Source organism: Clarias gariepinus, chromosome 10 (assembly GCF_024256425.1).
Source record: "Clarias gariepinus isolate MV-2021 ecotype Netherlands chromosome 10, CGAR_prim_01v2, whole genome shotgun sequence".
NCBI classification, from domain to species: domain Eukaryota; kingdom Metazoa; phylum Chordata; class Actinopteri; order Siluriformes; family Clariidae; genus Clarias; species Clarias gariepinus.
In genome coordinates this window covers 24,165,469-24,224,435 of record NC_071109.1, presented here as the reverse complement: position 1 = coordinate 24,224,435, position 58,967 = coordinate 24,165,469, and the positions used below count along the sequence as shown (strand labels likewise).

At 37.5% G+C, this 58,967-nt stretch overlaps 3 protein-coding genes across 3 annotated transcripts; 1 reads left to right on the top strand and 2 right to left on the bottom strand.

Annotated features, from left to right (window-relative positions):
* Positions 1 to 2,538: 2,538 nt before the first annotated feature.
* atox1 (antioxidant 1 copper chaperone) lies at positions 2,539 to 5,892 on the bottom strand. Its single transcript, XM_053505221.1, has 3 exons — positions 5,618 to 5,892; positions 4,138 to 4,210; positions 2,539 to 3,900 (listed from the first exon to the last, which is right to left on the bottom strand). Exons 1-3 carry the CDS (start codon positions 5,621 to 5,623, stop codon positions 3,776 to 3,778), a joined length of 204 nt encoding a protein of 67 aa, XP_053361196.1. The 5' UTR covers positions 5,624 to 5,892; the 3' UTR covers positions 2,539 to 3,775.
* Positions 5,893 to 6,679: 787 nt separating this feature from the next.
* On the top strand, positions 6,680 to 41,903 carry slc36a1 (solute carrier family 36 member 1). The gene is made up of 12 exons (XM_053506305.1): positions 6,680 to 6,856; positions 9,351 to 9,440; positions 9,680 to 9,800; positions 9,894 to 9,984; positions 10,436 to 10,524; positions 11,657 to 11,746; positions 14,346 to 14,430; positions 14,850 to 15,068; positions 17,267 to 17,365; positions 17,477 to 17,643; positions 19,797 to 19,966; positions 39,667 to 41,903. The coding sequence occupies exons 2-12, from the start codon at positions 9,413 to 9,415 to the stop codon at positions 39,933 to 39,935; spliced, it is 1,428 nt and encodes a 475-aa protein (XP_053362280.1). The 5' UTR covers positions 6,680 to 6,856; positions 9,351 to 9,412; the 3' UTR covers positions 39,936 to 41,903.
* Positions 41,904 to 44,031: 2,128 nt separating this feature from the next.
* Positions 44,032 to 50,939, bottom strand: mtnr1al (melatonin receptor type 1A like). Its single transcript, XM_053505200.1, has 2 exons — positions 50,738 to 50,939; positions 44,032 to 44,801 (listed from the first exon to the last, which is right to left on the bottom strand). The coding sequence occupies exons 1-2, from the start codon at positions 50,922 to 50,924 to the stop codon at positions 44,032 to 44,034; spliced, it is 957 nt and encodes a 318-aa protein (XP_053361175.1). The 5' UTR covers positions 50,925 to 50,939.
* Between the last annotated feature and the right edge of the window lie 8,028 nt (positions 50,940 to 58,967).

The window sequence follows — 58,967 nt, the reverse complement described above, 5'->3', positions numbered from 1 at the left end:
TGTACATCGTGTGTCTGTGTGCGCCGCAGTGGCTGGTGGAGCCGGGAGGAGAGTGTGAAGGCCTCTTCGCTATCTGTAATACTTATAAAGGCTTCTCCAGCTGCACTACATTTCCAGCCTGGATGGGTGAGTGTGTCTTGCATTACATTTTTTTATTTGGTTGATAAAAATTATTTATGTTTTTCCAGATCATTATGCGACCTTATAAATAATATGAAAAACAAATAAATGTTTAACATTTCTGCCCCTGATTAGGCTCATACAGTCTGACCTGGATCTTCCTGACAAATTCCTCCTTACTTTCCCTGATCACGCTCATCGCCATTAGACCAGCTCTTAGCAATGGAAAGCGAGCCATTGTCGCTCTACTTTTAAACATTTTTTCAGGTAAAGAGCATGGCATCATCTTTTCCTCTTGTAATTTCAGTGATTTATACAATAAATAAAATGGCATTCATGCTTCATTGCTGAATTCCTCTCACACCTAGCAAAAACCAATGGCAACAATAAAGCAAAATAACGATCATAGATGGTGCCCATGCAGTCATGCACATTTGACAAATTTCCTCATTATATATCCTCCTTATGATTTACTCGATGTATGTGTGAGATAGAATATACAGTGAATCGTTGACTCACAAATATGAAGAACATGGCAGAAAAACACTAAAATATTATTTCAATGTTATAGAATTCTTAAATATTTTTAGTCAGATGGTGTACGTTAAAATTCACAATGTTTAATTAACACTTGAAGTGTCAAATGATTATCTTACAGTCTCTATAAAGGTCCATTTGGACTCATATGAGGTCTGAAAATGTTAAATCAACTGTGTACATGTACTGTATGCTTCTGTTCATCATATATAAGGAGAGAGCGAGAGAGAGATATGATGATGATGATGATGATGATGGCTCAGTCTGTCGTATTACTTAATCAATATCACACTAGCAACAGCGCGGTTATTGTGAGGTTCACTGCAAGCAGGAGCGTGCTTGCTGGATGCCTTATTTAATCACAAAATCAAGATAATCAGTATACACCGATCAGCCATAACATTATGAACACCCACCCACCCCTCCCCTTTGCCACCAAAACACCTATGCACTGGGTGTCCTGACTCCTTTCTCTCAGAACCAACATTAACCTCAGCTATTTGAGCTACAGTAGATCTTCTATTGGATCAGACTACATAGGCCAGCCCGACGTGCATCAACAAACCTTGAAGGAGTTTTTCTCTCTTGGGCCTACTTTGGTAGCCACTGCAGATGGGAACACTTCACACGAGCTGTAGTTCTGGAGTTGCTCTAAATCATTTGCCTAGCCATCACAATTTGTTACTTGTCATAGTAGCAACAGTTATAATGTCTCATTACAATGGCACTTGTACATCGTTGGGATATATTAGGCAGCAATTTAACATTTTGTCCCTAAAATTGATGTGAAATTGACGACTGGATCAGAGCAACTCCAAAACTGCAGCTTTTGTAAAATGTTCCCAGCCTGCAGTTGTCAGGACCAACCAAAAGTGGTCCAACATAGAAAAATTGGTAAACCGATGACAGACGTAGCCAATGTGCTCACTTTATAGAACACTAGCTAGCTCAGATTGAGTTGTACCTTCCCGTGATGGATTTGTAATCCCATAAACAACGTGTGGTTATTTAACAAGAAAGGTAAAGCTATGGTGAATATATTTTTAAGGGGATTTTTATTAAAGACTTATGGGAAAAAGTCCTGGGTGTCAGTTCTTTGTAACACTCAGTAAGTTTTGCAATACAGGAAAATCTTCAGGACAGAGGAACTAGTGCTTTATGGTTTCTTGGCAACATGACAAGCAATGTATGTAGAGGTAAAAAAAAAAAAAGAAGCTTGTGAGGGAGCAATTGTTTGTAGCTAATTTAATGTGAGTGATAACGGGAGCTTGTTTTGAAGACATTGCACAACAGTAAATGTAACTATAAATGATTATAACATGTTATAATGTGTCATTCATTAATCAATAAATAATTAAATAAAATCACTGGCAAATTACTTTTTGAAAGTTGTAAAATGTCAGCCCATGCAGATTTAGGTACAGAAAAAAAAATCTTAAATGTTATATTATAATAAGAGACAATCTAATATCGCCACATATATAACGTGATGGTTGCTGGTTCTATATGATCATCCAGCAGAGAAATGATTTATAGTACTCTTTCATGTTGTATCCTAATTAAAGTATTTCTGTTTTTTCAGTTGCTTTTTGTGCAGGTGCTCTCATCGCCTTCATAGTCTCCATTGAGGACCAGATGCCTGAAATGGACAAATATCTCGGCTGGGCTTTTTACATCTGCTGTGCTTCTCTTGTGTATGCCTCTCTAGTGTCTGTGGCGTTGGGCTTTGTGGAGGGCTCTACCAGTGTCGAGCCAGTAAATCCAGATGGAGGGCAGGGCTCCCCAGTACCATCCATATTGCCTTAGACATACAGTACACCTAAATATTCAGTGTATATACATCAGAACTAATAAACTAATAATAAACAAAGGAGAATCAAATTTAACATTGTTGTTTATTTTATTATGGCAGAGAATACAAGGTTATTTCATACTTCCCAGGTGTGTTTTCTGTAATGAAAGTGTAATATTGCCCTCCACTGGACAGTTGAAGGTAGTTATATTTATCCCTTAATACAGATAATCCTTTGAGATTTAACAAATATATTTAATTAAGATTGGTTATATTCACTGATGGTTTTCTTTTTATGAGTTTGAAGATGTAGAATATAAACCGTATCAGATTGCACTATTGAGGCATCTAATAACTGAACCGTTGGGGTAGTTTGAAGTATAGTGATTAAAACCATAAATTAGTTGAAGAATAAACTAAGAAAGAGTTTGCTGCATTAAAAACTGGTATTTCAGCTTCAAATGGGACTATGCCGAACTGGTGTGGAATTTCCATTCATCGTCTACAACATGCATCCTGTTTAGAGTTGGGGGAGTCAAGATTCAAAGGTGCCTTATTGGCATGACAAATATTTACATTTGTATTGCCAAAGCTCAGAAATAGGTACTGTCCCAGGAAACACTAATCAGGGCACATTGCATGTCTTTGGACTGTATGAGGAAGCCAGACTACCTGAAGGAAAGCCATCAAGCACAGAGAGAACATACAGTACAAACCCTGCACACACAGGCTTATGACTGGTGGTGTGCAACCTCTCCAAATAATATTTACTATCCCCCTAAAATAAACCCCAAAATGAAAAAAGTCAAAAGTTAAGCATTTTGCTAAAATAATACCTGTATTTAGCTGTTTAATAATTTACATACATAAACGGATAGCAGTGTGAACTGGTATACTGGACCAATACAATACAATGATTACATTACAAACAATTTTGCATATAAACTTAATATTTTCCTTCCTTAATAAAGAGTTTATGATTGACTTTACATATAACCAGATGTTCTGAGCTTGCTTGTGTTCCCAAAGTAACCATTGCACTGGCATGTATCAAGTGTAACTTTAAATAATAGATTTCTTAATCTAAAGCATGTCTTGCAATCTATGGCGAGGTGAACTGCACCATAATGTTGAAGATTAGGACATCTATTATTTCAAGTTACACTTTTATTACATACTATTGTTAGTACAGCATAGAAAAATGTACAGTGTTAACATGTAAATGAAGTCCAACAAAATCCTAAACAAATGGAGTCAGGGGTTAGAAATGGAGGGTGACAGGAGTACATGTTGTTCCATAGGGACAGTTAATGTTTAACATCTGGTCTATTTAGGACCAATGTACGTGACAGTTTTGCCGGTTTTCTTCAGGGTTTCCAGCAGGACGTCTGTGTCTTTGTCTGATTCTATAAAGACCTTCTTATTAGGAAGATCAATATCAAACTTCACATCTGGTGAAAAAAAAAACATGTTTAGGACTAATGCATATATTCAGAATAAACATGTGTCAAAGTTCTGTTAAAATAAAAAGTTATGATTACAGATAAAAAGGGGCTCCACAATGTCATTTACATGGAATGAAAGCTACTGTACTTGCTAATGGTTAATATGGAGAACTTACTAAATACAATTGTATTGATTATATGGATAAAGTAATTGCAGATATTGCATTTACAAAGATCCAGTACCTATTTTCTTAAGGACCCGAGTCACGGCACCAGAGCATCCCTCACATGTCATATCAACAAAAAACTCGTGGGTCTGTGTGGGGGAAAAAAAAAATATATATTTTTTTTATTAGAACAGATGAAATACTGAGGCACCATCAAGTCGAGTTCAACAAGCTGAATTCTTAAGAGATCAAACAGAATAGAAACAATATAATACCAACATTGTCTACCTTATCAAAGACAACACACACAAGAACACAAAACAACAAAATAATTTAAGAATACCAGCAATAAAATATTTTTTTTTTTTATATCTACAGTACCACGTAAAAGTCTGGACACAGTTTCTATTTCAATGGTCTTTCTTGATTTTTATTTCTTTCTACATTGTAAAACAATGCGGAAGACGTCCAAAATATGCAATAATCTGCTTTGAACAGTTGATGTTGAGATGTGTCTGCTACTGATTCTCTGTAACCGCTCTAATCTGAGGTGCTGTTAATTAGTGACTCTAAATAAACTTGTCCTCTGCAGCAGAGGTAAGTTTTGGTCTTGTTTTCCTGGGAAGGTCTTCATGAGAGACAGTTTCATCATGCTGCTTGATGGTTTTTGCAAATACACTTAACAATTCTGTTCTTGCAAGAACTATTCCAAAGCAGTTGACCTTTGTGTCTTAACAGTCAGATAACGACTGACTGCTGTTGTTGTTGTGTTGTTGTTACTTTAATAACTAAGTCCCTATGTGTTATCTCATAGTCTCTAGTATTGTTTTACAAGGTAGAAGATTAATCACAAAAACAGGACAATTAGAAGGTGTGTACAAAATGTTGCCTGCTACTACAGAAATCTAGACGAATAGAATAAATGTATATGCTTTAAGAGGATAAGGCTTTAGAAAAATCATATCGACAAAATACTGTATTTTGAAACAGAAGGTATGTCCAAACTATTGTCTGATACTATATATATATATATATATATATATATATATATATATATATCATATATACACACACACAGTATGTATATACACATGTATACATACATACACACACTGCTGTTGTTGTTGTTACTTAATTAAATAATGCCATATTATGTTATTTCATAGTTTAAAAATCTCCAGTATTATTCTACAATATAGAAAATGAATCACTAAACAAAAACACTGAATTAGAACTTTGATAAGTGCCCGTAAGGATAATTATATTAATTATATCAGAAGTAGCTGATATTAAAAAGAATATATAAAAAAAAACATGTTCTAGAAATTTGTCTTAGGCCTTACATTACATTTTAAAATCTAAACATTTTTTTTTAAAGAAATGATGAATTCTTTTTGAATTCCTTTGAAACAAGTCTCTTTTGAAGTTACCTGCTCGCGGTAGCTAACGGCTAAATGATCTAAATACAGTATAAAAATAAACCTTTGATCTTCAAGTCGATATTAAACCTCTCGACTTTGTTAAGCTCGCGATTCATATTAAACATGTATACTTACACTCATGATTAGATAGATATGTGTTGGCTGATCAAGAGAAACGACGCCGGTCAACTGAAACCCAACAACTGCAAACTCAGGCACTCGGAGCCGACTGTGGACATGTGACTTAGGGACGGTCGATAAAGTCCTGGGACGTTCCTAAAGCGTTTAAGAACACATAATTCGAAGAATAATCTTGATATTGCTCGAATCCTAATTTTAGATATGTTAGGTAATCTGACAAATTTTTGGATATTTTCTATAGGTTAGAGGAAACGGTGAGGGGGATACGGTGAGGGTGGGAACCCACATTTTACTAAGAGACAAAATGCAAGTGCTGGATTAGTGCTGCTATGAGCACGTGACTAATCACGTTCTCTCTGTTCAAGGCAACGCTGAGCCTAGCGGTTTCTAATGAATTACTGTAGTTATAAAAAAAAAAAAAAAGTTTTTGCTTTTTTGTTGTTGTCATGAAACCAGTAAAGAAATTGTGAAATCTCGCCCATGTCAAAAAAAACAACCCTGTCTATTTATTAAAGAAAATAATAATTAAAAAATACGTTCCCTGTCAAAAAACGAACAAGCACAACCAAATCCTCATAGTTTTTCAATTTATCCATTTAAGCTCATATTAATCATTTAAAACAATAAGATGGAAAAAAAACTCTGGTCAAATAAAAATAAGTTAATTTTATGAAATAATAAATATACCGCTAAACCTTCTGTGCACGTAGTAGATTATTATATGCACTTCATCTCTTTAACCACCTGATGTCACCAGTGTACACCGTCTTAAAAACTCCAACTAATCATTTTCATTATTATTTTTTTTATTATTATTTTTGCTTCAGAAAGCTTCACTGTTTTTCTAATTAATATGGCTCGCCAACATCAGATGGGGATTTTCTTTCTTTCTTTCTTACTTCTTCTTCTCCTTTTTTTAAGTGTCATCGCAATCAGACTGAGGTCAGTGCACGCTGACACAGCGGATAGACTTTACACAGACACTCCCTGGAAGTTGTACCAGCTGACTGAGCAGGTCATGTGACTGGACAGATGTAAGCTAGTGCTACCCGGAAACACCGCATAGTGAACAGACAAGGGATTGTTGTTGAGTGTCATGAGAAATAAGAGACCTGCGGTTTAAGAGCATTACATCCGGTTAACACTTTATTAGAAATGTGATTTTTTTTTGCAGTAATACTTTAAAGTAGTACTACATCGTAATATTTGACTGCAGCTGCTGTCGACCTTGTGGTAAGTCTGATCTCATCAATGCAGTGGATCCAGCCTGGTGGGTTACTGACTGTGTATTCAGGAGGGAATATGTTGATGCCAATGAATGGAAAGGATGAAAGTTTAAATGATCAATCTGATTGTATGTGACTCATTCTTAAGAACTCTAACACATAGGCTGCATAGTTTGAAGCTCATCTGAACATAAACTATATTCAGGTAAATAATTTTATTATTATGTTTTAACTGTGTATTAATAGGAAAGAAAACACTGGATGCAAAAAAAGAAGAAGAAAAAAATCTAAATGTTGCACAACATTATAAGTTAGGCAAGATCAAATGAAAAGCTTTGTCATGTTCAGTTTCAGTTTAATCATTTAAACATAGCTTTCACACTCAGTCGATCATATCATTAAAACTAACTAAGCCTGTTTTAATTGCCTCCAATAGACTTTTATGCTTATTAAGGAAGCACCAATTCATTAATGTATCAATAGCAGGGCTGTATCTGTACGGAAGTGCTGTATGTAACTTGATCACCACCCGACCAAACCTACTACTATTTAGTCAGTTATGTTATACAGAGGCTTATTAGTTTATACAGGAGTTACAACTGAGTAATCTCTCTGCCCTCCGGACTGTCGGACTCATCCTGATGCCCCGCTTCTGGTCCGTGTGGTCTGCTTGGGATGAACGTGGTAACTGAATACAGTTCCACTTGACCATGGACATGGTCTTAGGTTCAGCTTATGCAGGCAGCTGTTCTCTAAGGACAGTCACTCTCAGTTCACTGAGGTTCCCACAGACCTGAGCCTCCAATAACGAGAGCAGTCTCCATACTAATTTAATTATACTAATTTAACCTCCAGCCTCCTAACACAAATCAATCACTGGGACAATCTGATCATTTTGATGTATACATATTTTCTCACACTTTTTATACTCATTTCCCTAACTTCCTTTTAAATCTGTAAAGCTGCTTTGTGACAATGTCCATTTGTTAAAAGTGCTACATAAATAGAACTTAATTGAATTTAATTGATAGAATTTGACTGGACAAAAGACATTCTACGAGTGGTAATATAGAGCATAACAGCACTGGGATGTTTAATTATATGTGCTACTCTGTGTCAGGGTGTTCTAATAGTTGTTAATTATTCTAATTGTCATTTATCAACCTGGTGAAAGTAGGTCAATAAGGTGCAGAGTACTGAGAGAAGAGCAGCTGCCTGCCAAAACTCATTAAAAACAAGTCATGGAAGCACTTACAGCAAAAAAATCTAATAACATTACGTCATCTTAAACAACACTTTTGTCTTCTCAGTAATTGCTTCCTTCTAAATCCCTCTCTAAACTCAGATCAAGGGTGCTACTTGTAATAGAAGGTATGTGGAACAGGTGATTCGAACTTACACTCTACATTGTGCACTATCTTTCCAAAACTGTATTTGGAATTGAACCCAAATTGAACAACGCAAAGGTATTACTTTCTCTCAGAATACACATCAATGAGTTTAATTAGCACAGCTGTGATGTGGTCATCAGCGTAGGGTTGTGGGCACTCTCTCTATCTCTCATGTGATATTGCTTAAATAGAGCAGGGGAGACCGATAACCAACCCGCAGCCTGGGAATGACCTAATAAATGCTCTAATTTGGCCCAGCACATGAATATGGAACAGGTTTTCTAAATTAAAAACATCCTGTGGGCTGAAGGTCATGGTAATAGCACTAGAGGATAAAAGGAGCATTAAAAGTATGAATAAATTCAGCTGCTCAAAAATGTTATTAATGTGTAATTCTTTATTAGCATGGTAAATATATGACATGCTATCCATGTCTCCTGTGAGACCTATGCTATTGGTTTATATAGATTTATGATTTATAATAATGAAATAAAACCATAAAGTCCTTTTTTTTTGGAAGAGTATAGACTATTCCTATTAAAAGTGAATAAAAGTGATTTTTTTTAGACCAGGCCTAAGTTTGCATTAAATGTGGCCATTCCTTAAAATTAATTGACACCCCTGTTACTGATACTTTCAAACATGAGATTTGTACAGCCATGAGAATAATCCTTATGATTGAAATATTAAACCCACAATCATATTTCTATACTATAAATATGATAGTATATGAATATTTTTGATTATTTGTGTTTAGGCCCTAAATCAAATTTGATACAATAACTATGATGCACTATGCATGCACTTATTTTAAATCATATTAACACTTAAAAGTAAAGGTGCTGATTTGAGAGAGTGTGTCTTGTGGAAATTGTGTTCAAAGAACCCTAAGAACCTTGTTTTTGTTTTAGCTAAGAGTAAGAATAGGCAAAATAATTCCTATGTGTTCCTGTGTTTCTTATACACAATGATCTCAGTGTTGTCTTTTGCCCTTTGAGGACATGTTCTAAGCACTGGAGCTCAGCAGGGGTAATGTGCACTGTGTCTACTGAGCAAATGGGTTAATAAAAATAATAGTATTTGATTTGTCTTTCATCTTTGTGAGCATAGTTGCAGGGTTTCCAGAGTGAGGCTTCAGAGCCGGGAGACAAACGCAGCTGAGTGACACAGCCATGGCTTCAGATATCAACTATCAGGACGGTAACTGAATTTCATGTTCAGTTGCGAACTATTTATTTTAAATGCATGATAATTGCATGATTTTGATTCATTTTGATTGGTTTTCAAAATGTCTTTTTTCTTAGGTTTTTGTGACATATTTTATAATATAAATATTTTTATAATATTAATAATTTAGATTAATATAATGCTGAAAAATGAATGGGATGTGCACATCATGTGATTAATTACTAGTTATGTCTTTTTGTATCCGGTCATAGGGCCAGCGTTTTCTGCAAACAACGCGAGCCCAGTGGACGATGAGGATGACTCCATCCACCCGAACAGTCCTTCTCACAGGCAGAGCGAGTACGAGCGAATTGGAGGAAGAGCTGGATCCTCGTAAGACTCTTTCCAGTTATTATACTTGTTAGAACAGTTAGATGCCGTTTTATGTAGACCAAACATCTGAAGTCCAATTTGTCATTTTTGCAGTTTCTTACAGACGTTAATTCACTTACTGAAAGGAAACATCGGTACAGGACTGCTCGGCTTGCCTCTAGCTGTAAAGAACGCAGGGCTCCTGGTAGGATAAAGTGAAACCGTTTCATCTTTGTTATATTTATAGGCACATTTTAAAGGGTTTGTCTCTGCTCTGTAGATTGAATGTACAGTACTACCTTGGAAACGTTGTAAACCCAGTATATATATATATATATATATATATAGAGAGAGAGAGTTATATATATATATATATATATATATATATATATATATATATATACATATATATATATTTATATATATATATAGGTGCCATAATCTTCTTAATTATGACAAATCACGGCTTGAACTATCTTGCTTTTCATGTAATGAGTCTATCTCATATATTAGTTTTACCTTTTAAGTTGCATTACTGAAATAAATGAACTTTTGTACGATACTTTTGTGCAAAAGTCGAGTTTTACCTATATATGCATATATAAGTAATTTTTTTGGACAATATTTCATTTAAATCTTTGCATTCTCCTTGTCAGATTGGCCCTCTGAGTCTGCTAGTGATGGGCATTGTGGCTGTACATTGCATGCACATCCTTGTGAAATGTTCACACCATCTAAGTGCAAAGTAAGTAGAGCCAAAACGTCTCTTTAATTTTTATTTGATAGTCAAATTAATTAAATCAACACTGAAAAGCAACAGCGCTGATTCGGAGAGTGTGTCTTATAGAAATTGGGTTCAAAGAACCCTAAGAACCTTATTGTTGTTAGCAATAAATAAAAGTATGGTGTTAAATGTCAGAATATGACATGTATTTGGCTGACTTGTTATCTGAAACCAGAGGGAAGAGAAAAAATGTATAGGTCAAGATAAACCGTGGCTTAGTCTGTGGTCACATGAGTCACGTGCAGAGATCAGCAACTTTCTGTTCACTCATGTGAGCTGTAGTGCAAATATGCTCATCTGTGTACTAAATGACATGAAACCGGCACAAGCAAACCTAAAGCTTTGATCATTTAGGTTAAGTATTTTACTTATCTAAAGATAAGAAACCTCATTTTTATACTTCTATTAGATAATTATTAGGAAGGTACTAATATAACACTAAGTTTCATTATCAGGGCTGATAGTGACCTGAAACCCTGGAACAGAAGTGAGCCAGTTGTGATTTATTTCAATTTACTGGCCTGAATCTAAGTGCATGTGAATGCAGAAGCTCCGAGGTGAAGCTACACATCCAGAAAGTAGTTACTGGTAAACACAGTAAAGCAGAACAGCTAGCTCAAGGCAAAATATATCCGTCAGGCTAAAATGCACGGGAAGAGATTGGACATATTGAGAGGAAAGCGTGTGACTAAATTATCATCAGGTTCAGTTATACTGTAAGTCATACAGTAGCTACTACAGTAGCTATGACAGTAAGTTATTACTTATAATTTGCTCTTCTATTCAACAAAGTTAAATAATAGTTAATTACAAATGTAGAAAATATCATAATTGACAAATTTGTGTACTCCAAAGAGCCTCTTAGTATGGCAAAATATATTAAAACGTTTATTAGGATATTGATTTACATATTTACAAAAAGTTTAATTTAGATGTTTCTATTTATTATTATTATTATTATTTTTTTTTTTTTTTTTTTTTTTTGCTGAAGACTTTCTAAAGGTTAAGATATATTTAACTGAATGATCTAAATATCTGTGCTTAACAAAGTCCTTAAATAAAAAAAAGTTTGATTCACGATTTTCTTTTCTAGGTTAGGGAAGCCATTTCTGTCCTATGGAGAGGCAGTGGAATACGGGATGGAGAATGTGTCTTGGTTAAGAAGGCATTCAGTATGGGGAAGGTGATTATGCATTCATTTTCTATTTTTAACATATGTGTAATTTAAAATATATTATGCTGTTTTGTGTCCTTTAATTTTCGATTTGGTTCTCTTGTGTTGCTATGAATTAGTTGGTAAAATGTTAAGAATCTTAAAGGAATAATTAGGTGAAAAGTCAAAAGAGCACAATTTCCAGCTTATCCCAGGTGTCCTGGATCAGCTAAGACAGATTTGGTAGGATTAGGGTTTAGCCTGCCTGATTTGGCCAACGTGGAATTTTTGAAATGTTGATTCACCAAACTATCTTGTTTAAACGATGATCATAAGTATGATATGATAAAAATAAAAATAAAGTAAGCTTGGTTTTCAGCAGTGTTTTTGGAATTCACACAGTAATGCGGGATTTACAACCTCACCTTTTATGCTTGCGGTTGTAATAAATTTGTATCAGAGTGCCAAAATACCAAAAAAATTATTCTTGCTGAATGGATCTGAGTGCAAAATACACAGACCGTTTGTTTAATGCTGTAAAACCAGATCACACACCCTCATGGTGTTTATTTAGAAAAAAATCAACAAATCGTAGTTTATTAGTGGATTCATCTCTATTACGCACAGTGTCTTGCACTTAGAAGTGTGTATTGTTAGTGTCAGCCAACAAAATAGACAGAGCAGTGGGTGGGCAGATATGAATATGAATCTTGCAGTACAAAGAGAAATTACAGTACTGTATACACAGTAAGCTATTGAGCTATCCCTCATTTCCCCTTGTTAAATTAAAGAAATGGGAGTAAATGTTTTAGCGAAATGCTGCAAAGTCCATAATGGCTATTTAAAAACTGGTTGTTTATGTAACAATCTCAGCAGCAACCTCATTTCTCCTCTCATCTGTTTCAACCAATCAGCATTCAGTATCACCAGTATACTAATCTTTGGCCTGATCATTGCTTGTTCTCCCCGTGCTTGGTGGGTTTCCTCCCACAGTCCAAAGACATGCAGATTAGGCTAGTTTGCTTTCCCAATTTGCCCCCCTACGACCCTGAGGGTATCTGTACCCTCGATGAGTGAGTGAGTGAGTGATATTTTTAATGAAAGCAATCATTACTCATTAAATTTAGAGTGAGAATGATTTACATTTTTTACTATGACTTTAAGGCTACTTTTAATACTTAAGTGCATTTACACGCAAGTACTGTTACTCAAGAGGAAATGTACAGTAAATGGAGGACTTCTACTCTAACTCAAGTACAGGATTTGTGTACTTTGTCCACCACTGCAGACATATAACACTTGGAAAACCACATGACCATGGATTCTAAACCACATCAATACCATGTGATACTGACAGCTAGATAGATAGAGTATTATTTAATCCCAGTATTTTTAAAGGAAATTGTCATAGTAAAGAGGGTTACATATTATACAACATACAAGGAACAAAGTGAAGAATAATATTAAGGCTAGGTTAAAATTAAAACTCTACACTAAGAAAAGGGCGCAAAGTTATTTATATATATATATATATATATACTGTATATATATATATATAGATAGATAGATAGATAGATAGATATCAGGTGGAAATTTGAAAAACAGCACATCAAAGTATAAATATACACATTAAATGATATAAAAAAAAGTCGTTAAATAATATAATTCTGTGTGTACATGATGACTGTATATACAGGTGTGGACTGTATATCCATAAGGTGCACCAACAAGCTGAGAGAATGAAGTGATCATATCAATGCAATGCAGTACCACTTAAAAGTTTGGGATCACTTTTGGGATTACTGTTTTCCAAGGAAACACACACAAAAAATTAGTTTAAATAGCAAAAGAATAAGACATAAGTTAGAAATAATCATTTTGATGGAAATGATAAATGTGTTCTTTGAGCTATTATAAAAAAACAAAACATTTTGCAGCAATTCCAGCTAGCAGACATTGACTTGCTGTCAATTGTTCAAGTTAATCTGATAAGATTTTACCCCATATGTCCTACAGCATCTGCCACAAGATGGAGTGCCTGTGCTGCCACTTCATTACAGTCAGATTTTATATTCTTTTTATATTTATTTATTATATGAATAAAATTATTCGTGAATTGCATTAAAAATTAGTTTTTCTTTGGGAAAACAAAGAAATTTTGTGACCCCAAACTTTTGCACAGTAGTGTATATGACCAGAATTTTAGTGTTGTGAGAGAAGGCGACCCCTCTCCTGGCACAAAGCGGAGCTATTGTAGCAAAAAAATACTATGTATATATATATTAGTGTGTGGGTTTTTTTTTGTCACAGTGTAGCTGGTGTATTCTCTTGCTCCACTGTTTAGCCAGCAGGTTTTGGAGGGGGATGTGATGTGTTCTCTATGATAATTAACAGTTTGTATAGCATTCTTCTCTCCACTACCAACTCCAAACACTTTACTGTGGAAGTCCCCAATATTACAATGACCTTCTTGACGAGTTCATCGATTTTCCTAATAGTCTTTCTAATACTAAAGACTTCGCTAATGTCACCATCATGTCTCATATGATCTATAAAGGATTAAAAATGTGGATGGTGCCTGAATGATCTAAATCACACGAATGCATTTGTATTGTTTCTACGTTGCTAGACGTGTTGTGAATTTGTTCCTGATCATCACTCAGCTGGGCTTCTGCTGTGTGTACTTTGTATTCCTGAGCGACAATGTCAAACAGGTGAGGGACTTCTCAAATTTACTTAGCAGAGCAGTAATTCCCAAAAACATCTACAGTCTCATATTGGTAGTGCATGCTTTTCATGGGTTAAGCCTTTAATGCAAATATTTACTGTGTGTATAACTGTACAGAAACAAATTATGTAAACTATATATATATATATATATATATATATATATAAACTATATATAAAAGTCATCTGATAAGAATTCTGTCCACTCTTATGGCTGTTAAGACTTATTTTTTCTTTTACCACAAGAGGGCTCTAATGTACCGTACATACACAACACTGTTATAAATGTTTATCAGTAGTAATCACTTAACAATTGGTGTATTGTCAAAAATATGTCAATTTATAGACTCCCTTAGTGTGTTTCTTTGAAATGCAGAATTTGACATTAAGTCATACTTTTCTTCAGGTGATTGAGGCAGCCAATGGGACCACATTTGACTGCAACACCAATGAAACTGCAGTGGCTGTTCCCAGCTTTGACTCCCGTATCTACATGGTCATCTTCCTCCCCTTCATCATCATACTGGTGTTCACACGCAATCTCAAGTTCCTGGCTCCTTTCTCCTTCATTGCCAATGTGGTCATGTGTGTCAGCTTGGTGATCATCTATTACTACTGCCTAACGGTAAATACACACACACACACACACACACACACACACACAAGTATGTTCTTTTAAGCTTATAATAGTAATGTTCAAATGCATCAGCATACTTTTCTAAGCTTGACCTGCTTTTTTGATGTTGATCTGGGATTGCTTCAGCTGGTTAATGCTTTACGTAGCAATAAAATGAAGTCAGCTAATGACCTGAAAGTACTGAATGACCTGATTATCCTATCAATGTTTTTTTTTTTCGTTCCTGATGACACGAAGACTCAAACTGTGAAAGAGTGGATTTCATGAGGAATTATTTTCAAACATGATTTGCCCAACTGAAAGTGTTTGGTATGTGTGCTATCAATACAAACCTTGGCCATTATTAAAGGTCTTCTAGGTTTCAGAGGTCCCCCAAACTGTGTCCAGTTTATACGGGTATAGGTATCAGCGCATCTCGATTTTATTTTATTTTATTTTAATACATTTTCTTGAACATTGGTTTCATTTAAGATGATTTGCATATGCCCCATACTGGAGTGTTGTTTAAGTAATACAAGGAAAGCTAAATTATACGTCTCGTCATATTTTTTTGACTGATTTGAAAAATGATCGATTTGTGATCTAAAGCAACAATACGATACTGTGTGTTTTATGATCCACTGCACATCTGTCTGCTATTGCTTTTATATGACAGGTCTTTATAATATATTATCAAGTAAGTGACTTTTCAGATCCATCATGGCCGATTGTTCCATTATTTATGCTCGCTTATTGGAGAAGATCATAATGATGCTATACTCACTTTATTAACATGTCGCGTTTTATTTCAAGTTCTCAACTCTTCTTTTTTTTATTAGACTCATTTAATAACCATTTAAACTAGAAGGTGGAAATTTCAGTTGACATTCCACAGATAAATTATACAGACAAACACATAATACAGTGTGTTTCGGTGCGGTTATGTTAAATCTAAGCAGCCATGGGGGCCTTTTGATTAGTCGAATTAGGGTCCTGGAACTAACCGTTGAATAAATATGTATATTATGTACGTACATACCATAATTTGGCTATGTAGGTATTTAACATTCTAATGCAACCTTAGCATTTCAAAGGTTTCACAATAACTATAATATAATATATTTAGTACAGTATTAAGTGTACACAGGTCACTTTTTTCTGGACAGCTTTCTTCTTTTCTTTTCTCGATTGATTGATATGATGGATTAAAAATTCTACTATAAGCAACAGTTCCTTTTGTTAATGTATTTTACTTTAATTATGGCCTAATGTATTTCACTTTCATTATGGCCTCCTGAGATATGTTGACACGCAGGAAAATATTGAAGCCGTTGTCTTTGAAGTAATCTTTATGGTTTTTCGGCGATGCGTGATTCCTAGTGAATGATCAGGATCAATTCTGCAGTGCAGACATTTTTCCCCTTGTTGAGATTCAAATACAGTACTCACCTTCTACATCCCCCCTAAGCCCCCCCCCCCACCCCAACATGCCACAACACACCAATGACCTTTTCTTCTTATTTGTTATTCAGGTGCTCACATGTGAAGGTTTGACTCTAGCATGTGACAAAGAAAAGACCATAATTGCATGGACTTAGCATGTGGGTGAAAAAGCGCTCTGTTGATCTTTACTGCGTGTTGATCTTCATGGAAAATTAGACCTGTGTCCCTATGCATGGTTTTGGCAGATAAGCCCTAAATGGGGATTACAGTTTAGTAGATAATGTAGAAAAATGAATCCACTATCCCATAAGAGCCCAGACCCATTTCTCTTTTAAGGGAAATTATGGGGGGATATAACCCAGACCGAATAGACCACATGGAACACATTTTAAAAGAGGTTGCACTTTCCCTGACATTAGAAGTGTCTCATCAGAAGTGTTAAATAGGATGAAACTTACCTTATGTATTAGAAAAGAAGCTTTCAAAATAAGTAGTTTTGTCCCATGTGCTACCCAGGAAATGATGCCATAGGTACACAAATTCAAAGACTGTCACTTGAATGCACCAGGATGTCCATAAGTAGTCACTTACAGACTTCATGAGTTAAGGTCAAGGATAAAACTGTGACACATCCCATTGGGCTACTAGTCAGCTGTTCAGAATCTAGCACAATTTAGAATACTTTTTGTTTTCATCCGGGACTGCTGTAATTGTTTTTTTTTCATGCTTACCTGACTAACTCTGATTAAATTTTTTCTTCTTAGCACATTCCACACCCTGTCAGCCTTCCGTTGGTTGGAAAAGCTGTGGACTATCCTTTGTTTTTTGGAACTGCTATATTTGCCTTTGAAGGAATCGGTGTGGTGAGTGTTCATGTCCATGTTAGGACTTTAAATCCAGTATCGTTATAGAGTTACTTCACTAACCAAGTAGTAGGTTGTTTTAACAGTTTAGTCTCATGTCTGAACCCACAGGTTCTGCCGCTAGAGAACAAGATGCAGAAACCGCAGAACTTCAACAATGTGCTGTACTTGGGAATGGGTATCGTCACCATGCTGTACATATCCCTCGGCACTATCGGGTACATCTGCTTCGGCGGACGCATAGGGGGCAGCATCACGCTTAACTTACCAGACTGCTGGTAAGAGTCATTCACACTTTTTTTTTTTTTTTTTTGCATTTTCCCCAATAAACTGACTTTTCCTTCTTCTTTTTCTCTGGACCTTCAGTGACTTATCACGGTCACATGCTCCATTTCTCGCATGCTAAAATAAAAGCGATTGCGTTGGCAGAATGCCACCTTTTGTCTCCTGGAATGTTTTTTGTATTTAAATCTTCTCAAGGCTCTACTGTATATGTTCCTTGATATTATGCTTTATGGTCTAGGCATGCAAAAGACCATCGGCTGAGTGGGTTTTCAGGTGGTGAAGGCAAACAGATTTAAACTGTTTGATCAGTTTCTGTAATTTGTATGAGTGCGCCAGCTGCTAGCTCTCTATAATCGAGTTCGACAGCATAGGCAGGAGGTTGCTGTCAGCCTCTCTCCAGTCAACTGCGCCAGCGTGTGGTCTAAACAGATCAGTGAGAATGAAGCTGACCAGAATAGCTTTTGCAAAACCTCAGCACGTTGCTCGAAACACAGTAACACTTTTGCAGTCCTGTCCATGTGCTGTTCTCTACAGGGGATGATAAAGATGAAAGCTGTGTGCCAGTTATACAGGCAGAGGCAGAGATGGTAGTGAAATCTTGGATGAACTTATGATAATATTAACGAGCAGGCTTAATTCTGTGTTTCTTTTGTGTTCATATTCCACACTCACTCATCATCTACATCGCTTTATCCTGTATTCGGGGTCGCGGGTGGCCTGGATCCTATCCCAGGAGACTTGGGGCACGAGCCGGGGTACACCCTGGACAGGGTGCTAATCCATCGAAAGGCACACACTCGTTCACACACTATGGGCAATTTGGGAATGCCAATTAGCCTAACCTACATGTCTTTGGACTGTGGGAGGAAACCCACCAAGCATGGGGAGAACATGCAAACTCCACGCAGAGACGGAAATCAAGCCTGGCCGGGAATTGAATTAGGACCCTTGTCATGCAAGGCGACAGTGCTAACCACTACACCACCGTGCCCCCTGTATTCATATTCCTGCTCATCAAAAAGATTTAATTATTAAAGGTCAGATTTTTCATAAATCAATAAGAGCTAATTTACATAAATGTAATGGGTTATAACATAATACATACACTGATCTGCCATAAGTTTATGATCTAATAATGTGTAGATTCCGTTTTCTTTGTCGCCAAAAGCTCTGACATGTGGAGTCATGGAGCTCTAAATGCTGTGCTATGGTATCTTATGTGATAAGCCATCAGAAGCAGATCCTTTAAGTCCATAAGGTTCAGCATTTGTTCAGCACATCCCACAGATAATTATGCATTATCCTGGTAAAGGAGGCCAAACCAATCAGTGTTTAGGTACATAGAACAATGTTTAGGTAGGTGGAACGTCTCAAAGTTACAGTACATCCACATGAAAGGCAGGATCGGAGCTTTCTGAGCAGAACATTGACCAAAGCTTTTGGCGGTAAACACGGGTCAGCATGAGCACCCTGACCAATCTGTGGCTATACAGCCCCATGTGCAGCAAACTGTAATCCACCGAGTTAATGGCCCCCTAATGGTGTGTGGGCAGTTTGAAAAGATCCTGGTGTCACGCAGCTCAGAGGAAGCACCAGATAGCCTTCATATTCCTGCTTGGTAGATGTTGACTCATTTTTAGTCCGATTTTTAAGGTTTTACTGTCCTTTAACCTGGAACACTTAAAAGTCGGAATCTTGTTCCCTTGTGCAGTTTTAGATAAAATGTAAAAGTTATTAAATAGTCAATGTTATATTTTTTGGACTATTAAAAATATTGGCATATGCTGCCAAAACAGAAAATGAAAATATTGGCCAAAAATATAAAAAATGTATGCATCTGTGCTTTAAATGTGATCTTACATAATATGCACTGGATTGTATAATTGGCTTTAAAAGTCCTTTTTTCCTGTTTCTTTATGATCTAAAACTTTTTTTAAATAATTTTTTTATGGACTGCACTGGCTAATTGAAGCTTCACACTATTGATTCATTAAAGGTTTAGTCAAGTTGTCTGAGCAACTCCTTGAATGTGCAATAGAAGCCATGTCCCGTAAGTTGGCAGGTTTTTGGTTAGTAGCTTATTTGCTCTGGGATTTACTCAACCTGATTTTCCGAATGTGTTGTTTTTATGTGTGTTCTTCTGTAGGATGTATCAGGCTGTGAAGCTGCTGTACTCATTTGGGATTTTTATCACGTATGCTCTGCAATTCTACGTGCCAGCTGAAATCCTCATTCCCCCGGCAGTGGCGAGGGTCAGGCCCAAGTGGGCACTGCTTGTGGACCTCAGCATTCGCGTGGGCCTCGTCCTACTTACATGTAAGCCAAAATAATAATAATAAAAAATACACCACTACAAATTAAGAAGCTTATCACATTCATACCTCATAAAACTCTACATGTATGATGCCTGTTTGTGGCGACCTGTGAAGTCCTGCCCCACGTGGTTGTGGATGAATTCTGGAAAACTGACCCCAAAAAACAAAAAAATACAAAATTGAAATCTTAATTACTTTTCAATTCAGACATATGCATGATCTCATTTCTGAATGATGACGATTCACTTGCATGTATTTTTCCTGTTTTCACAAAATGCTGCATTCACATGTCCACTTATTTACTTGACATATGCAATCCCAGATTGCTACAGTATACTAGTCATGCCAATTGGTCACACGTGCACAGTGTAATGCAAAACAGCATTAGGTCACCAAGCAGGCCAGAGATTACCGAAAGAAACTCAATCTTTTTCAAAGTTTTTGAAAGTTAAACACATGTCAAAGCATGGGTCAACTGTAGTCTTTAAAGATCTCCTTATGGTTTAGGAGATATCTAGCATAATAGTGGTTGTATAATACACAACAACTAAAATTGAATGTCTTCAAATGTCAGTTGTGCGATGTTTAGCTGATAATTCATGGTGTGACTGTAAGAGAGTTCTCAGCAGGGTGCTGTCCGTTTCAGTTTGCACTGTGTGTGAGTATCGTCTGATGTAAATGAAACGACATCCTCCGGAGAACACAAGAAATTGTGCTGCCGAGCAATTAGCATATCACATGCACTTTGTTACTGTTCTTACAACCATTCTGTACTCCACATAAAACAATTTTTAGGAGCTTCAAAAGATGACAATAACTGTGATCATGTTTTATTATTTTTTTTTTTTCTTTTGGGGGGGGGGGGGGGGGTATGAACTTTTCACATGGGGTTTGGAATTGGCTATATATGGTCCATATTAAATGCCCATACCCCAGCCACTGGAAGCAATGGGAGGGTTGCATCAGGAAGGGCATCCGGCATAAAATGTGTGCCGAACAGATGGTCCGCTGTGGCGACCCCTTGATCGGAGCAGCCGAAAGACTAAAAACATTGTTATTGGAAGGCGGTATGATGCTTTCAGCCTCCAGAACTGTTTTTGTGCCTCAGTTTTCTTTGCTGTTCCGTTTCCATTCCCTTGAATAACCTTGAAGTGGGGGGGAATTACAGCGTGAGACTTGTAAAGGGAAATAAAAAAACCTAATTATTTGCATCTTAGGACATTCTGCATGGACTTTTTAAAATTTTTTAACTTGGCATAAACTGACCAAAATTTAAACATGGCCATTTGAGTATGAAAATGAGTTTTGGGATTGAACGGCTAAATTGCTGGGAGTGGGAGCACTGATTGTAGGTCAGGAGCCTGAATCTTATTTATATGAATTGTAAGTTGTTTTGAAGTCTGTTGCTTATTGTGGAGGACTTTAAGTTGAAAGAGGAGTCTTTTCTAATCAAAACTTGGTGCTACTACAAAATTGAAATTAGTAAAAGGTCACTAGTAGCCATTGCAAACTCAAGTTGCCTTACATTTGCAGTACATTTATATGGAAATAAAAAAGAGGGTGAACAGAACATTCTCTCTAACTTCATGTCCTCTCTCAATGCATCCATAAATCTCCTCTTTGGTCTTCCCCTAGACCTCCTGCCTAGCAGTTCCAACCTCAGCATCCTTCTACCGATATATTCACCATCTCTCCTCTGAACATATCCATCCTTGTCACTCCCAAAGAGAACCTCAACACCTTCAGCTCTGCTACCTCCAACTCTGCCTCCTGTTTTTTCTTCAGTGTCACTGTCTCTAAGCCGTAGAGCATCGCTGGTCTCACCACTGTCCTGTACACCTTTCCTTTAATTTTCACTGATACTCTTTTATCGCACAACACAACTGACACTTTTTTTCCACCCATTCTAACCTGCTTTCACCTGCTTTAAACACTCTCCGTTGCTCTGAACCGTTGACCCTAGGTACTTAAAATCCTGCACCTTCTTTACCTCTGCTCCCTGTAGCCTCACCGTTCCTCTTGGGTTCCTCTCATTCACACACATGTATTCCGTCTTGCTGCGGCTAACCTTCATTCCTCTGCTTTCCAGAGCATACCTCCACGTCCCCAAATTTTCCTCCACCTGTTCCCTGCTCTTGCTACAAAACACAATGTCATCTGCAAACACCATAATCCATGGAGACTATTACAAATTGCCTCATCTGTCATCCTGTCCATCACCAGAGCAAACAAAAAGGGGCTTAGAGCCGATCCTTGATGCAGACCCACCTCCACCTTGAACTCTTCTGTCACACCTACAGCACATCTCACCACTGCCTTACAGCTCTCATACATGTCCTGCACCACTCTAACATACTTCTCTGCCACTCCAGACTTCCTCATACAACACCACAGCTCCTCTCTCGGCACCCCGTTGTACGCCTTCTCTAAATCTACAATGACACAATGCAACTCTTTATTATCTTCTCTGTACTTCTCCCCCAGCATCCTCAAAGCAAATACTGCGTCTAATGTACTCTTTCTAGGCATAAAACCATATTGCTGCTCACAAATGCTCACCTTGGCTCCTCCATTCCTCTGGAATCCTCTTACTCTCCAAGATCTTGTTAAACAAACTAGTCAGAAAATCCTGCCACCTCTCTTAAGCACTTCCATACCTTTACAGGTATGTCATTAGGACCAACAGCCTTTCCACTCTTTAACAGAACATTCTCAAAAATAGGAACAGCAACAGATTAACCGGGTTGTAATACAATGCAACTATGAAACCACTAGGGGGAAGTAGGCACTGCGTGATGGGTCAAGTGGTACAGGTCAAAGTTTTTGTAGCAATAAATGATAGATTATTGATTAAGATCCTTACACATGTGGTAAATATTGAATTTTAATGCTGGAGTTAATCCTTCATCAACATGGATTATATTTTCGTTAGCATTCATTTTACTATCAAAATAAATATATTGACAAAATGTCCAGGCATGCCTTGTAATTGCAAATTTTAAATGATACATGATCGTTATTCACTGAAAGATAGAATAGGCATTATTGAAATCCAAAGCACTACTGTATACCGAGATAACAAACTAGGTGTAACAAAAGAGAAAAAAAAGGTTCTTGGACAGTAGCTTAAATCAATATTTCCAACTTTTAAAAGAATCTTTTTTTATGAGAACTTGTGCTCTCTTTGTGCATTCTAGAGCATCCTATTATGAAATATACACTACCTGTATGGATTGGGATGTTTTAAAAAAAGATAGAGTACAAACAGAGTACTTTCATCTCTACTTCAGGATTTATTTTATTAAGTAAATAATTTGGCATGCCAGAACTTGACATATATTTGACTGGTCAAGCATACAGAATATTCTGGTCCAGATGTACTGCTTACTGCGATTAATACAATTCAGTTTTATTTGTATAGCGCTTTTAACAATGGTCATTGTTGCAAAGCAGCTTTACAGAATCAAAATTATGGAATTGTGTATAAAATGTGAAAAGATGTGTCTGAATCAAAATAATCAGATTGTCCCTGATGAGCAAGCTGAGGGCGACGGTGGCAATGGGGGACTAGGAAGAAACCTTGAAAGGAACCAGACTCAACGGGGAGCCCATCCTCATTTGGGTGATAACAGATAGCTTAAATTGTTTTGCAGTCATACTGTGTTAAGTTCAAGATGAGATCCTTATTAAGTTATATTAAGTTATAATGAAGTCCGGTTTGTTATTGTAGACTTAGGTAAAATGTAGGAAATTTCTCAGATAAGTCCTCAGAAACTAGCTGCCTGCATCAACCGTGTATCCTAGTAAAGCGGAACCATCCCTAATGATCGAGGGGTACCTATCCGACAAGATCTCCATGTAGAAGCGGTGCGCCAGTATGAGTCAGACAGATCCAGAGGTCAGAGGGGGACTGGATCACTGGAAGCTCAGCAGCGGCATGTGTAGCTCGACAGAGAGGGAGAGAGAGAGAGAGAGAGAGGAGGAGAAACGAGAAGAGAAAGAGAAATAACAGTTAGGTATGGTCACAGTCACAAAATCTATATGGCGACCCTATATTTAGTGCAAAGTGCAAGCGGGGACTTCGGCAGGATTAACTATGACAGCTCAACTAAAAGGGAGAGCCAGAAGCAAACACAGACATAAAGGCTCCCTGGGATTTAAAGCAACCAGTCACTTCACCATCAATAAACCTGAGTGATCAATGAAAGTGGGGGAAGACAGCATCTAAACGTACCAGTTCACCATTATACTCTACACCCATGAGTCCCCCTGATCTGCTTTACCTTTACCTAAGGCAAATCTATTTAAAAAAATGTTTGGCTAAATAAATAGGTGTTTAGCCTAGACTTAAACACTAAAACTGTGTCTGAGTCCTGAACATTAATTCTATAACGTTAAGGCTTTGTAAGAAAAAGCTATAGTTTTGATTGAAGTAGGTGTGGCAGATCATAATGTATTGTGGCACTAGACCATTTAATGCTTTATAGCTCAAAAGTAGTATTTTAAATTCGTAGTTCATTTAAATTTAAGTTCATAGTTGAACAACCAGACAGTAAGGCGTTACAGTATTCCAACCTAGAGAGGACAAAGGCATGAAAAACATTTTCTGCATCGCTTAGTAACAATATATTCCTTATCTTGGCAATATTTCTGAAATCAAAGATAGGAGATCTACATGAGCTTCAAATTAGGATTCATTCTGTGTAAAAAGCATCGTTATGTGTCAGAAAACAAATCTTTTATCACATTTTTTAAAGCCATAGTTAATCCTCCCAAAATGAAATAGTAAAGTGGCAAATATTTACTAGTTTATCCATCTTTGTCTAAGTCAGTTTTGTTAAATGAAATGGTATATCAGCCATGTTGATGCTGTCCACACCATTTTCCTCACACAAGATTGTTTTTTAAAACCTCTTATATTCAATAACTCACTTCTTCTTAATTGCTGAGCTTTATGGCATCTTTAGTTTATTTTCATTTACAAGGGTGAGTTGATAATTACCGCACTTCAGATAATTTTTTCAGTTTGCATGATGAGCTAGTGCCATTAGCCAATTGCCTTGGTGCTATTTCAAACACCCTATGTGCAAATTTCATAACTCCACCCACATTCCATATGTATGTAGATAATATTACCAGAATCAAATACCTTGAATTGTGAGCATAATTGGTTCCAGAAATGTGCTTGTAATCCAAAGCATTCATGTATCAAAAGCGAATTTGGAAATAATAGAAACAACCCAAAAATATTCACAGAAAAATTATTAACACAAAATAAAAAGTAAAAACAATTAAACAAATTTAACTTGCACTTTACTTTTAAAATGAATCGTAGCTGGTGTGAGTGAGAGGAGGACGGGAGGGGGTGATTGTGTAGGACGGCACGCACACTAACTGATTCACTATTGATACTGCTGTCTGGCTCACTAGAAACTTTTACTTTTTGTGTGACTTATCTAACCTGGAACCTATCTAATGACACTAGCTTTTCACTTGCGGAAATGTGACATTGCATTGTCATGGACAAAATAAACAAACAAACAAAAAAAAAGCTTTACACAGACACACACACACGGTCACAATGTTATCGTAAACAGTCACGCACGTACAAAAGTATTGACTCGCCTGCCTTCACATGCATATGAACTTGAGTAACATCCAATTCTTAATCCATAGGGTTTAATATGATGTTTGCCCACCCTTTGTAGCTGTAACAGCTTCAACTCTTCTGGGAAGGTTTTCCACAAGGTGTGTTTATGGGAATGTTTAACCATTCTTCCAGAAGCGCATTTGTGAGGTCAGACATTGATGTTGGTTGAAAAAGCCTGGCTCACAGTTTCTGCTCTAATTCATTCCAAAAGTGTTTTATTAGGTTGAGGTCAGGACTCTGTGCAGGCCATTCAAGTTCTCCCACACCAAACTCGCTCATCCATGTCTTTATGGACCTTGCATTGTGCACTGGTACGCAGTCATGTTAGAACTGGTGTGGGGTTGTTTTTTCTGGAGTTGGGCTTGGCCCCTTAGTTTCAGTGAAAGGAACTCACAATGCTTCAGCATTCCAAGACATTTTGGACAATTTTGAGCTTCCAACTTTGTGGGAACAGTTTGGGGATGGCCCCTTCCTGTTCCAAAATAACTGCGCACCAGTGTACAAGGTAAAGTCCATAAAGACACGGATAAGCAAGTTTGGAATGGAAGATCTAGACTGGCCAACTCATTAAAGCAGACTATGAAACTGATTGGTTACATAGACATGGTAGCACAAACCCCTTGATAACTTAAAAAAAACCTAACTAGTTCTAATCCTGTATAAGCAAATGATTATAGGAATGTGTTTTCTCTCATGCATGACTTGATATCTAAGCTGTGTGCTAAATTACAAAGCCAAGACAGCGGGAAAAGTTTCTAAGAGACCACATTTTATATAACACAAATTTTGTGCACTTTAAAAACTTCTTTCAATCATTAAACTAAAGTCTTAATATCTTTTATACCCTAAGGAATGGTTTGTCATTAAAAAACCTCCACACAAAATGAAGAAAAAAAGAAGAAAAAAAATTCCTCATCATATGTGTGAACATTCAAAGTCTAATAACAGTACTGCGAGTTTATCAGGCTCAGCAAAGTCTGAAACCGGCATCAAACACCAAAGGCGCTCCACTGCATTAATCATTAGAAAGGGCTGCTTTGAGCTTCCTTTTTTCTTTATGGAAATGAAAGAGGGAGGAGGGGAGGGTATGTACGCTGGCATGTACTGCAGGATGCTCAGATCTTCGGAGAAAAGCCACAGGGCTTCATCTGGTGTGTGTGGAACTGGAGCAATGTTCACACCTCAAATGATCGCAAATGTACAATAAAGGGAAATCAAACCCAGTGCAGAGAAACAGAGAACTTTTAAGAAAATGCACATCAGAAAAAAGTGCAATGATCAGTTTTGTTCCTGCAAATCCTGCCTATGCAGCACACAGCATTTACGGAAGATTATCCGCCCTTCAATTACTGAATCAAGAAACCAATTCCAAATATTACCCAGTGGTGGAAAGTAACGAATTACACTTACTCGCGTTACTGTAATTGAGTAGTTTTTTTGTGTACGTCTACTTTTAGAGTAGTAGTTTTTAAGATCTGTAATTTTACTTTTACTTAAGTATGTTTTGTTTGAAGTATTTAAAAGTATTAAAATTAAAGTATTATGAAGTAATAAAATATTTTAAAATCATATTCGCTACAGAGTTAAAATAAATAAATAAATGTCAATGAAAAATAATACAAATAATGCAAAGAGGAAAGAAATTGCACCCCGGAAACCACTGCACTGATTGATTGATGGTTCGTAGAGAATAAACGTGCTAAATTCATAAGAATGATGGAGACGGACAAAACAGATGTCAGTGATGCAGATCCAGCTGGAAGCAAAATATTTAAGCGACCACTTTGATTTTAAGCACAAGAAAGGCAACAGCGTTATTATGCTAAAGTGTTCATTTAATTAAAAACAACTAGTTTGAGATTTAGTTTTGAATTACACTAGAATCCCCCATCCCACCCCTGCTGTTAAAAAAAGTAACTCAGTAATTTGAACTCTAGTAAACTTTGCATGAGCTACTTTTTACTTTTGCTTGTGTTTAGACTGGTAACTTTACTTGTACTTCAGTAAAATTTCCCTGAAGTAACAGTACTTTTACCTGAGTACATAATTTTATCACTCTTTCCACCTCTGATATTACCTATATGCACATATAACTTAGTTAGTCTAAGCTTAGTTATTTTGTGTTCAATGACAAATATGCCCTGTCTAGTAAAATTGGCACATTGTCACAAATAAATTCAGATTATAGTAGTAATGGTAATGGCAGTGGCAATAGGAAAACTCATGTAGAACAACATTAGGAAAAAGTGTGGACAGGAAAAGAAAACGGTGGCAAAAGATCTTTTATGAGGAAGGATAGAGACTGGCTGTGGATAAGAGTTTAGCATTCCTTGTGTATTTATCAGTTGCTTTCCAGCAGACACACAATCAGGATGCTGTGAGTAAACTACTCCTCTCTCTCACACTTGGTCTTTATCGTTCCCTGGCTTTGAAACCGATAAGCACTAATTAAATTGCCATATTTTGATCATGTGTGACGAGAGATCGTCCCAATCTTTCCTGGTGCTTGCATCTGTCACCACAGAAACCCGTCCTCTTCCTAGTGAAGGTGCATAGTAGGAGTTATTTAAAGTGTATGCTATAAAGGCAAACGGTACTGCATGTGTTAAAAGGATGGTCAGTATCAGTGAACTGTAAATAAGAGTCATATGAGCACAGGACAGTAGTTTTGATCATAGCAGCGGTTATGTAGAAGTCTACAGTATGCTGGTGAGAATTCTTAACACAAATTAAGTGTAATCCTAATGGCTTCCCATAATCATAGTCACATTTAGCGCAGATAATAGGATGACTGAGGAAATATCACCAGGTGTACTGAAGAGCAAGTTTCCTTATAAAAAGCTTTTACATGGAATAGAGGAAGTATTTTTACAAGAATACATTAAATGTAAGATGTGGAAACGGTGGCTCAGGCGGCTAAGACTCTACGTTGTTGATTATTGGATTTGAAGATCTGGGTTCGGGCCTCGCTGTTGGTGGGTTGCCACAACCCATACCACCCAGCCACTGCATGTAATGCCGGCCCTATTCGGGAGATAAAACATTTGTTCAAGGTTGATGTTTGAGATATTATAACATTTCATAGCGCAGTGGTAAAGCGCTCGCCCTATCATCCAGGGATCGTTGGTTCGAACCCCAGGTGATGCTTTGTTCCTCTCACAGCCGGATGCACAGAGAGAGCTGATTGGCCGAGCTCTCTCAGAGGGGAGCGATGAGAGGTACTTGTGCTCCCACATTATTCACGGCTCTACAGCCAATCAGGGGCGTCTGTGAGCTCGCGCACGCAGAAGGAGCGGCTAGCGCTTTCCTCCGAGTGTGTTACTCCGCCCCTAATGGTGCGTGAGCAAGCAGTTCGAAAAGATGCGGTCGGCTGACGTCACGCGGTTCGGAGGAAACACGGGATAGTCTTCGCCCTCCCGACTGAGTGGTAGTAGTAGCCTTAATGTGGGAGCCCCCTAGTGACGGGGATGAATTGGCCACGACTAAAATAGGGGAGAAAATTGGAAAAAAAAAAAAAAAAAAAAAACATTGCATACTTTGTTTCCTATAACTTTGTCATGCATTTCTTTATTCCAACATTGACCCTTTTATAATACAAGTAAATCTGAGTATTTTAAAATTACGATTAATCATGGACTATGACTGTGATTAACTAGATAAAAAATTTTCATTGATTGACAGCACAAATTTATACCCAGTATTATTATGAAATTATAACACAAACTATTGCTGAACTATATACTGTTAGACACTAAAATAATTTGTAGATAAATGTTTACTTTTGCTTAAATGGTGGTAATTCAGACATAATAAAATATGAAATATTAATCTTAATGGAATTATAATTTAGAAATAAAAAAATATACACTGATCATAAATTACTTTAAAACCATTAACATTAAAACAATAAAAGTTTTCAGTTCCCTTGGGCTGAATATACCCCCAACATTTTCTTTTTTTCTTTTCTTTTCTTTTGTTTAAATCTGACAGCAGATTAAGGTCTAACAAACAGCAACCCCATCATAGGAAAGTCGATGCTCTTATCACATTATTCTATTAAGCGAAATTACTACGCTGCATCCAGTTCAAAATCATATGCTTATATTAATTTTAAAGTTATATTAATTTTATTTTACGTAAATGTAATTTTTAAAGCAGGTTATTTTCCACTGGGCTAAATAAGCATTTATGGCATGTGTGGCAGAACCTAAAGTGGGTCCTGAAGTGTTCTATTCCCCTTAACCCATAGCAAATCCCTAGATTACAGATAAATTCTTATTGACTCTTTTTTTAAATTATTTATACTTACATTTAATGTTATTGAAGACAAGTTCCATCTTGCTTATAGCTGTATCTGGATTTTTTTCCTCCTTCTCTATACACTATACTGCAATAAATGTGACTTTTCATAACGATGCCATGGCGAATATGTGCCATATTGAAAGCAAAGGTCAGTCCAACAAAATTGGAGTGTGTGACATTTTTTTTTTTTTTGGCCAGGCAGTTTAGGCAGGAGGATGATTTATTAATAGGTACCATTTAATTTCTTTCATGGAAATAAGGTTGGTGGAACATTTTTTGTGGCACCATCCATTCTCCCTGCAGGAAGTATTCTTGGCTCCTGTAGACCTTTGAGTATGTGTAGTCTGTTGATGAAAAGCAGAAGAGACACTGCCTCTTGTCATGTAGTTTATCCTGTATTCTGCTGTCACCACTGGCAAAACAGTGATTGTTAAGCTCCTGGGACGTAGTAAGTCATTTGCCCTGGAGCAGCTTGACTGGCCTATGGTAGATTTCTCCTTTTGGCACATCTTGGTGCCATTCAGCCATGTACTGTATGGATATAAAGCAGATGACCTAAAACTAGAGCGACAATAATGCCACATAAGAACAGGTGAACATCACTGAAATGGGGAAGAGAAGTGTTCTCATTTTGGTTGTTTTAAAGGTTAGGGTTAGGATGTGCTTGTGTGCAAGTGTGTTGTCTCTGTGTGTACTACAAATCATGCCAGAGCAGGTTGAAACAGCCAGTGAAATAAGAAAATAATTGCCAGATGATTAAATTTTAATAGAAAGCCGTAAAAATAATAGCTTAAATCCTCATATACGTAACTGTTTCACTATTTTACTAAATGTTTTTTAGGGCCTAAGCACTATTGGAGGACCCTCCTGTAGTCTTTTATGCTCCTAATTGATTTTCAGGAAAGCACTTTGTGACTTTGTTTCTTTGGAAGCGCTATATAAAAGAAATCAAATTAACTTATTTGAACCATTCGCACATCGCCTATATCATCTTATTCTATATACAGGGTCGTGCTTTTTTAATGCTTGGGGCACGATGCAGGGTCCCCCCCGGACTGCAGGGCACACATACGCACACTCGCACTCATTCACCCACTACGGGCAATTTGGAAACACCAGTTAGCCTAATCTGCATGTTTTTGGACTGTGTGAGTACCCGAAAGAAACCCACCAAAAACATACAAACTCCATGCACAAAGACCCTGAGGCGGGAATCGAACCTGCACCCTGGTGGTGCAAGGCAACAATGCTAACCACTAAGCCATCGTGCCGCCTAATTTGAACCAATTTATCTTGAATTTGATGGTCTATGAACATAAACTTTTATTATAATTAGCAGTGTCTGTAAATAAAATACGTAATGTAACTTTAAGTTATAAATTATATTGACCGTTCAAGGTATGAGAATTGACCACAAAACGAAATGTGTTCTGCAGTTTCCTTTGGCCAAGAGTGGAAGACAACATGAATTTTTTTATTATGACAACTTTTTTTTCATAATTTATATTCCTTACACAACTAATCATAGCTTCAGGTTTTTAACACAACAGGTATAAACAGGATTGTCTCTTTTTTTCTTTCTTTCTTTTTTTGCCATCATCAATTGAGATGCTTTGCAACAGGGTTATTTCTAAGCTTAATGTGTGACTCAATTCAACTCTGTTGGGTGCGCAAATTTACTGTGTGAAGAGTGAAAAGCCCTTGATCTGTCGTTGCGTAGGCACTCCGATTGCAGCCTGAGCCAAGTTGTATTACTATAATTTTTTTTTCTTATGTTCTGTTTGATGTTCTGTTTTTTTTTAAATTAAAACACCTACCTGTGCATATAAAGAAATGATTGTTATCGGTAAAGGTTGTTATTCCATTCTTTTCACACAACGTCCAACAGAGAATAAGGATTTAAACCCCAGAGTGGTGCTGTACAATAGAACTATCCAGGAATACAGCCGAAGCTGGTGTAAACCCTGCTGTTTTGCTACCTCTTGTGGAGGAGAACCATTCATTACAGCAGGAGTTGTTAAATAAAAGTAAAACAAGTCAATCTTGAACTTTACAAGATGGTTTTAAAAGCTAAGGACAAAATAACACATGCACCAGATATTCATTTCATACAATATACTCATTGTAGAATTGATTATTGAAGTTGTTTTGGAAGCATGTATCTACCAGAGTATCATTTCTCTACTTTCAGTTAATTTCTCTCTGTTTTTTGCGTGCTTTTTAAGGTGTTTTATGTATCCTTACTTGATGCTGAAAAGTGTTTCATTAGCTCTCCGCTGCTTTGCTAATTGTGCAGAATTAATGGCGCCATCATGTCATGATTTGTAAACGCTAACATCTGTTTCCCCAGCTGAGCACATTAATTTGTAGCTGAGAATATTCACATGTAGTGGTTGTAGCTGAAAGGCTTGGCGTGCCTGAACCTGTGAGATTCGATTGTGGATAAAGCTTAATGTGTTGAGGAGTTGGTACCTAGAGGCTTGTTGTGTAGGTTAGATGTAGGTTTGTGTGGTTGGAGCTGATGGGTATAGTTTGGGTGGAACTGTGAGCATTGGTGCAGATGTAGCTGATAGTAGTGGTGTGGTTAGAGGAAAGAAGGTTGCTTTGACGCTGGGGTGTGTATGTAGTTGGAGGACTTGATGTTGCTAGAGTTGAGAGTGTTGGTGCGGTCTTAGATAAGAGTGTTGGTGTAGCTGAGGGGGTTGGTGTGGATGGAGGTGGGTTGTGGTGCATAGCTCCGAGAGTGGTGTGTCTGATTTTGGGCCTTTTGATGTGACTTGGCTAGAGATACAGTAGGTGGTGTTGCTGGAGCTGCTGTAGTCGGTATGCACTTAGCTGAGCACACCGGTGTGTAAATGAGAGTTTGTGTATGTACGGTGGAGTAGGCTATTAGAGGAGCAGGCCTTCAGGACATGAACCCAAGGTCAGATAGTAATATTTCCAGTCCTTTGCCTCCATCTTTTGAAATGCTTAAAAGAGACAGGGAACCTTCCCCACCTGTGTCAGGGCTGTACGGTTAAAACGACCCCATGTCTAGGTTTTTGTTCTACCTCCAGCTGAAGTGCTTATTGGAAACACCTCCTGCTGGCTGCGTTTTTAAAGTACTCCAGTTCTTTTTATCTCTCTATAAATGGAGTGGAGTACTGCAGGGTGAAAGAAATGGTGCGAGTTTTAAAAACCAGTCAAACGCACAAGGCCTTTCTAAGGCATATATTATGCCAGAATCTAACTAGTATAAAAAAATCAAACAACATTTCCTTTATCAAATACAAATTGAAGTCTATACAGTGTTTCTGTACAATAATTTTATTTTTTTCCTGACCCTGTTCTCTGGTCTCTCTGTTTTGCATTTTCCATTCTGATTATAAATTATGTTTGTAAAACATGCGAGATGATGATACAAATATGAGGTATAAAAAATTATTCATCTGCTAGTTGTTTTCTGTTTCTTGTGGCCTTCATCTTAAATCCTATATTTATCTGTAGTTCTTTCTCAGCATCTCTTGGAATAATTTCTTCCCAGGGTCGGTAGCATATGGAGTTTGTGTACAGGGTGTCCCGCAAGTCTGGATCTATGGGCTTTTTCCTTATATTGTTATTATTATTGTTTACATGTTTTTAGACTTGGGAGGAAACCCAATACACACAAATGAAACCACAAAGAATGAAAAACTTGACTTAACAATACTACATACCAGTCAGCAATAACATTAACACCATTGCCAGATGAATTGAATAACATTGATTACCAGTAAACTGTCGACAGGATAATGGACATCCAAAACCCATTCACGCCCACGGGGATTAAAGGCTAGCCATGTCTGGTCCAATCCTACAAAAAATCCAATGTCGCACAAACTGCATAAAAACGTTAAAACTGGTCACGATTGAAAGGGATCAGAACACCCAGTACACCACAGACTACCGTGTGCGAGGCCAAATTCCCCAGATCTCAATCTGATTGAGCATCCATGGGATGTGCTAGACAAACAAGTTAACTCCATGGAGGTCCCACCCCCTAAACCCACAGCATTCAATGAATCTGCTCCCAACATCCACATACGAATACTCATTTACAAACTACGGGCAATTTGGGAACGCCAGTTAGCCTAATCTGCAGGTCTTTGGACTGTGGTAGGAAACCGGAATACCCGGAGGAAACCCACCAAGCACAGAGAAACAAATACAAACTTCATGCACACAGAGACGGGAATCGAACCTGGGCCCTGGAGGTGAAAGGGGTCAGTGCTAACCGATAGACCACCTTGCCGCCCTTGAGAGCACACAATTGTTTACCAAGATTGGAAGAATTTAAGTGGCCTGCAAAGAACCCCTGTCCCATCCCCACTGAGTCCCTTTAGGATAAACTTGAGCACAGACTGCACGCCTGTCATTCTTACCTGACACCAGTGCTTGAATAATATAAGGATGCCCACAGTAGTGCTTTAGAGGAGCGTGATGGTCAGGTGTCCATATTCTTTTGACCCTGTTGTTAAAAGATTAATAGTTTTAAGTGCTATCATGCGAAGTGCCTTTCTATCACCTTGTTATTCAATTACCTCATGACCGTGGCCCTGTGACTCAAAAGCTTTCAAAGTGTCAGTAGCTTAAATTAGAGTGGCCTTTCTCCGGTTTCAATTTTCTTTGTTCCACATCTGACCAGCCTCTATAAGAAGACATTAGTATGGGCAAGAGTTTTAACACGGATCCCCTGCTTTGACCTAGAAATAGTCGTTTTAGCAAATCTGTTCTGTCCGTCAGTGAGCTGAGAACGTTGTCTGTTAGATGATCCACATTTTTCTCTGTGATGTACTGTATTACTAGAGCGTGATCTTTAGTGTGTCAAAGCTCTACAGCATGCTCAGTGAACCATGTCATCTGAACAGAGTGTTATAGAAGCTACCGGCTGCTCTGAGCTTCATGCCTTGTCCTTACAGCGTTTATTATAAATTTACAAAAGTCAGATTGGAAAAGTCTGACTAGTTTATCCACCTGAACTCAGATGAATCACCGAAAAATATATAAATTAAAATATCTCGCATACTGCTTTATTGGACTGTAAAACACAATATTAATGGTTAGGACTTTTGGATTAACAGTGAAAACTTAAACAATCAGTTTGTGTAAATAATAAATGACATGGCATGATGTCATAAGAAAATTAATCCAATCAACACTTTCTAACACTCACTCTCACTTACTGCATGATTTACAATTATTGGCACCCCTGGTTAAGGTGTGTTCTAAGGCTTTTAATAAATTCATTTTTATTGCATAAGCATAATCTCACACTAAATTGTAGAAAAATCTAACCTGTAACTCAAGTGATTAAAAAAATACAAAAAAGTCCATGATAATTTTTTTTTATATAAATAAAAATGGAATTGAAGCATTTTTGTATTTTTTACTATAGTTTTTAAAGTTGATCAGAGTATATAGTAACTTTTAATTAATAATTCATGACTTCCTGTTTCCATGTGGTATAAATATGACGCGACACATACAGGGCTAATTCTCTTATTCATTCTTCAACATGGGAAAGACAAGAGAACGCCCCATTTATGTAAGGCAGATGTGTGTCGACCTTCATAAGTTAGGCAATGCCTACTAGAAAATAGCCACTAACCTAAACTTGCCCATATCTACAGTCAGAGGAATCATTAAGAAGTTTAAAACAACTGGAACAGCAACAAACAAGGCTGGACAAGGACCGAAGTTTATCTTGCTACCACGAACAGTGAAGAGGATGGTAGGAAAGGTAAAATAAAAAATCTGTAAAGCTCATTGTTGGAGAACTGCATCAAAGAGTGGCATCTTGTGGTCACAAAGTCTCCATAACAACCATCAGATGCTATCTGCTGTACATGCCAACAAGCTGTTTGGGAGGCATGCAGCCTACAGTCATAATCACAGCCTACAGTTACAAACATAAAGGTATGGAGTTTGCTAATCAGTACTAGGACTATAACTGGGACTGTGTGCTGTGGTCAGATGAGACTAAGATAGAGCTTTTTGGCAACAAATACTTTAAGTGGGTCTGGCGTAAAAAAAAGGGGAAAAGCGAAGTGGGAGGTAGGGTGGAGGATCTTTGATGCTGTGGGCCTGTTTCTCTTTTAAAGACCCTGGGAACCTTTTTCGTGTGCATGGCATCATGAAATACCAGGAATTTTAAAATCAAAACCTGATGACCTCTGTCAGAAAGCTGAAGATGGGTTGTCATTGGGTTTTTCAGCAGATGAATGACCCAAAACATGTGGCGGAATCTACGCAAAAATGGTTCAGCAGACACAAAATCAAGCTCCTTCCATGGCTATCTCAGTCCCCAGATCTCAACCTAACTGAAAACCTGTGGGGTGAGCTGAAGAGGAAATTGCATAAAAAGGATCCAGGACTCTGGATGATCTAGAATGATGTGCAAATAGGATTGGTCAAAGATCCCTCTATCTGTATTCTCCGTTGTTGGTCTTCCGGCTGCTCCTGGCAAGGGGGCGCCCCCAGGAGCACCATCCGGTCTGCACACACAACCCTCCTGATGCAACCCTCCCATTTTATCTGTATTCTCCAATCTTGTGAAATGTTAGAGGAGGAGATTAAGTGCTATATTGTTTGCAAAAGGGAATCGTACAAAGTATCAACATCATGGGTGCCAATAATTGTGGCACACATGATTTCATGTTTAAAATAGAATACTGAATAATTGTACTTTCATTTAAGGTTGGATCTTTTTTGCATTGTGTTTCAATATTGTTTAAAATCAATTAAAATTTTAATTATTAGAGACCCAAGAACACATCTTAACCAGGGGTGCCAATAATTGTAGAGGGCACATGGGACATGGGACACCTAGTACTTATCTCAGGGGACTTGGGGCTCTAGGCAGGGTTGGATAGAGTTGGATAGGGTGTCAGTCCAGCACAGTTCAGACCAATCAAATTTAAGAATTTAACAATGTTGTAGTATGGTTTATGGTTTAATCTTTTACATATTACCTGCTGTTCTTTCTAATAAGTAGTACTGTGGCCTTTTTTCACATTTTTCATGTTCATTAAGATGCATCGTCGATTTCTGATTTTGATGTCTCTCTGACAGAATTAAATCCTGCTCTCCTACTCACCCACTAAATGCCTCACTCACACAGGTTACACTACAAGGTGAGCCGAAGCTGTGAAATGAATAAGATGAAGATGGGTCACAAATGAGTAGCACAGGTGATCCAAGCCATTTACAGGACGTCTCTTTAATGAACCCTCGTCTTGCTGCAGGAGGGACACAATAAAGGTCCTGTGAAAGACACAGAAACCTCTGATACAGTTCAATCAGACAGATATGTGTTGAAAGAAATTCAATTTCACAAAGGCTGATGAGCCCCTGCGAGAAGTTTGCAAACGGATTAATTATGCAACAGAGACAAATGACCTCGTAGATCCCCTTTTCATGAGAGGAATTCATGTGCTGAGTATATGATGAATCTGGTTAGAGGCCTTGGTGAGGATGATATAGAATTTTTCACTCTCCAAATCTGCAGAAACTCTCCAGATTTCTATCCTTTTGTGGTCAGTAATGTGCACTTCATTTCCTCCTTACTTTCCACTGTATTATGCAAGGACGACTATGCACTGGTTTCATTTGATGTCCTTGGACTCTGTTTTTATTTCTCTTTTGCTGAATGTTGCCCACATGGAGATTCAGTTTTTTTCATAGTTGTATGCTTTGTGTTCTGTGGCCAATACCAAAAAAATCTGTTCACCATTTCTTGTTTCTGAGTACAGGTGCTTGTAATTTGGTCTTCAGTGCCCTTAAGAAGGCAGATACGTTCGATTATTTTGCCTCACAGTGGCTTCATATGCAGTACTGTATAAACTTCTTTCCTTACCTAATTAATTTAAGAAATTGGCCATGGGTACTAAAGTTAAAGGAAGAGTATCTTTCATCAGTTACTCAACATGTGTTACTCGACAGGCGCTCCAGCAGGTTATAACTGGCAGCCAGGCCCTAAGCGGCTTTCGCAGATTTGCAGCTGGTTGTCTAATGGGCAACAGAAGAACCCCTTAAAGAAGATCAGCATGACCACATAGCCGCGATATTTAGGAAAGCAGAGCCGATTCTACTTACCCCCCTCTCAGCCTCATTAATATTAGGACTGATGAAGATCAATCAGACATGAAAAATGTTTATTCAGTTGTAAGCTGTAAGCATGCCACTGTCTACTAATAATTGCTCACACCATGGGTTCTCAACTCCATTTAATGTAATGCAGGTATAATTGATATAGAAATTATTTGTGTTTCCACCTAATTATGTTATTCCACCTAATACCTTCCTCCGGAGATCGCGAGTTCGATTCCCAGGTGATGCTGTAAGCTTTCGCAGCCGGAAGCCTAGAGAGAGCTGATTGGCCGAGAGGTACTTAGTACTTAGTACTCCCACATCAATCACAGCTCTACAGCCAATCAGGGGCATCTGTGAGTTCACGCAAGCAGAAGGAGCGGATAGAGCTGTCCTCCGAGTGTCTTACAATGCCCCCAGCGGTTCGTGAGTGTGCTGTTCGAAAAGATGCAGTCGGCTGGCGTCACGTGGTTCGGAGGAAACCTTCCAAGTAGTAGCCTTAATGAGGGAGCCCCTAGTGACGAGAAGGAATTGGACATGACTAAATTACTAAACCTAAAATCATTTATTTATTCAAAGTAAACGTTAACATGTTAGCTCGACTGAAATTATACGAAATCAAACCCCTCAAAGTTGGACTACCAAACCGAGATAACAGGGTTGAGGGTCAGCTTCCTCCTGAATATGTAACTCAATCAGACATAGAAAACTGCTTGGGTGCACTGCGCATGCTCCCTGAAAACGAAATGTTAGTGTCGTTTACCTTCTGATAACACTGCAGACACTAGGTCTGCATCACATGTCTACTAAAAGTAATGCTTACAGCATGTTCAACATGTACAGAGTTGTAAGGTGTCCCCACCACTCGACATCCTACCAGTTTATCACTAGCTAGCATGTTTGTTGTTTGTTTCGGTCTGTGATATAATGGGTTAACCAGGAATAGACCAGTAACATGATGAAAGGGGGCATATCGTCACTTATTATAGCAGGGTCGGACATCCTTCAGCCAATAAGTCGATTTCCCTGCTGTGCTTGTACTGTATAATAGGACAAGGACAGTAGTCTGAGTAAATGCTCGAGTTAACTGTGTAAACATACTGTATGTTCTATGGCACGCTGCTGCAATATGAGCAGCAGTTTAAAAACTGAGGCTGGCTGCCTTCAGATCTTAATAGAAAATACGTAGCAAACTTGATTGGCTTGACTTGATTGCAACAGTTGGCTTGACTTGATTGTAACAGTTGTCTTGACTTGATAGATGATTGTAACAGCCTGCCTCCAGTCGTGAACTCTTATACGCAGCACTTTGTGAGGGCATTCTTAAGTGCGTAAATATAAATAATCCATTTGCTATCTTTTCCTGAAAACCATAAACTAAAAGACCAACCAGTTAGAAAACTATATATACAGGGTCATGTGACCAGTGGTGGCTGATAGGAGCTGTAAATCTGTGCCTAATTCCCTAAGTAGCATGCATATCATTTACCAGTAGGAATTATTTATTGGGGTCACAATAATTTAAAATACTTATAATGGGTTCACTGGAGAAGAGGTTGTGATCCCATGCTTTACAGTTTCTACAGGTCACCTTGTTATCAGTATGAGAGAATAACTCCTTGCCCTTATTTTTTCTTCTACAGGTGCATTGGCTATTCTGATTCCAGAGCTGGACCTGGTCATCTCATTGGTAGGATCAATCAGCAGCAGTGCTCTAGCACTCATATTTCCTCCTCTGCTGCAGATCATCACATTTCACACAGATGGAATTCCCGTCGGAGTGATCATTAAGAACGCTGTCATAAGCCTACTTGGGCTTATTGGCTTCATAGCCGGGACCTACATCTCCATTGTGGAAATCATCCACCGCAGTCACTCTAAGCACAGTGACACCTTTCGGGTCTTTTGGTGATAATCCTATTACACACTCTACGCCAATCAGCCATAACATTAAAACCACTGGCAGGTGACGTAAATAAGATAGATTATGTCTTTACAATTACACTTGCCAATGGGTCAGATATATTAGACAGCCGGTGAACAGTCGATTTTCAATGTTCTCTAAAATGGGCAAGCATAAGGATTTGAGCGACTCTAAAACATCAGGTCTTGTGGGGTGTTCCCGGTATTTAGCAGTTAATATCTACCAAAAGTGGTTTAAGGAAGAAAAACTGGTCAAATAGCAACAGGGTCATGGGAAACCCAAGGCTTACTGATGCACTTGGGAAGTGAAGGCTTGCCAGGCTGGTCTGATGCCACTAAAGAGCATGTAGCACAATTTGCTGAAAATATAAATGCTGGATATGATAAAAAGGTGTCAGAACACAGTCTACCACAGCTTGCTGCTAATGGGAATGTTTAGCAGCAGAACTCTTTTTCACTACTGAAAGTTATTAAGTGGGCGTGTGAGGAACAATCATGTGGGTGGCCAGGTTTGAAATGGAACTAGGATACCCTATGAGAAGTATACAAATCGAGAGAAGCTGTTAAATACCCTGGGATTCCCTGGAATTCATGTGGATGCTTCTTACCTACTGCCACACCTACTTCCAGCCTAAACCTTGTTAAAGACTTAACCTTGTTAAAGTACACTCCTTCATGGCAACAATATTCCTTATTGGCAGTGGTCACTTTCAGCTAAATAATGCACCCTGATACACTGCAAAAATTCCTAAGGAATGTGTTGAGGAAAATTACAAAGATTATGTTATTTATTATTATATTAAGCAGATTATGGCTAATGTTATGGCTGATCGGTTTATATATCATTTTGGGATGACATAATACCTTGGACTTATTATAGTAAAGCTGTTTACCTTGAATTCACCTGGAAGCACTTTGAACAGTTCGTATTTGAGTATTCTCCAAAACTGAAATATGTACAAATCACAAAAATAGAAGTAGGTGAATTAGTGTATACATTTTTTTGTTTGGTTGGTTGTTTGTTTTGCCAGTTGTACATTATTTGTAATGTAAATTGATAACTCGATATTTTTTATGTGATCAGGTCATAAGTTACTGTATATGTGTGCAAGACCATTTAATCCTATTTCAATGTTAAATGTTCATTTGTAATCATGAAAATAAAGAAAAACTAAAGTCAGTAGAAATAAAATTGAGATAAATTCAAACTTTTGATGCAAAGCGCTGTTTAAAATGGGTACATTTATCTATTTATAACCATTACCATTTTATACTGGCAAAAATAGTTTTTTGTTTTTTTTATAAATTTTTTATTTATTTTTTATATATTACTGTTTTGTTCAATGCTTATTAGATCAGGAACCAGGTGCTTTAATGTGTAACATTATTACTTGGAGGCATTTGTGCCAATATAGAGTCCCAGTAGAAAGTTAGGATGCGCCATCTACTGTAATCCAGTATTTTTTTGTTTTGTTTTGTTTAATGATTTATTTTCTACATTCTGGAAAATCATGGATTTTTGCAAAATCATGAAACAACCTACTGTATATGGCAAATTAATGGCACCATAATGAACCTGGCTCTAATGAAGACCATCTCAGGAAAGCAAAGCAAAACCTTGCATAATAAACTTCTCCTCTGCTGCAGAGTTACCAACCTCAAAAATCATCAATTACAGCCGTTATGAAGGCTTACAATGAGCATTAGTAGCAGACACATCTCAGTATTAACTGTTCAAAGGAGATTATTGCATATTTTAATACCTTCAGGATTGTTTACAATGTAGAAAGAAATAAAAATCAGGAAAGACCATGAAATTAGAATGTATGTCTGAACTGTTGACTTTTAAAAGCACCCGTGTGAGCAAATAAAAGATCATTCCAAATAAAGCAAACAACCATATATTAAAACAGAGGAATTCAAAGTATTAAAGGTTCCTTTTTTCATCTTTCAAAAAATTTTTTTCTTGTCTAATACGTTAATGTCCTTAATTTGAAAAATTGTGGTATTTTTTCCTACAATAACAAAAAAAAAGTTAATGAGCTTATACAGTGGGTTCAGGATGACCTGAGATCATGAGGTCTGACATGCACGAGAAACAGACAGATGTACAGTACAATACAAATTGATATGATCAGAGATAAAGGAAATAACACTTGATTGGATATAATTGGGTGATAAATAAGTTGTAAAATATACTCTCTTCTTGAGAAAATAAAGGATTGAAATGTGTACACCCCAGGTATAGACATCAGGTGGCATCCAACAAGATATTTGATAGAAAATGGGTTCACAGCATTCAGACTTTCATCTTTATTATAAGTTTTATTATCGTTAGAGTTTGAATTAATAACTAGTTTTTGAAGAATAGACACAATTTAATTAAAATATTGTAGATGTGTATAAAAATAATTTGTATATATTTTTTTACTTTGCATAATAAAAAATAATAACAATTTTGATTGTTTACGATTTACAATCGTAACAATTTTGATCTTGGTACGCATTGACCTAAAGTCAAATTATGGAGGAATAAATTGAGCGAAGCCATTTTATGGCAACATGTTTCTACTCACTTCATTGATAAAATGGCAATGTTTTTGCTGTGAACCATTAAAGTTAATTTAAATATGATTTTGTTAATTTTGTTAAATATGATTTTGTTAACTTAAACTATAATTTGGAGATACAGCTGCCATTTCTTACAGATCATTAGGTCATTCATCATAAGTACAGGTCTTTTGTGCATTTAAAAAGGGCATTTAAATAATATGGTATTTCCTCAGTGTAAACCTAAGATGACTATATAGACGATCATTTAAACATTAATTACTCTGTGTCCATGTAAATTGTTAAAGAAATAGTAAACATTTTTTATATGAGCCTAATCAAAACAAACTGGTTAACTGAATATGTGACCCATCAAATCAATCAGGTATTAAGTTCCATTTTGGGTAGTTTCTGTTATGATATTTTTAGATTCCTTGTTTAATAAGATGCATTTTAATACAAAGTTATAACTGTATCATGTCTGGGTGCTGAGATATGTCCCGTGTGAGTTTGTTTACAAGTAGGGCCTTGGGAAGAGTCAAAATCCTATTTTTAGACTATTTAATTGAGGATTATGTGATATAGTATCCTCATCCTCATTTCGACACCTGTATTTGCGTGCTACAACTAAAAATAACTTTTTCTGCTGTGTAGTTTTATAAAAAAACAATGCATTTCTTTTAAGAATTACAACTAGGAACATGTCCACACGTAGCTGGGTATTTTTAAAAAATGAGACTATTATCTGCGGTTTTGGCGTTTCACCCACATGCAAATTGTTTTTTACAGTTTTTGTTGTTGACAACGGAGCTTTTGAAAAAAGTCCTTCCAAAGTGAAGATCTGACATTTATGAGGATATTTTCTGCAATAGTGGACTTGCGTACAGTAAACTAGTGACTGTGTTAACGTTCCTTACTGGACTTTTTACATGCGTGTACGTACACGCGCAGTTACTTACTTGTTATGTTAACGAACAGAGGTTCCTGATGACATAAATTCCACAGACATTTGGAATTCGACGGCGGTTTTGGACGAGACCCGTCGGACTTCTACAGAGCTCCACCGGTAATGACATTTTGTCTAGGATTCTGATTGGCCCCCTGTTAATTAGGGATGCTCCTAACAGCGTTTAACGGTTCTCATGTTGACAATTTTTTTTTAATCCTAGGTCATGTGGACAGAATAATTTAAAATAACAAAGTAAGAAAAAATATACGTGTGGACATGGCCTAGAGTAAGCAGTTTGGATAATATTCAGAGTGTATTTTAAGTGCTTTAAAACAATGTTGAGGATTAAAAACCCTCTCAATTTTGTTGAAGGATCAGGAAGATAGATTATTTATCAACTGATTTTTGCCGAAATTGAAAATTTGATACATTTCACATACTGCACTCTATTGGACGCGTGCAAAACTAACCTGTGTGACTTAATACCTGACTTGATAGCACATATATTTTGTATGCAATGAACTTCACAGTGCACGTCTCCTCTTTGCAAAAAGAAAATTATTAGGAATATTGACAATGTTTTTAATTAATAATGAAACTTAAAAAGACAGAGCAGAATTCTTTTATACTCCTTTCGAAAATTGTTGTTGAGTACGCCATAGATAACTGCGTTCAAGCAGCTGTTAAAATAAGCCATAAAGTAGCTTGCTGTGAAAAGCCACACAGGAATGGCCTTGCCCAGGGTGGGCTGGATGGCCACTGCTAGACCAATGAAGTTTAGTGGGGCCCAGCACACTGCAAACAGCACAAATACTACAAACATAGTGAGAAAATTGCGAAAGTCATGTGGCTTGATTCTGAGCCGGTTGTCAGGCTTGACGCGATTGCGCACCTGGATGACGAGGATCCAGATGCGCAAGTAGCAGTAAGTGACAATGCTGATTGGTAGGATAAAGTGCACCACCACTACCATGATCGTGTAGATTGAGCTGACCGACTGGGCAAATGTGCACGAATAGACACGTGCGTCGTACTTCAAAGACTCCACGAACCAGTTGGGTGTAATGGCCAGGATAGTGAAGATCCACACAAGCACCACATAGCACACAGTGTTATTTTTGGAGAAGATTTTGTCATAAAGAAGGCTATGGCAGATGTAACAGTAGCGGTTGATGGCAATGCCTGTAATGTTAAATATAGAGCCGATCACACTCAGCCCCATCAGGAAGCCACTGATTTGGCAGTGAACGTTTCCGGCGATCCAGCCATTGTTGAAAATAGCCGTTAAAACCATTGGGTAAGGGTAGATAGCGACTACAAGGTCTGCTACAGCCAAACTCACCACAAAGGCATTTCCTAGAAAGGGAAATAAGAAAACAGTTGTAATGATTCATTATATTATTTCCTGACTTTAAAATAAAAAACATATATCTCTCTGATCAATTCCGGCACCATTGTTTTTAATTAGCATATGCTCTTGAATTGTGCTCAAGACTTATTTTAAAATGTAATTCTGGTTCATTTTTTTCAGTTTCCTAGCTCTTTCTAGTTCCCGCTACCTTTGCACTGCTGCTTTCCCACTTGCTCTTGTCTTTATCCCTTCCTTCTAACTCCTCATCTATACACTCTGCTCAAACAGATCGGGTTTGAGCAAGTCCAGTTGACATGACTCAACTTCCAGGTAACCTCACCTAGATAAATAAGAATCTTCAAAAACACAGATACTGACAGTTAAAAAGTGAAACACATTGCCAACCAACAAATTAGCAGCATATCACAAGTATTAGCATATTATAGCTTAATTTGCCTACAAAGTTCAAGTTCAGGATCAAGTTCCAGAGACAGCTGACTAACACTCCATTGGGATAGCATGTGATAAAGCAAATAATTCAAAATTAAAAGCTTTCAGAAAGCTCGCCAATACAACTTTCGTTACTCAATTATCACATTATAGCAAAATGCAATAACAAATAAATAGGGCTTTAGATGATGGTTTTAATCTCGTTAGCACTACCCTTTCAGATTAAAACTTAATAAAGTTAAACATTTTTAATAAAGTTTATTAAACATTTGTACACATACAGTAATTACACCAGCACTTAAAAATTAAATAAGAATTAGAGATTTATATGTGTGGCTTGAACTAATACTAACAAACCAGATGCACGTGACCAATATTGGCCATGAAGATGTGCATTCCATTGCATTTATGTTACCTGTCTGGCATTTAGCCCCCATTCTAAGGCGTGATGCCCGCTCTGCCAAACAAGTTCAGGAAGGGGTCCCATACGGTTATTTATGAATTGAGTGCCTACCAACAAGAAGCCAGAGGGAGGAACAACTTCCCTCACAAAGTAAAAGGGGGGCAACGTTATCTTAATCAGAGACTGCAGCAAGTTGGACACAGGGCCTAATTCTTGCCCTTTTGTTCGCTGGGATGAAGTTGCCCTATTTGAGCCGACACATCGGCTATCGGAAAAGCCACTCTTTCCACCTCTGAGCTAGGCAGTGTTGGAGAGCTGCTGTCAGTATTCAGCCGCTCCCATATAGGGTTGTATATTTATGTTGGATTTTGCTTGGCTGAATTATCATATAAATATCGGTAAAGAAAAGAGATTTAAATTCTGGCCCTATAAATAAATTAAACTGCCTGCAGAAGGATCCCAGCAAAATTGTAGCTATTAGCACATATCTGGATTAGACTTTGAACAGGCTACAGAATGACAGAAGTTTTAACACCATTCGATTTAATCGAACTCAAATCAAGTCAGTCATGAGAAGGAGCGGAATCTTACAAATGAAATGCAGAGCCAGTCATCTTGGGGAAAACCTGTGAGCTACGGTGTGAATTTTTCATCAAATTAAAGGCACTGCCTGAGGTCAATATATAGGGAGATAATAAGCAGGCTCATCGCTAAAGCATAGCGCGGGTCAGGGTGGATATGCTATCTATATGTTCTCAGCAAGAAAACACTGGTCTACAATTGCCTCTGAAGAAACAAGAGCTCTTTTTTGCAAGTGTGGAATGCAGGCTGAGAAAATTTTTTATCAAATGTGATCTATACAACCATGCTTAAAAGTTAGTACCCCCCTTAACTTTTGTGTTAAAACATAATAAAAATCTGCAAGTCTTAGCATAAGGAAAATATAACCTCAGAAGAAGGACAACGTAAACAAAAAAACAAAAAAATGGGACAAAAATAAATACCATTTCAGCAAAAAAAAAAAAAAACTCATACCTTCAAGCACCACAGTAAAGGGGTGATGATTTGGGCTTGTTTTGCAGCCACAGGACCCGGGCACTTGACCATGACCTGCTTTGTATAACAGAGTATTCTAGAGGCAAATGTTAGGATTTGATGGCTGTCTGTCTGACAGCTAAAGCAAAATTGGGTGATTCAACAGGCCCATGGTCGAAGGACACCAATAAATCTACATCACAATATCTGAAAATAAGAGAGTCAGGGGTTCCTCAGTGGTTAAGGCATTGGACAATGGTTTGGAAGGTCCCAGGTTCAAACCCCACAACCATTAAGTTGCTCCTGTTTACAGTATCTCTTAAACAAGGCCCTTAATCCTCATTTGCTCAAACGTAAACTATATGATAAAAATCTATATCGCTCTGAATAAGGGTGACTGCCAAGTGCCATAATGTGAATAAATCAAGGTTTTGGAATGGCCTTGCCAAAGTCTAGACCTCAGGTCATTCATAATGTTGTGGCAGGACCTGAAGATAGTTGTGCATAAGCAAATGCGCAAAAACCTTAACGAAATGATGCAATGTTGTAAAGAAGTATGGGCCACAATTCGTCCACAATGACATGGGAGACTGATAAAGTCATACAGAAAACGATTACTGCCTGTTTGTCTTTTAAAAGTGAATAAATGTCTGTCTTTGCCAGTCGTGGTTCGGTCATGGGACATTTGACATCAGCTGCTAGCAATATTTTTTATTCTAAATTTGATCAAAGCAGTCAACTATATAGTAAAGGGATGTTTGTTTGTTGTAAAAATATAATTTATAGTAAAATATAAATAAAATGTACTATAGCTAGCAATATATACGTGTATGTATCAATACATACACTCATTGGCCACATTAATAGGAACACATGTACAACCTGTCCGATCAGCCAATTTGGAGAGTTGAAAAAACTTGGCCTGGTCTTTTTTAAAATGGTATTAATGTACACTCACATGCCTGTTCCTGGCTATCATCTGCTGTTGAAGTATGTCCCCATGTGGATTCTGAGAAAATTTTCCCTTTGAGTGACCATAGCTTTTCCATCAGCACAAACTAGCCCGACCAATCTCACCTGTCTGCTTTCTGGATCTTTATCATTTTTTACACTATTTTGTGTAACCTTTGCATGAAAATCTCTGGAGACTAGGCAGTTTCTACAATAAATAAACCAGTCCATCTGGTGCTACCACAGTCAAAGTTACAGAGATTACCTTTTCCCTGTTCTGATGTTTAATGTGAACTGAAGTGCTTGACCTGTAGCTGCACGTTTTATGCATTACACTGCTGCTGCCACGTGATTGAACAATTGAAAAGGTACATAAAATGCATGAGGACAACTGCATGAATGACTCCCTGTTTATTCATACAATGATTCACTGACCCAACCTATGATTTCGCACCATGTCACAAATCTCAAATTGGTTCCATGGCCATGACAGTAAGTTCAGTGTGACCTCTCCAGTCACCAGAATTAAATTTAATAGAGCATCTTTGGGATTTGAATGGGAGAATGGGAGTTTCTGCAACAATTATGTAATACTGTGTCTAAATAATTTGTCAAAATCCAAGGTTGGTGTATTTGCCCATCGTGGCTTTTAACTCTACATGCATACAATTTTAAAAGTCAAGATAGATTATTGTATTGATTGAAGGACTGTCTGAGAATATTTTGAAGAGCAAAGACTGTACACAGCACCGATTGTAATTCTTAGCACTAGACAGATCTAGTCTGCAAAGTATTAATGGTAAATATAACATCTCAGGAGTTGATAATATGACCTAAACACAACATATGACCGAAACACAAACGCAGTTACTGGCATGGAAAGAGAACCAGTCATTGGATTTTTTTTTAACAACTTGGAGGCTGGCACAGTGACTTAATAGTTAGCACTGTTACCTTGCACCTCCAGGGTCGGGTTTGAGTCCCGCCTCAGGTCTGTGGACATGTAGTTTGCATGTTCTCCCCATGCTTGGGGAGTTCCTCTGGGTACTCCTGTTTCCTCTCACATTCAAAAAACAAGCAAATTAGTATAATTGTGTCACACAACAAAATTGTGTGAATGAGCATGTGTCCTTGGATAGGCAGCAGGCCCCCCCGCTACCCTTAATACAGGATAAAATGGTACAGACGATGAGTGAGATGAGTGAGTGAATAACTTGGTGTCAATATGCAGCACCATAGTGCCACCATTAGACTGATTGGAACTCACTTTCAGGTTTGGTCTGCGCAAGTCATTTACAGAAAGAAGAAGAAGACGTGCTTTAATCACATTTATCTGGTAAAAGTTGTTGACTACTGAAGATGATCCCCTCAGGCTTTGGACTGCATTTGTTACAAACCGGTTTCACATGATGTCTTGCTCTGATAGTTTTAGGGCTGAAATTACCATCAACAGTTTTGTATCCAAGTAACCTCAATAAAGTATTTAAAATGGCACATTTTGGTCATATAGCACACATTGCTTATTTGTGCTTGGGCTAAGTGGAATCACCCAAATTAGGATAGGATCCCTTTTGAGTCTGGTTCCCCTCAAGGTTTCTTCATCATGTCTTCTCATGGAATCCACCATCGCCTCATGCTTCCTCATTAGAGATACATTTATAAAGTTAAAAAACACTTTTTTAAGTTAAAATCTCAAAAGATTAAAAGTATTAATTTTGAACTTTAGAAACCTCAGCAATGACATAAAGAAGGCTCAAAAGAGATCTTATCCTCATTTGGGTGATTTAATTTAATTTATGTTTATTGCACTTGTAACAATGGCCATTTTTGGAAAGCATCTTTCTAAAAATAGAAATTTAGAATGATGCATTGTAAAAATATGCACAAAATTTAATTGAAAAAGAAAACAAAAAATAAAGATTTTTTTATATTCTCACATTTTATGTAAAGAAAAAAAAATAAACATGTTTAATAGGTTTGTAATTTATAAACAGTTTCACAGTCACTGATATTTACATACAGTACCAGGCAAACGTTTGAACACATCTTATTCAGTTTTTTTTTTTTTTGGATTTATCTTCTACATTTAAAAAAATATAGTATATTATTTGGAATAAATTCAAAAAAATGAAATAACATCTACGGAATTATCTAATTAAGTAACAATAAAAAAAATAACAACAGTCAGCTGTTATTTTAAAGCATGAACGTCAGCTGTTCTGGAATAGTTATTGCAAGAACAATATTATCATGTGCATTTGCAAAAGCCATCAAGCACCATGATGAAACTGACTCTGGTGAAGACCATTCCAAAAAAGCAAGACCAAAACTTACCTCTGCTGCAGAGGAAAAGTTCATTTAGAGTTACCAGCCTAAAAAAATTATTAATTAACAGCACATTGGATTAGAGCAGTTATGAAGGCTTTACATGGAGGCTCTTAATATCAACTTTGTAAAGGATATTATTGCATTATTGCATCCATTATTTGGATGCATTCAGCATTGTTTTTAAATGTAGAAAGAAATATCATGACAGATCATTAAATTAAAAGATGTATCCAAACTTTTGACTGGTAGTGTATATATAAACAGAGCCCATGAGAATCCTGTAATAGTTTTAATCAAACATTTTCCTAGGATTGGATAGTGCACAGGTTCCCAATCTTCGTCCAGGGGTATCTGATTGTCCTAATTGCCCCACACTCTCCCCACATCCACACTCACACTCACTCACACTAATTGATACACTATGGGCAATTTGGGAATGGCATTTAGGCTAACCTGCATGGACGGAAACTGGAGGACCCGGAGATAACCCTCCAAGCACAGGAGAACATGCAAACTCCATGCACACAGACCAGAGGCAGGAATCGAACCTTGGAGATGCAAGATGACACTGGTAGCCACTATGCCACTGAGCCTCCATTAAGATTATTAATTACTAATTATTAAAAAAGATTACTTAGAAATGAATGAATAAAGCCTAGAAATTGTATCAATTATATTAATAACGTAGTTCAGATTAAATATAGAACATGCAACACATGCAAAAAGTTTGTGGCTGTTGTTTTAATAAACTAGCACGGATGTCATCTACTGTACCTGTCTTCCTGAGTTTCCTGTTTCGGAAAACTGACACGATGACCAACATGTTGCCCAGCACGTCTACTACTATAGTGGTGATGAGCACACTGGCCAGCAGAGTCAGCGTCCAGGGGAAGGAGAGACACCCGTCGGTTGCGCAGGAGGTCGAAGCGTTCGTGAGAGATGCGTCCGTCCCTTCAACCATCCTCACTTCATTCTGCGCGCGACCGGAAGGCAGCACGCGCCACAGCTCCACCGCGCCGCTGGCACATACAGGGCGAGCTCGCGACTGGCCTCGGAGAGCGCGTGCGGCGCACAGCTGTAACAGCACGGGAACGATGAAGCCACGTGTGTCATGTCACTACAGGAGAAACAGACTCAGGTCTCTGCGGTGAGAGCGGGACTGATGATCTGTTAAACTCTCAGGTAAGTTCGTAAGCGTAAAAGGTCCAAACATTTCCAAAAGCTGGAAAGTTGTAGAGTCGTGATATTATTTAAAATTCTGTCAGTTTCTTCAAAACCAGTGCATCTTTTTGGTTTGGTTTTAGTTTACTTCACGAACATTTTAATAGGGAAAGGTGGCTCATTCCTGGATTCCATGCGCTTTCCATTTAAGATTTTTTTTCGTTCCTTCCTTTTTTTTTTAATTTAGAATGTCACATAGTAATCAGGAATAAATGAACAGATGTCATAGTTTCTGCATGTCCTTTCCATCCCAGCTGCTGCTGATGTTGCGCGCGTTGACTGTTGCTCTCGCGCTCTCACTGCTCAGTCTACGCGGCTTCCCCTGACTCACACTCTTCAAATGATGCACGTGCTCACAACGCCAGCCTACCTCTCCAACCTGAGTACGCAGCTTGTGCAAGGAAGATCACACCTACTGGTCAACATTAACATCTTCAATATACTGCACAATGCATATACTATATATGCACTATGCACACCTGGCTGTACACCTATAGGGGCTAGACATAGAGCATAAAACTGACTACTGTTTTTCTAAAACATATAGTTCCTGAGGGCAGCACGGTGGTGTAGTGGTTAGCACTGTTGCCTTGCACCTCCAGGGTCGGGGTTGATTCCCATCTCTGTGTGCATGGAGTTTGCATGTTCTCCTTGTGCTTGGTGGGTTTCCTCCGGGTACTCCGGTTTCCTCCCACAGTCCTAGGATATGCAGGTTAGGCTTATTGGCGTTCCCAAATTAACCGTATTGTGTGTGTGTGTGTGTGTGTGTGTTCCCTGCGATGGATTGGCACCCTGTCCAGGGAGTACCCTGCCTCGTGCCCTAAGCCTCCTGGAATAGGCTCCAGGTCCCCGCGACCCTGAATACAGGATAAAGCAGTATAGAAGGTGAGTGAGTGAGATCTCCACCCTTAAAATAAGCAATTGAAGCAGATCTATAAGAGGGGTCTTTTACGTCAATTAATTTATTTAGACTTTATTCACCAATGCAATTTTAGAGCAATTTAGTCTTTATGTTATTTATTAATGGCATCTATATAAATAAAAAAAAAGGTTTTGTCTGTGCACTGGTTAGAATTCGCTATTTTGATAAAAAAAAAAATTACGTTTCATACATTGGAGAGCCTGAAACGAGTCTAGACACTTTTTGTCTGTATATCTGTCCAGCCAGATTTTGTCACAGCATCATGCAAAACTGGTTGGACAAAATTTAATGAAACTTTTGAAGTACTTAAGTACAGCTGAAAGTTAAACCTGAATCCTTATACTGTAAGTCAAATCAAAATGTTAAGTAAAAGTGATGTCATAAACAGTTATGTGGTTTATGGGGTAGATTTTAATAATATATTTTAAAACAAGCTACTAATAAGCTACTTGCTTAATGCATACAAACAACTGCACCAATAGATATTAATTAGAAAAGCTCAAATGAATGTGTTCACTGCGATAAGTTAATATTTTCACTGCGGAAATAACATATAAATACAGAAACGTAATCTTTATCCAATCGACTTTTTTTTAATTCTCATTTGTGATTCTCTCGCCGATTACTGAACGGGGAGTGTATTTGGTTGATCATGAACCAAGTTGAATACTTAAATAAATAAAAAAAATTTATTTCTTTGTACTATTAAGTTAGGCAGAGAGTCCTGCCATACAAAAAGACAGGCAGACATGTATGTGGGCTTCAACCTGAAATAATAATACCACTGATTACATTAAAGCTGATCAGCTTATTTTTAGCTGTGACCTTTTAACCATGTCTACAAACTATTTCCCATCAACAACAGGTACTGCAGCTAGTATACAATATGTATAGATATAGATATGGTCATGCAAAAGCATTTCCGCATCATCTTGATGGCACCTGTTATGTATGTACACACTTGAGCCTATGTGTAGGAGACTAAATCATCGTTTTTATTAGATTTACAAAAACCAGTTATTTAAACATTTGCTTCGCACCTTATTACCTTATTATTATTATTATTTTAAGAGCCTAAAATAGATTTGGTCTATGGGGACATCCAGACAGGGGATAGAGATGGGGAACACTGGAATGAAGCACAGGGCATTTACAGCATTAATATGTCAGGGAGACTAAGTAGTGCTTGAAATCCTATTTATATAGTACTGGGGTGCTTAACTGAAACTATTGAGCCCATGGTAGAGATGTATGGGTATCTTCAATCTCAGAATAAAAGCTTTCAAGAAAAAAGTGCTGTTTCCTTTAACGGCCTTTAACGTATGTGTCATGTGCCTACTGTGCACCAGGGCAGGTGCATTTAGATGAATATACAAGCTTGTTCACCACCTTGTCATGATCTAGGGTCATGGTTGCATTAATAACTTAAACAGAATGCTAATGAATACACAGCAATGCCCGAGGCATGCTGTGTGCATTAGAAGTGCAGATGTAGCTGAGCAATCAGTATATAAAAAAAAAACAATATGAGAGTATGAGAGTGTTCAGAATGATCTTGTGTCTCCAGAACATTCCGAACTGTCAATTATAGATCTCTGAAAGTGTGCTGTGGTATCTGACACCAAGGTGTTAGCAACAGGTACTTTAAGTTCTGTAAGTTGCAAGGTGAGACATTAATGGATCAGATTCGTTAGCTCAGCTCATCCCACAAGTGCTCAATTAGATTGAGATCTGGGGAATTTGGAGGCCAAGTCAACACACATGTTCCTCAAAACATTCCTTAATGATTTTGCAATGCAATAGGGTGGATTATTCTCCTGAAAGAGGCCACTGGCATCAGGGAATGCTTGGTCATGCATACTGTATGAATGCCAAAACGTTGCACAGAGCATTACACTGTTTTTGTTTGATCTATTGCCCAAAAAAGTGACACACATGCAACCAGCAATCCACATGATGTAAAAGAAAACATGATCCATCAAACAGGGCCACCTTCATCCATTGTTCCTTTATCAACATGTTTAAGTGCCTATTATAGGGGCTTTCAGCAGTGGACAGGCGTCAGCATGGGCACTCTGACCAGTCTATGGCTACCCAGCCACATACACAGCAAGCTGAGATGCCCTGTAGGTTCTAACACCTTCTGGTCATAACCAGAAATGACTTTTTCAGCAAATTATTCAACATTACCTCTTTCGTAAAGCCTGTCCATTTTAAAGTCTCTCAGATTCTTATGGTTGCCCATGTTTCATTCTTCGGGTACATTAACTTTTAAGTTACTCTAAATAACTGTTCACATGCTGGCTCATATGTCCCACCCCTTGGCAGGTGTTAATAAAGGGAGATAGTGTTATGATAAAAAAAGGATATATGATTGAAATCAGTATATTACATGTTTACATTTGTGGTATGGTGTGATGTATGGTATTTTTATTTATCTATGTTAGTGTTACAGATACTGTAGTAGGCTGTGAAGAGTTCAGCAACAGAGATTATTATTTAGCCCTGAGTGACAGGTCAGGTGCTGGAGAGGGATTTTATGCTTTAATGCTGCATTATGACCTTGCAGTGAGTTGCAGTATGTATATGCAATAGGTCATTGAGTCAAAGTGTTGAGCTGCACTGCATAGTTTACTGCAACAACTGCTGCCTGACTATACTAATATAATGAATAAAATACTCTACATAAGAAATTTGTCGAACATTGCTCTGGCTATAAACTGGAAAAAAGTTTAAATGCCATTTAAGATATAAATTATTAAAATGAAAGATGTATTTATTAGCGTTCCTAAGTAAAAATGTGCTTGATGGTATTCAAGCTTGTGAACTTCACTTGACTGTGAATCCAAGAGAGGAAAATTGCCTGTGTTATTTGTGTAGCGTTACCCATCTAACTGTCAATCAGTGCAGCATTAACCAATCTGAGAGTTGTGGAAACACGCACTTAACATTTCTTCGAAGATTTTCTAATGCTAATGTTGCATGATGAGCAATTTAAAACTATATGGTTGCTGGCTTTGTTGTGTCTCAGAAGGTGCATATGTTAACCCTCAGTTCCCTACAACAATAATTATTATGCACAGCTACTGGGTGGATAATGGCAATGTCTACATCTGGAAGAAAAGTCAGCAATGTCTCCATGATTGTGTTTTCCCTGCTTTACCACACCCAATTCTATTCAGCAAAGGCTGTTATATAGCTGATTAGTTAAAATCATGTGCAGAGAATGGGTTCCTCCAGGACTAGCATTGGGAACCACCGCTCTAGACAATCACTAGTCATTAGGGGTGTGATGAATGGCAGTCACTTGTAAATGACCATAATCTGTGTGTGGTCAGAACAAAACTCTGTAAAAGGCCAAGTTTACACAGCGAAAGTGATAAGAAAAGAGCAAACATAGACTTTCTCACTTTCTCTGAGGCAGAAGTAAAAGTTATAGTGACTTATGTATATACCATTGGAAAAATATATATATATATATATATATATATACATACACATACATTATTATTATTATTATTATTATTATTGTTATTATTATTATTATGACAGGTCAATTAGATGCAAATTGAGTAAAGTAAAAAGAAAATGGTTTGTGATAAAAATTGAGAAAAAAATCAGTACACCTACTCATCCATGCAATTATCCAATTAGCCGTTCATGTGGCAGTAATGCAATGCAAAACCTCATGCAGATAGGAGCCAGCAGCTTCCCAATCAAAACATTCATTAACATGATTCGTAATGTTTAACCATCAAAATAAGGAAAAATTTGTTTTGACCATGGCATGATTGCTGCTGCCAAACAAAGTGGTTTGAGTTTTTTTTTCTCATGCAAACAATTCTCCACAGTTCACTCAGTTTGGTGCAATATAATAAAATATGAATTTTTGATGGGCATTTCTGTAGATGAAACAATGTGAAGATGAGAGAGGTCAACAGAAAATGGCCAGACCAGTTTGAACTGCCTAAAAAGCTGTAGTAACTTAAAAAACTTAGAACTTTGTATTAATAAGCTAGGCAGGGAGTCCTGCCTATAATGCAGGTGGGCTACAGCAGTAGCTGACAATAAAGGTTCCTCTTCTGTCAGCTAAGGACAGAAAGCTAAGACTGCAGTAAGACTGCAAGCTCCCCAAAGCTGGACACTAAAGACTAGAAAAATGTAACCTGTTCTGATAAATCTCAATCTCTACTGAGACACACAGGTGATAGGGTTAGAATTTGTCACGACAACATGAATCCATTGTTTTATCTTTTCTTTCACCAGTCCAGGCTGGCGAGGTGGTATAATGGTGTAGGGAATGCTCTCTCATCACACTTTAGCCCTGTTTATACCAATCAATCATCACGTAAATGCCACAGGCTGCTTGATTGGTGTTGCTGACCAGTTGGACACTTGCATGACCACAATTTACCTAAATTCTCCAAAAGGGGATGTGTGTTCTTTAGTGGCGTTCACAGTCACTGGTTCTGAATCTGATAGAACACCTTTGGTATTTGGTAGAACAGGAGATTCACAGCCCGAAAATACACAAGAAATCATGTGAACATGAACCAGAACATCAAAGGAATGTATCAGTCACATTAAACTGCTATGTTTTACTGTTTAGTTTTTTCCTAGCAAAGCTTCAAGTAACCAGAACTCCCTTGTGCTTCTTCCTGATACTATGATGCAAGCAATCAGTCATGTGATTATATGAAGCAGACAACCCATGGTGCACTAGGGAGGAGTGTAAAACACATCACAGCTTGAGAGATTAGAGATTTCTTTTATCAGTCACTTAAGTCACTCAGTCATTAAAAATTAAATGCCATGGAAAAACAAACCAATTTATGCATTATGTGTTGCTGTCTTGCTTTTGTATAATAGTATCCTTAAATAAATGACTGCTATAATTACTTTACTTTAATTTATGTATTAATGTTGGCTTCTTTCTTATATTTATACACAGTGGTGTAGTGGTTAGCACTTGCACCTCCAGCGTCTGGGTTTGATTCCCGGCCAGGCTTGATTCCGGTCTCTGTATGCATGGAGCATTTTAGTTTTGCATGTTCTCCCTGTGTTTGGTGGGTTTCCTCCGGGTACTCCGGTTTCCTCCCACATTCCAAAGACATGTAGGTATGGATTGGAGATGTATTGACAACCTTGTGCCCTAAGTCTCCTAGGATAGGCTCCAGGCCCCCCGCAAACCTGAATACAGGATAAAGTGGTATTGAAGATGAGTGAGTGAGTAGTTAATACCATTAAGACCCTGTTTTACTGCAGCAACGGCCATGAAGTCCCTATAGCTTCCTAAAAACGCACCAGAAACAAATGGATAATATTCCCCAGTTATATCCCTGTTAGGTTCTTAATGCAACTGTCATATTGTCACAAATTTGCTATCATACACATGATGAAACCAAGCTTTTAGGGTTTAGGTTTAGAGTATGTAGGATCAGATTGCACCACGCTTTTATGAGATCCTATTGTTATTACATCAATGCGACTGGTGGGTTGGAATAAATACCCTGATATGGTATGAGGAACTTGATCCAGTATTTATGCTAAAATTTCTGAATGTGACATAGAAGCACTGATAGTGAGATCAATTTGAGAACTACACTGACGGAAGAACATACCAGTGACAGAACACCATCCAAATTTCCTATCTGCACCATGCTTATGGTACATCAATTAATTCCCAAAGAGGCGTTAGTTACGCTGTTAACTAGTCAATGCCATCATTATACAACCTTATAAACTTCTTATGTCTTTACCAGGCTTCAGGAAAAAAAGTATGGCAAGAGAGACAATGCTATGTCCTTACCAGTTTCTACTGACAAGTTGTACAAGTGGTCATCCAGTGTTTTGTGGATGTAGCGGAAACGTGGCTCAGTGTGTGTGATTCGTGGATGGGGAGAATAAGAATTGACTGAGTTTCATAAAAGTTTTATTAAATTTATGTGCATAAATAAAAATTCACAAGCATTTCAAATTTGACAACATAATCAATATATGAAAGTGCAGTAGATCATTAGGGTATATATAATATGAAGCCGATCAATCGTCTGCATGTATTTGCACACACTCAGGAACACATGTAGAATATAATTTTTTTTCCCTAATATTATAGAATTGTTATTGGATGTCAGATGTCGTGTTTGTATTCAGGTTAATAAAGAAGGCCTGATTTCTATTACAAAACCGCTATACAAATAAAATAGAATTCAGAAAATCAAAAAATGCAATTAAAACTAATACCTCTTGCATTCATGTTTATTTTTTATAAAAGCATGAAGGCATGGTGGCTTAGTGGTCAGTGTATGTTTATTTACAGTTTCCTGTTGTGTGTACAGTATGCATTTGCTTGTTCCCTGCTAGAGTGGCACCCCATCAAGGGTATCCTCCACCTTGTGTTCCCTGTAAAGGTGGATACACAAATCCTGTTTTGCGGTAAAAGTAGACATTCCGTATGTAAAATATTACTCAAGTAAAAGTAGAAGCCCCACATTTACATTTCCACTTGAGTAAAAAATACAAAAGTAATAGTCTTCAAATTTACTTTTCCCTAAGCTCATATTAATGCTAGGCATAAAGGCATAGTAAAAGTTTTGTCACTACCTGCAACCAACTCCACTTCTGATTTCAAACACTTCATGTAATCATGCATAATAGCCAGCAGGTGCTTCTTATACTGTACATCACTTTGGTTATGTACTGTAACACAACACAATGCAAAATTGTGGTGGAATAGAAAGTACAGATATTTGTTGTAGGATGTATTAGAGTAAAATAAGTAAAAAGTCATCTCATAATTAAACTACTCAAGTAAAGTACATACACATGAAATTTAATTGAGAAATCTAAATGTTCACCATC

Bases quoted from the DNA above. Each gene is read 5' to 3' on its own strand.
- atox1 (XM_053505221.1), bottom strand. The intron at 3,901-4,137 runs GTACTGGATCTT...TTTTTTCACCAG, and splicing joins TCGGGTCCTTAAGAAAATAG to ATGTGAAGTTTGATATTGAT.
- slc36a1 (XM_053506305.1), top strand. From the start codon at position 9,413: ATGGCTTCAGATATCAACTATCAGGACG. The intron at 9,441-9,679 runs GTAACTGAATTT...ATCCGGTCATAG, and splicing joins AGATATCAACTATCAGGACG to GGCCAGCGTTTTCTGCAAAC. The intron at 14,431-14,849 runs GTGAGGGACTTC...ACTTTTCTTCAG, and splicing joins TGAGCGACAATGTCAAACAG to GTGATTGAGGCAGCCAATGG.
- mtnr1al (XM_053505200.1), bottom strand. From the start codon at position 50,924: ATGGTTGAAGGGACGGACGCATCTCTCACGAACGCTTCGACCTCCTGC. The intron at 44,802-50,737 runs GTACAGTAGATG...TTCCCTTTCTAG, and splicing joins CAGGAAACTCAGGAAGACAG to GAAATGCCTTTGTGGTGAGT.